This window comes from Zeus faber (assembly GCF_960531495.2).
Source record: "Zeus faber genome assembly, chromosome: 6".
Taxonomy (NCBI): domain Eukaryota; kingdom Metazoa; phylum Chordata; class Actinopteri; order Zeiformes; family Zeidae; genus Zeus; species Zeus faber.
Genome location: NC_137201.1, coordinates 1,063,554 through 1,131,902, shown reverse-complemented (window position 1 = coordinate 1,131,902; position 68,349 = coordinate 1,063,554). Strand labels below are relative to the sequence as shown.

General features: G+C 42.8%; 2 protein-coding genes across 3 annotated transcripts in view; one reads left to right on the top strand and one right to left on the bottom strand.

The window, feature by feature from the left end:
* Positions 1-14,119: 14,119 nt before the first annotated feature.
* On the top strand, positions 14,120-30,449 carry cstpp1 (centriolar satellite-associated tubulin polyglutamylase complex regulator 1). Of its 2 annotated transcripts, none has more exons than XM_080002395.1 (9): positions 14,120-14,280; positions 15,160-15,262; positions 16,213-16,343; positions 17,645-17,729; positions 25,277-25,362; positions 25,649-25,853; positions 28,278-28,387; positions 29,804-29,867; positions 29,955-30,449. In XM_080002395.1, exons 1-9 carry the CDS (start codon positions 14,238-14,240, stop codon positions 30,115-30,117), a joined length of 990 nt encoding a protein of 329 aa, XP_079858521.1. In that variant the 5' UTR covers positions 14,120-14,237; the 3' UTR covers positions 30,118-30,449. The 2 variants fall into 2 exon arrangements, with proteins under 2 accessions (XP_079858521.1, XP_079858522.1); XM_080002396.1 differs by having other exon boundaries at positions 14,233-14,280; positions 15,160-15,237.
* A 30,892-nt stretch (positions 30,450-61,341) lies between these two features.
* LOC307231571 (C-Jun-amino-terminal kinase-interacting protein 1-like) overlaps positions 61,342-68,349 on the bottom strand; it is a gene marked incomplete at its 5' end in the record, with an annotated part of 17,134 nt that continues 10,126 nt past the window's right edge. Inside the window, 6 exons of the mRNA XM_080002335.1 lie at positions 61,342-62,954; positions 63,168-63,266; positions 64,272-64,342; positions 65,237-65,347; positions 67,030-67,130; positions 67,698-67,864. Of these exons, the coding sequence (XP_079858461.1) occupies positions 62,882-62,954; positions 63,168-63,266; positions 64,272-64,342; positions 65,237-65,347; positions 67,030-67,130; positions 67,698-67,864 (622 nt within the window). The 3' untranslated portion in view covers positions 61,342-62,881. The remainder of the gene's footprint in view (positions 62,955-63,167; positions 63,267-64,271; positions 64,343-65,236; positions 65,348-67,029; positions 67,131-67,697; positions 67,865-68,349) is intronic.

Sequence of the window (68,349 nt, the reverse complement as noted above, 5' to 3'; positions counted from 1 at the left end):
GAAATATCTATTTAGAAGATTCTGTTTGGAAGCACAACCTGTTTCACAAAGCAGGAGTACTGAGTTAGATGGATAATTCAAGTTGTTCAAGGTTTTACCCAGTGCAGTTATCCCAACTCAGTAATTCTGCTCTGTGAGACAGTATCCATGTTTTTCCCTCACCAATGTTAGAACACATAGATTTTTGCTGTAAACTGTCAACTAACATTTGTGGCAGTGGGTTGTTAAAAGTTATCTGCAGTGAAGACACGGTTTTTAGAAAGCTGCACAAAAGAAGATAGCAATATGTGCTTTTGTTTGTAAAAAAAAAAAAAGGCAGGACACCATTGAAGTACCTTCTAATGTATGTTACAACAGAACCACAAACACTACCAGTATTAACAGCTGACATGAGCAACAGAGTCCAACAGAATATAGTTTCTCAGTGAAAATGCAACTTTGTGAGGATATTTCTTTTAATGTCCAAAAAGTGATACTCCTAAAATGAGAAATGGTGGCTTACATAAAAGTCAATTTGAAATACATATTTCTTAATCATTTGCAAAGGAAAATGTATGGACATGTATGTACAACATAAAATTTGTTAAGAAAGGCTTATTTTGTTAATATTTTCTTTTTTTCAACAGATACTCTAAGGTTTCGGCAATACAACTTTAAATGCAATAATTGCAATCATTTTCAAGGTAGTAGAATGGAAAAAGCCCAGGCTTTTCAGACATTTCAAACCGCAACATTATCATTAAAAATTTCAAAAACAGCTTGACTGTACTTCAATGTAAAATCTTGGCCTCCTTAACACAAGAAAGTACAAAAAAGACTTCCTGCCATCAACATTATTTCAACATTGTAGAGGATAACAATGCCTTTTTTATGAGTTGAAATATGAATATGACTGTCTACATTGTCTACAAAACTGCACTTAAGCTGGCTATTTTGCACATTTGCATATTTGTATTTTTGGTTAAGTGGTCCTTCAAGTCCATTAACAGTAAACACTTTATAACAGACAGTTTAAGTCTGGTGATGATTTTCTTGACAAAACAGAAAATGAAAATCATGAAAATAAATACAAATATCCTGAGCTCATAACACTTTCCGAGCTAATAGCTATTACATATTCCCCTCATGTGCTCTGTCTCACATTCACACTGTCTAAAGCTATAGACAGCCAGGTCTGATAAGGCTACAGCCAAGTACTGTAAGCAAGGAAGGGAAAAGTGTGTACATTTAGTGTATATATCTTCCCGAGGCCTATTTCATCATCTTCCCTAATGAACTGATGTAAAAATCGTAAACTTTGGTTCTCTGCTGGAGTAGCTTGAGAGGCTTTAACAGCTTTTGCGTTGTTGGTTTAAGATCATCATACATCTTCTGCATATCCACCACAATGGGGAAGAGCTTTCTGAGAGTTGGTCCTGCAACTGCTGCAATGTTATCCAGTGCATATTTTGGTTGCTGGATTATTTGCTTGTGGGCCACTTGGAGAAGCACAGCTTTCAAGTTCTCTTGTGTCGGTGCTGTTCTTACTCCAGTGCAATCCATAAGATCATCAGCACAGAAAAGAGCCTCTTGCAAAGTAGTGGGCAAAAGATCACTCTCAGACTAAGATACAACACCTGGGAGTCAAACAGTAAATCAGTAGAGATGGATAAACATGGCACCCTTACATCTGCACCCTCTGCTGCAGTCTAAAAAATCTGTTCAGAATGCAGCATATATATCCCTGGACACACCATCAACATCTGCCCCCCTTTCACCAATGAAGCTGTATTTCACGGAGTAGCTCATCATTGCTTCATCGTTGAATTGGGTAAGCAGTTCATCTAAGAGATTCACTCTGTGAAGTTTCACAGTCACATGAAAAAGTTTAAAGGTATGACTTGGAGGGGCAGCAGCCACTATCTCAGAATGAATAGTGTAATAAGCTTCACAGGTTCTGTAGATACTGTAGCTTATCTAATATTGACGAGATGGCGTGTATCCTTTTAGTAGCTCTATTCACAACAACTCAACCACCGGAGGTCAAGTTATACTCTGGCACATTGCATGAATGGTCCGTCACCTATTGTGTTCCCCATTAGCTGCACAATAGTTCCACCTCAATCTCTCCACATCTCCCCCTTTAAGTGAATACCAACATTTCTTTTAACCAAAATCAAATAGTATTTTAACTCAAATTCACTAGGGGTTCAGGGTAGACTGCCTGAGTCCCCAAAGCTGTGCAGGGATTATTCTGCCCTGTTGACCACAACTTTCTACCTAAGACACAGGTTATTACAAGTCCATCCTGACTGGTCTTTTTATCATGCGCCCTGATCTAGAAACAGTAGGAGTCTCTGGAATGACCCTGATGTGGTATCGGTTTCTGCGAAGACTTCCAGAGGTCAGCTCGATGTTGTAGGATCTTGGCGTCTGGGCTGGACCTGTGATGATTTCAGGCTGCTCGGTGTTCTTCACCCAGACTCTTTGTCCTGGTCTGAGCTCTTGTTTCCGTTGTGCACGATGTCTGTTATTGAAACAGGATGCTTGTTTCTCCTTCAGGTACTTATCCTTCTCTTTGAAAGCCTGTAGGTCAGGCCACCTTGGCTCCAACTTGTCCTGACTGACGGGCAGGGGCGTCCTGATGTTTCGACACATCAGTAGTTGTGCAGGAGATGCACCTTGTGCCAGGGGTGTGGCTCTGTAAGCCATGAGGGCTCTGTGTGGATCCTCTCCCTTCTTGAGGATAACGGGGGCTGCTGGTCACATGTTTGAAGTCGTACTCTCTGGCAAACTCCGCTGCAGCTAGCTGCGGACCATTGTCCGTGACCAGAACCTCAGGGACCCCGTGACGTGCCCAGATAGACTTCAACTTCTCCGTTACATGGGCTGTAGTAGTGGAAATGAGGTTAGCTACTTCTATGTAGCGAGAGAAATAGTCGACCACCACCAGGTACATAGCTGAATTCCACTGGAACAGATCTGCTCCAACACGCTGCCACAGCTTGTCTGGCAACAGTGTCGTCAGCAGTGGTTCTGGAAAGTTATGAGCCTACTTGGCACATATCGCACAGTGTTCCACTTTCAGCTTAATTTGCTTTGACAGACCTGGCCACCATATGGATTGCTGTGCTCTGGCGATACACTTTGTTATGCCCTGGTGACCTTCATGAATTTTGTTCAGCAACTCCTCTTGCATAGAATCAGGGATTACCAGTTACTCGCCTTTCATCAGCAGTCCATCAGCAATGAACAGGTCCTGGCGATACTGCCAGTACTGCTGAAGCTCTGGTGTGAGAGCCTTCCTGGTAGGCCATCCATTTTGCACCAGGTTCTTTAGTCTTTTGCAGATATTGTCTGCATCTTGTGCAGCTCTGATCTGAGCCAGCCTCCCTTCTGATGCAGGTAGGCACTCCATCACTTGGTTGACATAAGCACCGACATCCTTCTCCAGCTGTGTATCTTCCACCGTTAGCGGCGCTTGGATTGGAGCCCTGGACAGTGCGTCTGCTGTGATCAGGTTCTTCCCTGGTACATGTTCAATCTTGTATGTAAAGTGAAGCAATCGCAGTCTGAATCTCAGGATTCTAGGGGGCAAGTCATCAAGGGCTCTGCTGCCCAGCAGGGAAATGAGGGGCTTGTGGTCTGTTTGAATAAGAAAGTCCATCCCGATTAGATAAGACCGAAAGCGCTCACACGCCCAGGTCAGCGCCAGTGCCTCTTTTTCAATTTGTGCGTATCTATGCTCCGACTCCATCATGCTGCGTGAGCAGAAGGCCACTGGATGCCATTCGCCTGACGGTTGCTTCTGAGACAGAACCCCTCTGAGTCCAAATGAGGAAGCGTCCGCCGCAACTTTTGTCGGTCTGTATTGTGCCAGCACTGTGGCTGAGCTCAGCTCCCAACGTAGTGAAGGCATCCTCCTTCAGTTTAATTTTGTACATGCCTTTCAGGCATCCTAGGCCTGTGAACACTTTGGGATACAGCTTTTTGATGTCAGCTGTCTGAATAGTGTCAACTGTGTAGGCTAACTGCAGTGCTTCAATTGCTGGCAGACCAAGTAGTGGGTACCTAATCTTTCTATTAAAAACACTGGCTGTTCAGTTGTCTTGTTTTTGTATTTTAAGGTTCCCTTGAACTGACCACCCACTTGTAGAGCGCTGTTGCCTGGTACTAGCAGTCTCTTTGTTGCAGCGGTGAGCGGGCCATGCTGCTTCTTTGAGTAGACTTTAGCTGGGATAGCTGTCACGTCCGCTCCTGTGTCCAGCTTAAATGTGGTTTGTTGATCATTTAGCCTCAGTGTCTTCTGCCATGTTTTTGACTGACCACCAGCTGACACCCTGCCTATGAAAACAGTGTCTACATCATCCTCTTCCTGGATTTCATCCACACTGCTTAGCTTTGTTTTACAGAGAGCTGCATAGTGGCCTTTCTTGTGGCATTTCCGGCACTCTGCCTCCCTTGCAGCACAGTTGTTTATGGAATGTGGTGGTGCTTTGCCACACCGTCCACAACTCTTTTGCCCTTTTTCATTGTCCTTTTGACCCTGACCCTTGCCTTGGCTTTTCACTGTCCGTGTGTGTCTCTGAAACTTTTTCTTAAAATTCATCATGTCCACATTAGCTTGTCTTTGGTCTTGGCTATTTGTGTTACGCACAATGGGCTGCTGTTTCTTAACCTCTTCACGCTGTCTTATTTTCAGTACAGCTTTTGCCAGTGTTAACTCACTATCCATCTGCAGACTCTCTGACAGGCCCTGGTGTCTTATGCCTGCCACCAACCTGTCTCTAATCAGTTCTTCCTGCAGTGCACCATATTGGCAGTGTTCTGCTTGTTTGTAAACTGCAGAAATAAACGATTCAGCCGATTCACCTGGCTCTTGGCTTCTTTTATTAAATCTGCATCGTTCATAAATCACATTATGTTTGCAAACAAAGTATTTATCAAAGGCTTCTTTTACACTGCTGTATTTCTTTTGGTCTGCATCACTTAAGCCCAATGTGCCAAGAATGTCATCAGCTTTATCACCCATGGTGTAGACTAAGGAATTTACTTGATAGTCTACATCCTTTTTGTCCAATCCTGCAGCAATTCTGAATCTTTCAAACCTGCGGATCCAGTTGGGCCAGCTGGGAAAGTCTGAGAAGTCAAAATTCTCTGGTGGGCTTATGGAGAAGAGGGAATCCATCATCTTCGTTGTTTTTTTTTTCCCCCTCAAAAAAGTAAAATCAAAAATCTTCAAAGCACACGCGATGCTTTGCTCTCTACACCAGCACTGAGTCTCAAACTGTTTCCCCAACTCGGGTAGCTATCAGCCTTTAGTTCTGCTACTACTGTTTCTAACAGCTAATTTAGCTCCTTTAGCTTAGCCTTTTCCAACTGGGACTTATTATGCAAACGTCCGTGTTTACTCTCATCAAACGTCGCCACCGACACTCACTGGAGACGGGACTGAGCACTCTGACACCATGTAATAAGCTTCACAGGTTCTGTAGATACTGTAGCTTATCTAATATTGAGGAGACGGCGTGTATTCTTTTAGTAGCTTTATTCACAACAACTCAACCACCGGAGGTCAGGTTATACTCTGGCACATTGCATGAATGGTCCGTCACCTATTGTGTTCCCCATTAGCTGCACAATAGTTCCACCTCAATCTCTTCACAAATAGGACCAGAGGTGTAGGCATTAGTGTTTTTATCTGCCTCTTTTATTGGGAAGATAGGCTGATGTAAGATTGTATCTTCAAGATCACCAAAAAATGGTCCACCTTGCACAGGAACAAACATTACCTCGAATGTATTACACAAAGATGTAAGATCATAAGGTCAACAGCAGAGGAGACAAAAGCTGACACCTTGGTATTACTTTGCTCATCATCTTCGATGGTGTGTGTCTGCTGTTCACTGTCTTGTCATTTCTGTGTCAGAAATGTGTGCTCATCATCATCTGTTTTGTGTTCCTGTTGTCCATGGTCTGTTGTATTTTTCTGTTGCTCATCTGGCCTTGCTGCGTCTGTCTGTTTATCAGCTTCTTCCACCATTTTGTGAACACTTCATCTCCATTGGTTGGCCGCTCTGTACACAAGTAAAACCTTAATACCCCCAATTTATGTGTCTCATAAAGCTCTCCCACACAAACACCCTCATCAAGGTATGCTTCCTGAAAGTCAACAATGTCATGATGGAACACTTCCCACTTTCCCTCTCTTGATGTCTCATTGGGGAGAAAAAGCTTTTTAGCATGTGACAGAATCTCAGCTTTTTGGGCATTCTTGGAAATAACAAGAACTCTGGTTCCTCCACCACTGTGTTTTCTCACTTGTTTATTGTCATGTATCCACCCTACTTGAATTTTTCTTGTCATCTTTTAAGGCCTTTTTATTATTTCTTAGATCCATCTTTGTTGTCTGCATAGAATGCTCCTGTTAGGCCCACGGCCTCCCAGCGCCACTAGAGGCCGCTCTTGCCCCATCTGCAGCTCCTTCCTTGAGCCAAATGCACCCACCTGGGATGAATTACCTGCATCACTCCCCACAGTATTTAGTCTCCAGCTTCCCAGTCATTCTTTGCCAGACCGTCAACTAGCTTACCCGAGTTGTACAGCTACTGGCGCCGTTCCTAGTTCCTGTTTCAAGTCTCTAGTTTATGTCTCTTTGTTTTGTCTTCCCCTTACCTGCTTGTCTCCTCTCGTCGACCCAGTCTGTCTGTCCATCTCCAGCCAGCCCGGTTTACCTGCTTGTCTCCGCTCGTCGACCAAGGCTGTCCGTCCTTCTCCATCCCGGTTCCCCATCTCTCCACCTGGATCCTGGACCCCTCCTCCCGGTCATCATCATCCCTGCCCAGCCCTGCTCCATCCCTACCTGACTGGGTCCCCCCAGCCAGCTCCACCGTGTGGACTAATAATCATCCTGTGTCTGCCTCCCGTCTCCCCGTGTCGTGCGGTTGGGTCTCTCCTAGCCCTGGTCGTGACAGCTCCTCCTCAAAAGCTTGATCTTTGTTGCTTGTTGTGCCCATTTTTCTTCAAGTTTTTCCAATAACGACAGCCTTTAAGTATCATCTCCACCTCTTCTCTGTTTTGCCATACAGAAACACCTTGTAGCAATTTGATCACCATACACTGGAATGTAAGCTGCCATAGTGCCGTCATCCATTTCTCCAACTACCAAGCTGTCAATCTGTAATCAAAACAATACATTAATAAATATTGGTTCTTAAGTCTAAGAGAGGGCTTGTCTTAAAATATACTGTACCTGCATTTTATCCAAAAGTATTTCTTTCTGTGCTGAAATTGTGATACAATCCAGGACAGCCAATTGTAAATGCCCAATCCAGGTGATAAAATAATGGACTATATAAGTGAAAAGAGCATTTGTAGCAGGCAATATACGGCTATGAAAAAAACATTAGCAATTTATTTCTTCTGCTCAGCTTATAAAAGAACAGTACTTTGATAAAAATACTTAATACTGTTCACTTCATTTTTTTATTTTACTGTCTTGTTTTCACATGCAATCAGATGGGATTTATTGTAATTTCGACCACAAGTACTCCATATCATCAAAGTGTAAAGTATACATTTATTTAAGACAGGAATTTTCATGAGAAAAATGTATGCATTTTGGAAAAAATTCTTCCACAATGATCGGTGAGGTTAATCTGCCCACTACAAGAAAACAAAACTGACAATATTCAAGATAATTTATTCTGCAGAATAAGGAGAAAGGTTCAGTAATGCTCCAAAGCAATGTTCAGACCAGTCTGATCTTTTTTCTGATCAAGAGGGCTTTATTCAACAACAGAGGGTGTGGCTTGGGTCAGAGGTCTCCTACAAGTCTGCGCCCCCCCCAAATGTCTCCCTGGGTGAACGTATGCATTTTTCTCATCAAGTCCCATCGCCCTGGGCGGCGACAGGCCTTCAGCAAGGGTAGAACAAAGTGGATCACTGTTACAGCATCGTACAGACCTTGTATCACTGTCCGGAATATGTCTGAGCACAGCATTATGGAAACTTGGAAAACTGTACCTAATGCGATTAAACTGGACCCTGCAGTGCAGCTATATTTAAAATTAAAATTACTCACAGTCACAGCATCCGAAGATAGTGATGCCATGAACTTCAAAAGCAACTTGACACCTTGATCAATTTATTGTACAAAAAAATACATTACAAACATTGACAATAACTGTTTCATAATTCCTATTAAACTCAAAGATATAGAAAAAACAACTAAAGGTTATAGGGAATTGCGATGTGGTCAAAATTGGCATCAAACCACAGATGAAATTGAACCTCATAGGACCATGTACAGCTCCACGGCCTGCACAATCAGATACCTGTCATTGGGATTTGAAAACAATGTAAATTGTGGCCTGGGGTACCTTAGGGCCTCTAAGGTACCCCATTGCGGGGTGGCACGGACAATTGACATTATTTTCAAATCCCAAATATGTATGGGCATTGGTATATCATAAGCGCAATATCTTTTGTGAATCGGTATGCGCAGATAGTGACCGCAATTGATAGGCAATTCATGGTGCAATTAGCAGCCGCAATCCATTCTTTGTGAATTCACCCTTCTGTCTGTCCTTTTCCTCCTATGCAGTTTATCCAATCGACTTCAAACATGGCGAGTGTCTGCAAGACACCTTGGGGATTAAAAGTTATTAAAATATTTAGTTTTCATCACACTATGTAGACGTGGCAACACGTTGAATTTCATGTTTGAAAAAACACTGGGTTTACGTGACTTTTGGGGCCTTACGAAAGTCGAAAACTCACGAAACTTTGCAGACTCGTCAGTCCCCATGTGTTATTTGATATTCAATGGGTCCCGTGCATGGGCGTGTCAAAATGGCTGCCATCACCCCTTAGAAAATAAAGAAAAATCAAACCTATTCACTTTTTTCAATGAAAACTCACAAAATTCGGTAGACATATTTAACATCACAAGACTGTATTGCCACCATTACCGAGACCCAACCGGAAGTTGGCCATATTGGATTAAAGGTGCAATTTTAGTGACATTTTAGTCATTCTCATGCTCCGTACTTTTGCAGACTCCTCCAAGCCGATTTATTGGGTCCCGACGACACTTGCACTTTGAGGACCCGGTCATCGCTGGCTGCAGCTTTTTCTTCTTGTTAGGGTCCTCATCTACAAATGTAGGATGAGGATCTTATTGTCTCTGTTTATTTCTTCTTGTTCTTGATCTAATTCTTCATGTTCTTCAGCCAAATTGCATCAGCTTTTTGGGGGCCTTAAGAAACTTGAAAGCTCACAAAACTTTCCACACATGTTAGTCTCGGTCCCCCTATCGATATTATATGGGTCCCGTGCATGGGCGTGGCAAAATGGCCGAACATGCTCTCTTCAAAATTAAAAAAAATCTAACCAATTCACTTTTTACCATGAAAACTCAGGAAATTCGGTATACTTATATAACATCACAAAGAGTTTAAAAAAATTATGTGGCCGCCATGACCGACTCCCAACAGGAAGTCAGCCATATTGGATTAAATGTGTAATTTTAGTCACTTTCTAATATTTTTGATGCTTTGTACTTTCGTGAAATCCGCCTAGACGATTTCCCCTTTACAAAAAAATTTATCAAATATTTTGTTTTCGTCACACGGTGTGGGCGTGGCAACGCGTAAAATTTCATGTTTCAAAAAAAGCTGTGTTCTTGTGATATTTTAGGCACTTTTTATGCTTTGTACTTTTGCCAATTCCTCCTAAAAACACTGTGGTTACGTGAGTTTTGTGACCTTACGAAGCTTGAAAAATCACGAAACTTTGTGCACTCTTCAGTCCTGGTTTGTCATTTCATATTCTATGGGTCCCATGTATGGGCGTGTCAAAATGGCCGCCTACACCCCGAGAAAAGAAAAATCTAACCTATTCCCTTTTTTCCACAAAAACTCACGAAATTCGGTACACATATGTAAAATCGCTACACTTAAAAATATATATATATATGGCTGCCCCGACCCACCCCCAACAGGAACTCAACCATATTGGATTAAAGGTGCAATTTTAGTCACTTTTGGTAATTTTCCTGGTTTGTACTTTCACAAACTTGTCCCAGGCAAGTTATTGGATCGACTTCAAACTTGGCAATTGTATAAAAGACACCTTCACAATTCAAAGTTATTAAAATATTTTGTTTTCGTCACACGATGTGGGCGTGGCTATGCACTGAATTTTATGTTCCAAAAGATACTTGAAAATACAGTTCCATTGATCTGCGATGAGTCGCGTGCATCGGCAAAAATGACCACAAACGGCCCATGAACTTTAAAAAAAATGCACTTTTTCACGAAAACTCACGAAATTCAGTACACTTATGTAACATCACTCGACATAAAAAAAATCTACGCCACCAAGACCAAAACCCAGTAGGAAGTCGGCCATATGTGATTAAAGGTGCCATTTTACTAACTTTTTGGTCTTTTTGTACTTTCACAAACTCCTCCTAGGCCATTTATCAGATCGACTTCAAACTTGGTGAGTGTCTACAAGAAAAATTGGTATTCATGGACATGGCAGAGCCTTGAATTTCCTATTCATAAAAAGGCACTGTTTACGTGACTTTTTTGTTGCTTTTTGGTCATTTTCATGGTCCATACTTTTGCGGCCTCCTCCAAGCCAATTTATCATGTCCTGCCGACACTTGCACTTTGAGGACCCAGTCATTGCTGCTTGCAGGTTTAATTATTATTATTATTATCTTCATCATTATTATTATTATTATTAAGTTGGCTTGCAGCTTTATATTGGATCAGACTTGCTTGTTGGACTCATGTCAATCAATAGGGTCATGTCAATAGATTTAGCCCTGCCCCCTTTCCTGATTGGCCAATGTGGTGGATGGGGTGGCTTGAGCAGCAACACCTGATGTCACACCCTGTCATGACAGGGCTCCTCCCTTGACTGAGACCGACTTGCGGACTTGGTAGTTAAGACTTGGCAAGTCCGACTCAGGAGTACAGACTCCCAGGGACGGGAGGACGCAGGACGGTCATTCTTCAAAATGCGTTCTGGGATATTTGGCCGTCCCAAGTCCACACAAGTCACCACCGATGCATCCTTGATAAAATGGGCGGAGCAAGTCCACATCCAGGCATTTGGACTGGACTTGGCTTGATGCGTACTTTGAATTGGAACAGTACTTGGGCTGCGACTGATGACGTTTCACAAGAACACAAGCACAGACAAGAACGCACATTGAGAAAGGGCCTGAGTGTGTGGACAGGGTTTTTAAACCTGATGCTCGTTAGCCCAACCAATTGAACCATTTGTGGTAGAGAGTTGGGGGACAGCTTGTTGGACTGAGGAAATGGTCATATAGAAATTGATTAAGCCAGGGGGCGGGGCTTAATCGTTTGCAATAGAAAGTTGTGGTTTGGGTTGTTGGACTAAGTAGATCAGGCGTCTCAAACTCGCGGCTGGATGATATTTTGTGGCCCCCTACCTGACATCAAAGTTTAGTGTTAGTGTGGCCCGCGCCTTTTTCTCACACGCACCTTTTTGCCGAGTCGTTGCCCTGGGTGTTTTATATATATATTTTTTATCACTTATGGGCTACCATAGCTCAGGCTCGTGACAGCTTCCGGTGGTGTTTGTTGACAAGTTACCTAACGTGTTAGTCACTTGGATGAAACGTGATTCCGGAGTGACACTAAGTGGAAGGAAAATAAATCCTGTCACCCAGTGCAAGGTACAGAGGACTTAGGAAGTGGGCGGACTCAACGGTGACCTAATAAAGACAGCATAGTGTTGCAATAGGAAAGGGAAAAGAAGTTGTACTTGTTTTTGGAATACTTGAAACCCTCTCTTTGTGGAATACTTGATGCAGCCCAGACTCTACCTCTAGCGGCCCCCAGGTAAGTTGAGTTTGAGACCTCTGAAGTAGATGTTGCATATCAATTGGCGGCGCCCTTTCCCCTTCCCTGATTGGTTGATCTTTGTTCCTTCATAACTATTGAACCAATTGTTGTAGAGAGTTGGGACGGCTTGTTGGAAATGTTCAAATCTTTCTGTCAATTACAGTTTGGCTTTTTCAAGCCAACTTAAAGTTTGTTCACAAACTTTAGATTCTAGTCATTATTTTGTGTCTTAACAAAGCCAACTTACTGTTATTTTATTGGGTTGTTGTCTTAGAAGATGTTACATATCAATTGGCGGAGCCCCGCCCCCTTCCCTTATTGACCGGTCTTTGTTTCCTCGTAACTATTGAACCGTTCATTGTAGAGAGTTGGGAGACAGTTGGTTGTACTCAGGAAAAGGTCATGTGTCAATTGATTAAATCCCACCACTTTCCCTAATTGGTCAATATTTGATCATTCATATCTATTGTCTCACCTCAACCATTGCACAAAAACCGCCCAGCCAAGAACTGCCCCGAGGAGGATCACATGTGATCGTGCTAGTAACCTCTCCATGTGAGCCACACCCTCTTGTGTATACAATACACGAGAGTGGAAGGAACCACTGGGAAATAGAATGAACACTGGACTGGAAATTTCAGAATCTGCAGACAATGATTATATTAATTTAATAATGCCCAAAACCCCCCACAAACAGCACACCAATACATGAAGATTACCTTGAACATCCACGTCAATGCTTATTGAAAGAAATGTAATGATTAAGGTTTTTATCTTTGTCACATATTCCTTATAAAGATCATATGATATTTTGAATATTCACATTTTATAACAAATATAAATTTAGGTATATGCCACAACTTGTAGAGCAAACAAACCATGCAAGACTCTACTTAAATAACAGGCTACTGCTTACATAACACTTAGAACTATGTTTATTAATTAATGTGTGTTACTATGTCAACTGTTATGATAATCACCATTATTGAAAAATAATGGTCTTTTAAAATTGATACACATTTTTCTATACTCATATGAAAGGTTTGTATTTCTATATTATATGTTTTTTCATAATCACATATGTTGTAGTAGAGACCAATTCAGGGGTTGGAAATTCCTAAAAGGTATGGCACATTTGGTAATCTTTTCTTGCTTCATGGGAGACACAGGTTTAAAGCCCTGAAAACATACAGGTTGAAAGTCCTGATATGAGAATAGGAGTATGTTTTTCTGATAACCAAATGTGGATACTGATCATTTATCTAGCAGTCCGGCAATCAGCCGTTGATGATTCTAGATTGTCAAGAGAATGTTAAGCTTACGCTAATTGATTTGGGACTTATAAAGCTCTTAAGGGGGGGGGGGGGGGGGGGGCGAAAGATAAACTACAGCCATATACAGAACATGTGTGTACATTTCACAGAGGCGAAAGATAAACATGTGCCTGAACACAGTAAGGAGTGCATGGGATATGACAACGTGTAGAAGGATGGATCTACAGAGTACAGGATAAAATTTGTAGCCTGTGCGAATAATATAGTTCTTTTGCAGAACCGCTCTACTTTTGTGATTGCCGTTTTTTCTTTTTTATATAAGTTGATTGTTGTACTTGTCTGATATCTTGCCATGTTTTGTATTAAGAAAAACCCCCACAAATAAAATTACAAAAAAAAAAAAAAACTGGGGCAAAACTGTTCCTGGGATAGACTTATTGGACTATGAGATAATCAAACATTGATGTTAAGGTTATAATTATGTAAAATATATTAAGTAACTGTAACTGAATTTTCTGTAATAGTTGGTACTATAGAAAATTCTGTCCTTGTTCAATTAACTCATTCAATGAACACATCATTGTTAACAATTAAAGTGTTCTGAGCATTTTGATCATTTTTTCAGCAATACTTTCTGTATTAGTTGCCACTAGAGAAAATTATATCCTTGTTCAATGAACTCAACTAGTTCAATGAACATATGATTGTTAACAATTAAACAGTGTTTTGCGCATTTTTATCACTTTTCGGCATTACACATACCGTGTAACAGACCAAAAGATGACATGGACATATGTAATTTAGGTATGTCTTAGACTAAGGTGATTTTGCTGCTGAATTAAGGATTGAATAATGTGGATATTACGTTTCTTAGATACATTTCAAAAAACGGGTAAACAAGATCCGGAACGTCGTTCCAGTGGGGACACTATTCGTGATGCACACAATTTAACGCTACGGAAGCGTAGCCAAAGATGATAGTGGAAGTGCCAGAATGACAATATTAGCGCAAGGTTTTCGCTAATTAAGAAGTAGTAGCAGCAGCAGCTAAGCATCACCTGCTACTCGTCACGTCGCCTCTACAGTAACTGCTAAAATGGATCGTTTTAACGCAATCCTTCCCGTTGAGGACTATTTGGGTATGTTGACTGTAGATCATTATATACCGGAGCCACTTGCTAGCTTGAACAAACATAGCGTTGGATGTGGATTGTCGCTTATACCGCGCTACATATCCCCTTTGTTCTAACAGTCATTTTGCATTCATCATAAATTGTGATGTATTTCCCACCTATTTTATTTATCCGCTCTTCCAAACCCTCATTTTAAGTGTTGCTGCATTCTATTATTAAATGTCATAGTTTCTTTACCTTTCTAGCCTCCTGCCCCCGCAACGTGGGTACTCCGGTTCAAATTTAAAATTGCCATTTTTTGTGTGAATATTTTTGTAGTACCGCTGCAATTTCTAACCCGTAGGATTATTTTGATAAAATAATAAAATGTGAAAACAGTGTCACAAATACTTTTTTTTTTTGGTTCAGTATTGACTGCAAAATCTTAAGACAACTGTGTGAGGAAAACTGGGTGAAGACTCCTCGTATATTTATGTGTGTTTTACCTCTTCTTGTTTTTACCTCTTGGTAAAAATGTTTAACATTTTTTTTCTCTTAAAATATGGCTCTTTGGTTAATTTATCTGCTATCATATACACTCCAAACATTTAAAATATCGTTGTGGTGGTACTGTTGCTTGTGTAGTGAAGGGGGACACATCTGGTACATCTGGTCCCTTCCAGGATGGCTAGGCTGCAATGGATGCCTATTGTGCAACGTCAATGCATTATATCACAAGTCTTAAATCAATAACATGCCAGACTTACTGTCTCATTCGAAAGCATTTTTTTTTCAACAACTGACTGTCATCTTGAATGTCTCTTTGTGCGTGTGTGTGTGTGTGTGTGTGTGTGTGTGTGTGTGTGTGTGTGTGTGTGTGTGTGTGCGCGCGCGCGTTTCTCACAGCGGCGACTAATGTGCTGTTCTACATGAATGACGCGGTGACCCAGCTGCTGGAACATCAAGAGGAATATAACCAATTTGGTGTGGTTCGCTACTTTGCTGAATAGTATGTAACGCCTGAATTAATATATAACAAAAAAATTGCTTCCCTTGGCTGTCTTCTCGCAAGGAAAAAAAAAAAAAAAATTGGTCACCGTATACAGGAATGTTTTGGGAGAGTTATGGTAAAATAAAAAGATCTCAAATTTGAGTAGAAATATCATCATGAATATTATTTTTCCAGGAAAGCTCCCCCTGTCATAAGTGCACAGGCGCATGCTCTGAATGTAATGATGAAACATAAAGGCTTATGAATGCAAAAATAATGGCTCTACTGCAATTCCAGCAATTGTATCATGATTGCAGACACGGAAATCAGGAAAAGTGTAATATGAATTAGAATATGTAAGAAGCTTATTTGTGACAGTTGCCAGAGGTTATTCTTTTGTTCTGTTAATGTTGCAACAACACTAGTCTTCCAAGGCATAGCCATTTTGTGTATTGGAACACTAGATCAGAAGCGTTGATATACTTTTACACACCTTGTTCATTTTATATTGCAATGAAAGCACAACTATAACTGTAAACTCTGACCCTTGTTCTATTTTTTCTCCAACATGGCACAGGGAAATTCTATAATGGATAAAGGTAAAATATAGGTTTGCAATGCTGAGACTACCACAAATGCATTTATAACCGTCATCCAAAAAATGTTAAAACAAGTCAGGACCTTATTTTGAAAATCACATTGAAGAATGAGGGAGTTTCATGACAGGAGTCAAATCAATTATTTTCAGGACACACTGAGGTGTTTAAATTCTGGCAGTGACCCTGGCCTGTAGTTTTCCGTTTGATCTCAATTAAAGGATAGGTTATTATTATTTTTTTTCAACCCGGGCAAACCACCCACAGGTGACAGTTGTTTGTGGTTTCATTAAATTTAAAATATATACTTTTATTTGTGCACAAGTTGCCAAAATGAATCTGTGCGGCAAACAATTTGGTTTCCAATTTCAGTTTCACCAGCGTGAAGAATGGAAACCACATCATGTTCAGAGAGTATCACTACATCCGGGCCACCCTGCATAACAGGTCTTCCTTTATCAGAGTCTTCTGGAGGTGTTACCGACATATTGGAAAGAGCGGAGGTGGGTAGGGAGAAAATCAAAAGGTAAAAAAAAAAAAAAAAAAAAAGTAAATGGTTTTGAGTATCAATGTCAGGTGCTATGATTTGTCATTAGGCTGTTTGTCAAACCTATACTGTGTGCGTGTGCGCGTGCGTGCGTGTGTCCGTGCGTCCATGATCAGGTGCTTTCTAACATAAGGTATAGGTGAATACACTGATCTGGAACCAGCACTGGGAAACAAATTCACTGCTGCTCTCAAACAAATCACAACTGTTTCATTGTGGGTACAGTATATTGAAATGGCAAAAGTATCTTAAATGGTTAAAATGATTGTACAAATTATCGTACATCTGGCGACCCTGTTTGAACCTCTCGATTAGCAGAAGGTGAGAGCCTGGAGCAGCCGAGAAACATGCCCAATTAAACCCCTTAATTTTCCATTCTGTCCTACACTGATTCAAAGTGTTTTATTTGTCAAGTGTACAGTACAACACAAGGTCATTCGGTACAATTAAATTCTTGGGGCATGAAGGGCAACAACTGCGTAGTGGGCATAAAAAGATAAAATAACAAGGCAACTATAAGGAGGAAATCATTTCAGTGAGCGAATGAGTGAATTATCAGTTTAATGTGGAAAAAGTAAGCAAATCCCGTCCATTTGAGTTTACCTATTAACTACTCAGCATAATGAAAGCAGCCAACGGACTCTTCTGATTGTCCTTCATCATTTACCCGAGTTGGTAATTTGTCTAAGTCACTCTTTTTAGTGAGTGACAAAAATATGAACTGGACCATTCAACACTATATGCACATGCAGGAAAGCTTAAAACAAGTTTGGGATGTTGTATGCAGGCATTTTCATAGGTGTGTTCTTCAAGACTCACATGTGCACAAGGGGCTAGTGTTACATTTACCAAACAAGAATGTGGAACAAAAATCTGGAAATCAAAAGTCAAATTTTTTTTTCTATAATGTCACTGTGGTTATGCTCTTTTGTTTTTCAGTATTACTCATCTCAGTATTTGATTGAGGCAAATTATCTGCTGATGAGATAATGGTAATTGTTAAAAGAAGAATGTACTATACTCTCTTAAAACATTATACAAAACATTTTATTCTCAAAATGAGATTTTGAGAATCACTTTCAGAGTGAAGAGCATCTTCTAAGAGATTCTGCGGTCACTGAAGTTCTTGCATCTAATATGAATCTGTCAACGTGAACTGTAATGGGGAAAAGAGTGCAATGGTGCCAACATTTTTGACTACATCTTTAATGTTATTTTACAGAATGTGTGTTAAATTTTGTTGCCATTGTGTTTCAGACCTGTTGTCTATGCTAGAATACAGCTCTCTGCTCCAGTTACTGTGTCCTGACTTCCCCGTGGAGCTGGTGAAAAGCACAGCCAGGTCAGTGACTCTAGCGCTCCATCACCATACTAATGAAAAACAATTACCATGCAAGTAAGATCCTAGCACACCTCAGCTGCTTAAATTAGGCTTCCAGCATATCACAAATTCTTTAACCTTTGAATTAGAATTTCACAGAAATATTTATCTTTAAAATCCACCTCCATGAGATTCAGGACAAAACCAGTTGCTGCCAATATCCAGCACATGTTCAATTGCTTGCTTGCAAAAAAAGACTTTCAATGCTTCCTGAGGCATTGTACCAATGATCCTGAGAGTGACATAATGGACTACAGGATGTGCAGTCTTCAGCAACAACCCCCCCCGTCAGCTGTTGCCACATACAGCGTCCGGAGAGCTGCCAAACAGGAAGAGAGAACCTATGGCCATGGCGCTTAGAATTACAAGTTCATTGAATGTGGTTGGGTGAAGACACATTCCTAACAGAGGCAGCAGCCATCAGTGTCTGATGGAAGTGGTCCAAATTTTGTTTACCAACCATGCAATTCCGAAATGCCAGATGAAACTGAGCAAAACAAAAATAATACAAAATAATACCGTACATTTATTGGGTATTTAAACTACATCCCTTGGGTTGAACCAGATGCTACGACATTGTGCTTCTGGTTCTGTAACCCCTCTCCTCCCTTTCACTCAACATCTGCTGATACGCAGCGCACTGAGCGCAGAGGGACTTAATTATCCACTGAGGCTTAACTCTTCATTCACTCTTCACTCTTAATAATTAAGCACAAAAATGTGACTAATGCTTTGCATATAAAACGTGAGATACACTGAGTGATCTGCAGTGACCGGCCGATCAGATATATTTTCAGATTCTGTGCCGGTCATATTTACACATGTTTCGATACACAAACCCGATTGTAGCAGTTCTCCCAGCCACAGGCCCCCCAAGTGGCGTTTTCAGGGCCCTTCGGCACAGACACAGAAGACGATGGGTTGTAGACATCAGTTTATTGTAGGGAGAAGGCTTGATGGAATTTGCGAGGAACAGATGGAACATGTCATGACAGGGCTCATATCCTGAGTGTGTGTGTGTGTGTGTGTGTGTGGATGGGGGTTTTAACCTGCTGCTTGTTAGCTCAACCAATGAGCAACAGCTATGCAGTGACCCTGACCCAATCACCTAGATCCAAGTCAGGTGTGGCTGCTCAAACCATCCCATCTCCAATTGAGTAGTTTGACACTCAGTGAAGGAAAGAAAATGTCGGCTGTTTGGAAGTACTTCAAGGTAAACAAAAAAGATAAGATAACTTATTTGTTCATCTATCTATCGCCTTACAGTATTCCAAAATTGTGCGGGCTGTGTATCTTTCGCTGTCACAGGGGAGCGCTCTTTTCTGAGACTCGGTTCTTAACGAATCATTCAGTAAAACGAGTCAGTCGGTTTGTTTCAGTTTGTTTAATGCACGGTGAGCTAAGGAGGACTTCAGTGAACAAGAGTGAGAGGAGTTGGCCATTTACTATTATTGCTCTCTTTTTAATTTTGCAATGAATGCAATTTATTTTGGAATGGCAAGTTCCATATAAATATAATTGAAAGGTATATATGCACTTAAGTGTGAGACTTTTTTTTTTTTTATGTGTCCTACTAAAACTCAATGAGCTCAATCAACTCATGTTTTATTGGAACTCAGGGACAGTTCCATGTTCTATTATTGTTCCATAGTGAATAATGAACAACAATAAATACAGTGTCAAAATCAGCAATCTCACTATTGTGGTAACAAAAAATTGCAGCGGCAGTCCAAATGTGCAGCTGTCCAATCAGATCAGGTGATGTTTTTTTTCATTGACGTATAGCAGATATTCCCAATGAGACCAAATTACAAGAAAATTAGATTTTTCCGATGACCGATACAAACTCAAAAAGATCGGACAGCAATGTAAAAGTTATTTAACAGTCAATGTTTATTTATGAACATACAATTGAATAAAAGCCGACTCAGCCAGAATTGGTAGGTTGGTAGGTTTTAAAAAATCACAATCGCCCAAGAAAATTGTAATCAGTGCATCTGTAGTTGGTAAACATGTTTGGTAACTTTACGAGAATGCATTTCAGGAGGTATATCCCAATGACATTAATTTGTGTGTATATATAGTTAGTCATAGTAACTGCATACAATGTGATTACCCTTGTTACGATATGGCTACGGTGTGAATAACTGATGTCATTTAGCTGCAATAACTCAATGGAGACTCCCTGTTACACTATTGTGGTACTCAAAATATTTCCCCAAGGTTGGCAGGTTTAAGACTGGTTAAGGACTACCTCCTTAGCTAATGTATGAAACCCTGGCCAACTGTGGGCATTTCTTTTTTTTTTATCCTTCCGAGATAACGACCCCATCCAAGATCAATTAGCTAGTGGTATTCGTTCTCTATTACATAACTACAGAACTAAGGCAAGTTTTAATTCAAATGTTTTTTCACACCTAGTTTTAGTTTGTATTTTATTTTTAGTTAACTGTATAGGGATGCAAACACATGTGTGGTGAAGAAAGGTCTGAAATATACTTATGGTGGGAGCCAACGGCCTTCTGAGTTCCCATGAACGCATCTCCTCCGACACGCATTAGTTTTCCGAGCCTGTGAACGCAGCATCCCTGTTTTGGAGCACTTTCAACCAGAGACTTGAGTCGTGTCCGCATCTTAGTTCTGACGTAATATCAGAGACTGAATCCACTAGCTAATCAATCTCAGATGGCATCGTTCTCTCGGACGGATAAAAAAAAATGTATGGATTGGTTTGGACGATTCACACAATTGTCACCCAATGGACATAAAAAATGCGACATTTGCAGAAAAGCAACTTGTTTGCATCCCTGCTGTAATAACCTTCAACCGTCCACTGTGATTGACTCTTCGGCTGACAGCGTTGTCAGCAGCTTGGCAGGAGAGATGCTCCGTGATGAGCTTGGATTTTACAACTCAACTATGAGTAGGACACACACTTTTACTTTCTGACTGTGGAAATCTGATGTTTTCGCATCACACATGACAAAGAAAGGCATTAGAATGTAAACAGGTGCCTGTGCTCATGTGAGTCAATGCACGTACAGTGTTCTGGTTCTGATTGTCACAGCAACATTCAAATATCAATAATGCAACAAATTTATTTATTTTGGGGTACATGTTTTGTGGTTTGCGTCCTTATTTTTTATGTTAAAAGTGGTTGCCAAAGGGGGCAATCAGAGGCCACAAAATGGTTGCCAATTGACTCAATCTGGTTGCCAAGGGAAACTGGGCAACAGTTACGGTCGAGCCCTGCTTCGTCTACCTCCAAACTACTTGCCAAGTGGCGAGCTCTTTGTGGTCACATGGCGAGTAGGGGATGTATATTATGAGGTTGTCTCATAATCTACTGGTCTCTCTGGCAACAACTGTAGTGGAGATGAGTTGGGACCAAAGTCATATCAATCCACCCCGGCCCCTTGTGATGGCCATCTCTCACTGGGTCAGAGAAAAGGGGTTGCTGACTTGCAACAGCGGTTTGCTGATGTTTTCTCCCTTTTTCCAGGGTGCAACACAGTCATAAACCACCACATCCAAACGTCTCCAGGTGTTACTTTACATTCACGGCCCTATCGCTTGCCTGAGGACAAAAGAAAGGGTGGTGCAGGCAGAGATCAACGAGTGATTGTAGTCCGACATTGACTGGTGTAGTGCTTGTGACTTTTATAGTGACTTGTGCTGGTATCGAAGCCTGATGGTTCTATATGGTTCTCTGTGGACTATAGCAGGATGAATGATGTATCAAAGTTTGTTGCCTATCCAATGCCCTGGATCGACAAACTCCTGGATTGGCTTGGCACGGCCTACTTTTTCATGACACTGGATTTGACTAAGGGCTACTTGCAGATTCCCATGTCTCCAGCGTCTAAGGAAAAATCGGCCTTCTCCACTGCGGATGGCTTGTAACAGTTTTGCAAACTTCGGTTTGGGATTTTGTCGCCCCAGCCACTTTCCAGCGCCTCATGGGCTGGGTGCTGCACCTGCATGTGGCATATACTGCGGTGTACCTGGATGATATTATTATCCATAGTCATACCAGGGAGCATTATATATGGCAGGTGGGGGCGGTCCTGGAGTCCCTGAGGTGAGCCAGGCTGACAGCCAACCCAAAGATGTACCGGTTGGTCAGAGGGAGGTACAGTATCTGGTGTACCCCTTGGGGGGCAGGCGGGTGCGTCCTCAGATAGACAAGACAGCGGCAATTTAGGCCTGCCGAAGGCCTAAAACAAAAACAGGTGAGGAGATTTTTTGGAATGGCAGGCTATTACAGCAACTTTATTTCGAATCGGTCCCTTAACACACTTCATCCGGAAGGCTGCCTCAGATCCCGTCCAGTGGACGGGACCGTGCCAGTTGGCATTTGAGAGGGTTAAACAGGCCCCCTGTGGGGACCCTGTGCTCCATACGCCTAACTTTGCTTTCCCTTTTGTCCTGCAGACAGACTCCTCGAATGGAGGGTTGTGTGCCATTTTGACCCAGGAGGTGAAGGGCGCTGAGCACACGGTGCTGTATATAAGCAGGAAGCTCTTCCAGCAGGAGACAAAGAACATCTTCTTGGAATAGTGCTTGGCGGTCAAGTGGGCGGTCAGTGCTCTCCGGTACTACCTCCTGGGGCGCCCGTTCACCCTCTATTCGGACCACACCCTGCTCCAACACCTCCCATCTCCAAAATCACATGGCGGTATATGGCTTCACAGCCTTTTAAGTTCAGAGTGATTCATGGACCGGCTAAGAGGGTGGTGGCTGACTTCCTCTCACACCCTGGGGAGGGAAAGGGCGGGGGGTTAGCTGTCAGCCGGTGGGGGTATGTGGCAGTGGGGAGTGGTTTAGGAGATTGAGGTAATTATCCCACTCAAGACTGCACTGCAACATATATGTTTGTCTGAAAAGACATACGTCTTATTTTTGTTCAAATAAATGCCTGACTGTAAAGGCTGTTTTTATCCTACCTGCCTTCTGGTCCATCTCTGCTCCAGAAACCGACAAGAGACTTGTTACAATTGTTTAATTTATACTTTACATACTTTATATAAAGTGACAGACTTACAATGAATGCTTTTGTCATTAGTCATCAAACCAGCTGCTGTCCGAAAGTCTTCAATAAAAACAAGTCAAGAAAGAGGTGAAAATCAACCTTTTTTTCTGTTCCGTGCTCTTGATCCACATTCTCATCACTAAGCATGAGATGCATCAGTCAAGTTGTTAATCAGTGCTGCAGTTGTTCACCCGAGTGTCAACACTGAAGATGGAAAGACTGGCGTCGGTTTCATCTTCAAATAAGCAAAATATGCAACCAAGCCAGAGCTCATTCATTGTCTGCAGGTCTTGCCGTCAAAATCGCAGAGATGATTGTGAAGGAGATAGGCTTGACATTTTATGGCACAACCTACTACACCTGCTTGAGAGTAAATAGGTACTAGAGTGAATTTATTTGCAAGATCCGCCGTCCTACAACTAAGACCAAGCAAGACCATACTGTACTGAATCCCTCATGATTTGAACATTTCTCCAATTAGCGCATGGGTCACATCTGTTGGAGCAAACAGAGGTGCTCATCATAAGGAATGTCCAGAATCATCTGAGTTGATAGATTAGATTCAGGTTAGCGTCACACTAACTGTTACCCTAACTGCATCACACAGGCAGATGAAACCAGTAATCATACCAGGCCGTCATCATCTGGCTGCCCTTTTGCGTAATCACAATGAAGCTGTGAACCACCAAAGTAGACATTTTACATAAGGTGCAGAGAGGCTCACTACTTGTTGAGCAAAGAGGTGCATTAGTGCATCCTCTTTAAATGTGTCACCTGCAGGTAACTGTCCGAGGACAGAACACCAGCAGATGGCTGCTGATCTCCCAACAGAATGTCTACAAGAAGAACCATTCACCTGTGTTGGCTTTCATGGTTTTTGGCTCAAGAGGTGGTATCACACTGGACCAGAGGAGGATGCAGCAACCACAAAAGATGGGCAGTGTTGTTCTGCATGTGTACCAGACCACATCTACATACTGTAGATGTGATCAAGAGCATGAGTGCTAGCAGATTCCTCAATGCCCTGAGGAGGTTTTTCATCATCAAATGCCTGATATGCTTGGACTGTTGCACTTACCTTTGTTGGTGCCAACCATGAGCTGAAGATGGGAGAATCAAGCCCTGTCAGTGTGGAGAAATACCTTCATCACTAGATGTATCACGTGTATCCAAATTGCCTCACCAAAATGGTTTTAATCCTCCTAAAACTCCTATTGAGTTCTCTGGGGGTTAGATGGGAGGTTTCTGTGGGAGGTTTCTGGTAGACCGCAGACATGCATTGTACTGGATTATGCTTATTATATAATGCTAATAATTTTGCCAACTTGGCATCCAATGCACCCATTGGACCCCTTCCATTGATTTCTATGTGAAATGTAGGCTTTCTCACTCACTCAACATCCAATGGTACGCAGCGCACTGAGCGCAGCGGTCCTTAATTATCCACCGACGCTGCATTGCTGAGGTAAAGTGGAAAATGTGACCATAATGTTAACTTATAAAGCGTTGGTAATAGAGATGCACCGATCGCCGGCTGGTTTTCAGCTTGATTGGCTATGACCGGTGTCAAATTTACACACCTGATACTGTGCTCATGTACTCATAAAAATGCTCAATACTCAATTATACTCAAATACTCAAACCCGATACGAACGTAATGTAACGTAGTTGACGCGCATGTAAGAGAGCAAATGAAAGAATGTCGGCTGTTAATTGGATAAATATTCACCTGACAATATATTGCCAAAATTGTGCAGACTGCGTATGCTGTGCGTGCTGTCACTGCAATGGAGTGTCCGGTCTGGTTTTCTCTAGTACACAAGCTCCTATCGTCACTCTTTTTTTGAGACTCTTCTGGACGAGTCACCCAGTAAAACGAGTCGTTAAATTGGATACAGTTGGTTTAATGCACAGTGAGCTCCAGTGAACGAGTGAGAAGAGACAGTCATTTATTATTATTATATTTTTTTTTTTGCAATATATCTCATATCTCATCTCTAGTTGGTAAACATGTTGGGTAACTTTACAGGATGATACATTTCAAGGGGTATATCCTAATGAGATTAATTTGTCAGCCGAAAGTAGAAGAAGATGTAGTTAGCTGTAGTAGCTTGCATACCATGTAATTAGCCTCGTTACGAGACAGCTACAGTGGAAATGACTGAGTAATTTAGCTGCAGTAACTCAAATGCCACGGAAACTACCTGTTACACTTTTGTGGTACTAAAAATATTTTCTGAAGGTTGGCAGATCTGAGCATGGTTCAATCCTCGTCTTACCCTCTGCAACTGGCCTCCAGGTAGATATTGTGCTCTGGCCAATAAATACAGACGCACTGAATTATTATTGAAACCTTAGTAAGGGCTGTGTCGAGTAACCACCTCCGCAAGTGTTATATAATTGCCAAACTGTAGTCAATCACCTGAGAAATAATCTCCGTCGGCTGTGACTAATGGCTGCCCTGCATCCCCTGCAGAATCGTCCTGATGGATGACGCTGTCGACTGTCTGATGTCCTTTGCTGACTTCCTTTATGCCTTCCAGCTGCAGTTTTATTACCAAGGTACATGTTAACACAGGAGTTTGTGACCTGCATTCTGCGCTTAGAAACCAGTGCATGGGCCTGGAAGAAGGTGCACTTCAGCTGACAAACAAATGCACTTTGAATCCTTATGCGTATGCATTTGAGGGAGGAAATTACAGCATTATGGATTCTGATTGTTTTACCAATTTTCAAGCAATTTCTGGCGGTCGGTCTTGGTAAATGGTAATTTGCCACATGTAGGTTTTTTTTGACAGCCAGAGAAGGCATTCATTTTTTTTTTTTAATATATGTATCTTACCCTCAGAGTTCCTTGACAGTGTTCTGGCCATCTACAAAGATCTGCTGTCTGGCAAGAGCTCCAACACTGTGATCGTCCCCACATCTAGTTCCATCGAGCAGCTACCCCTTTTGGCTGTAGAAGAGAATAACATGCAGGAGCCAACTGGAGGAGTGGAGGCTTCTAATCTGGCAGACTGCATAGAAGGCCTGTGCGACAGAATTAAACAAAGGTAACATTCTCACAATAACCAGACCCAATTTTTATACTATTTAAGGATTTAAGCACACTATTTTTCAAACCAGGCCTTGAGAAAGTTACAGCTCTGCTACCGTTTCTCACTGTGTTTAAATACATTCCAATGGGGGCAGCTTGTGCGCAAGGTGTTGTGGAGCTCCGGAGAGATGGTGGGCGCTGGGATGCTCCCAAGTGTTGTGGCCGGGTGGGGGTCTGCTTAAGTGTGGGCACACGGGGTCGAAGGGCACGCCGGGTGTTGTGGAACCCCAGGGAGATGGAGAGATGGAGACCCGTGGAGATGGTGAAATGGGGGGCTGGAGCACTGTGGAGAGATGGAGCCCTGTGGGGATGGGGAGATGGAACCTTGCGGATAGATGGAGGGATGGAGCCATGGGGTGATAGAGCCCCCCCGAAGAGATGGAGCCCCGGGGAGAGATGGAGCCCCCCGGATAGATGGAGATATGGAGCCCTGCGGAGACGGAGCCCCTGACCTGGGGGAGATTGGACCGGGGAAGACATCGCGCCAGGTCTCGGAACACAGGGTCCCTCCAGCCCGGACGGAGCTCTTCCTGATGGGCTAGGACCACCGAACTAGGGGCGAACAGTAGCTAAGTTTCCCCCCCGAGATCCGTGCCAAATTTGGGGGGGGTTGGACTGAGGGAAGGCATCGTGCCGGGTGTGCAAGCTAAACCGAGAGAAATGCATCCGAAGACATGAACTGGGGCAGCCCGTCACTTACTCCAAGGCGACAATCAGGCAAACGTGTTGGTTCGCCCGGGGTAGGTTACCCCCTGTAAACGCTCATGTTATTAAAACATCTCCTCACTGTATATAGGTTCCTCGGGTTCCAAGTCCATGGAGCGAATATAGAAGGCTGAGACCCAGGATGATGGACCAAGGGCGGGCCCCTTAGCCCCCCCGCCAGAATGCTGTCGAACTCTGTGGAGGACGGAGCACTTCCCAGTGGGCTAGAACCACCAAACCAAGGGCGGACGGAAGCCCCCGTGGCCCCAGGTCACACGCACTGCTTTGGGAATAATGGGACCGGGACAAAGCACCGGTGTGCGTAAAATTAAGTGTGTTTTACTCTTTGTTCTAGGCTTTGAGATCCCTCTCCCTCTTGGTCCTTATTATACATGTTGGTATTGAACAAGGCCAGCATCTCTTTGGTTGGCTCCAAACGATGGCAGCATATTCTGTGCCATTGCATGAAGGCCCGAATCCAAACAATGTTTTCTGGAAGCCCGTATTTCTTCCTTTTGCGCAACCACCAACCCGCGGACTGATATAACAAGCCCAACAGTAACAAAATTCTGCGGGAAAACCGTGGACCTGGCAACTCTGCTGGCAGCGGTGAAGGCCTTGTGACGCTGCAAAAGTGTCAAACAATACTCCCACCAGCTACAAATCAAAATCTGCTTGGCTAATTAGTCCATCAGTCCAAAAGCAGGCCCCATTCACTTCCTGTAGACAGCAGAGGGATTCAGCGGAGATTCTGAAGGTGCGCGAGGAGTCCAGAATTCATTTTCCACACGGAAACAGCGGCGAAACAAAGCTGATCAGATAACATGTTTTGCGGACACAGATACTGGTAAATCCTTCCAGACCCAAGCATCTGTAGTACTTAGAACATAATGAGAGATGATAGATTGACCAGACTAACGCAACAAACATTTTACATAATATTAATAATGAAGCCAAATTTTTCTTCATTTTTAGAAATCTTGCGCCTTCACCAAAGGCCTTGGAGGCAATGACGGTCTGCCACTGATACAGTATATTGTGAGCTTCCTATTTTCTCGAAAGGAGATTTAACAGGTTTTTCAGGCTTTAATGTTCAGCTCATTGGATTGCATTTAAGCACAGTGGTCCTCATTCATGAACAGTACAGATTTGTGCTTAAATCTTGCCCAAATCTTGTTCAAATTTATCAAACATATGCATTTGTTTGGGAACAAATGTGGCCAGTACGCACGTCACAAATCCATTGCTGACTTTGCGTATCCAGTTGTTTTGCACACAAAATAAGAACATTTCTACGCATATATTCATGAATGAAGCCCAGTGAGAGTGGTAAGTTCCTCTATGTTTGTTCTTTTAAATAGTAACGCATTCAGTGAGGTTGTGCAATGAACATGTTATAAATAATGGGAACCAACATTATAGTAAGGCCTGGGTTGCAAAATAGTACCCTGTAGTCATCAGTTTCACTGTGGTGTCCTTTAAAATGGCACACTCCTCAAGTCCCACGATAAGTCACCTTTTTAACTTGATCGAACTTTCAACGGAGCAGAATGCAAAGCAATCTTACGGAAAAAACACTGAATGTGAGCCATTAGGAGAGTTGCAGCTCTGGGCACATTTTATCAACAGTGCTACAAAGTCGTATTTCATGTGCCGTCTGTCTGTCCCTGTACAGTCATCCATCCAGGTGCAGTATGGCTGAAGTGTTGGAGCAGAGTCACAAAGTCACATATTTCAGCTTCTTGATGAGTCTGTCGAAAGAGGACACAGTCAATCACGACATAGGTGAGATATTGACCCCCTAGCTTGTGGGTCTCTGGGTGATCCGCTTGTAATCGGATCAACTCCTCCACTCGACCACCTTGTTCTTACTTTGGGAACACATTGAGAACTTCCTAGGGCCAATCATCAGAGATCGACCTGGATCTGTTTACTGAGAGCAATCAACGGCTGGTCACTTGTTTGCGTTAAAAGGCTTATGCTAAAGCAATTCCTATTTGTTTATCTGTTAATTGAGCATCTCTATGCAATCATCCAATGAATGGTCAATTCAAGAGCACTAAAGCATCGCCGCGCTTTATACTCCAGTGTCGGCTGTACTGCGCTAACCATGCGTAGAATCAGCTTCTGGCCATCTTCTAATCTATAAAGCAATTCTTGGCCATTCACCATATTTCATATGTTCATATTTATATTTTCAAGAAACTTGCCGGAAACACGTGCACTGCTTTCCCACAAACCTTGCTATCTGCTGCCTAAAGTCCACAAAGAGAAAAGGAATGAGAGGCAGCATCTCTGACCTGCTGATGTTTTTCATATTGAAACTCTCTATTGTCTCTTCATGGTTTTATTTTGACAAAGTAGAATGTTGATCGTCTGTCGGAAATTGTGGGGTTTTTTTTACATTACATTGATCAGACGCTTTTATCCAAAGCAACTTACAATTATTCAAACACCGACGGACGCAGCCATCAGGAGCAATTAGGGGTTAAGTGTCTTGCTCAAGGACACTACAGCATGCTAGCAGGAGGAGCCTGGGATCCAACCAGCAACCTTTAGATCACTAGACCACCAGCTCTACCGCCTGAGCTACCATCCCGAGTTATCGACTGCTGCCACCTGCCTTGGCCAGGGCACTTTTGCAAGAGATTTTAAATCTCACTGAAATTTTATTTTTTTCCCCCTGATTCAATAAAGTTTGAATTAAAAAACATTGTGTTTCATTTGCCAGGTTTTTGAGCATTTGGCGATATGCTATCATTATGGAACAGAAGAATTCAGGTACATTCATGAAGGCCTGTCTGCAAATCGATTTCAAGTGAACCATCCGCAAACCGCGGATGTGTGTATCAGTGGGAAGGAGCCGCACTCTGGTTGAAGGAGCAGGCAGGAGGCTGAAGAGGGCCTCCAAAGACTAGTAGCTCTGGGGCCCATGACCAGTTAGACTGGGGCCCATTACCGGTTAAGTCACCACTGGGCGCTTGCACTTGGATGTCAATGTCGACCGAACCAAACGCGCCGACCTAAGCATTCTAAGAGCTGGTGTAAATGCAATCTGCTCAAATCATATTTAGACCCAATCTGCATATGATATGGATGATGTATAGGGGAAACAAACGTCTACCTGCAAAAATACATTATCCGCTTTTTACATACCTCTAGGTTGGTGCCATATTTTTCTTTAAATCCCTCTCTTAACAGGAGTGTTGCCCAACAGAGCTGATATACTGGATGACCCTGAGATGGACCAGGAGCTTGAAAAACTGTAAGGTTTGCACACGTACAGCAAAAAATGTTCCACGTTTGGGTTTTTAATTCCGGCATGTCAGCGTCCCTCCTCCTGCTTTTGCAGAATTTCCCAGATCTCGGTCAGTCCGGGCAGCAGTGGCAGTGCAGTGGGAGTACTGAAGGATGTCCAGAGGAAGGCATCGCCGCGGAGGAGCATCCACCACCGGAGACGGATGGAGGTGGAGAGCGACGGCTCCACGGAAGAGACGGACTCCTCTGAGAACTGAATGAGGGCAGGGATCCTAGGACTGACCGAGCTATTGTAAATCGATGTATTCGCTGCAAAACTTAAATGCAGTAAAAACAATAATGCTATAATAAATAAAAACAAAATAGGCAATAGCTTAGCAGAACTTGTCTAGATGTACAATGGGAAGAAAGCTCATACATCACTCACACTCGCATTAAACTAATATTAAACAAATTCAGTATATTTATATATTTGACCATTCTTTCGCTTTTTTTTTTTGCTACTTGTGTATATTTGGCGATTTTATTTTATACTTTTTTGTTGTATTTGTTAATTTTAATTGTAATTTTAATTAAAAATCTTAATTTTTTTGGGCTAATCCTCTGTTTACATGCACCAATAACACCAGGACAAATTCCTCATGCATGTACCTGGCAAAAATTGTAATTCTGATCATGATACAAAATATGAATTACAAAACAATAACTACAAAGTCAAAGATACCGTTTCACTGTGTTGTGTGGAGGACCTGCAATTATAAAGAATTGAAAAAATCTGAAGAGATGGACCATAATCAGACGTTTTATGTTTACAAACCTTGACACACAAGGAATACTTTGTATTTGTAAATAACTATTATGTGTTAGGCTTGGTCGGTCGTGAAAAAAATCCGATATACGATTTTATCGGGGGAGAGGTGCGTCTTGACAGTAGGGACGCACAGGATTTTTTTGGAACAGTACGGCGTAAGGACTTGGACAGTCCCTGAAATTAATTGTGTTTAAAAAATGTTATTTCAAACAAGAAACTAAGGAAACGAAATAAATCGAAATCTTTCTCTTGTGAGTAAATATATATATTGTCGTGTTCAAAATTTCCAAATCCGGAATGATGCGATGGAACTAAAACTTTAAGCTACCGAGAGTTTACTGGACGGTTTGAGAATCTAACAAAAAATGAAAAACTTTATACGTCGACGTAGCGAGTCCTGAGCTGCGTGTCTCATGTAGCAGACATTTCCCCCAGAAGTCCACCGAACCTCTGTTTCCTCGTTACTTCGTACAAGCGACACACCCTCCTTTGCGGGGCGGTCCCTCCTTTGCTATTCCCCTTCCCCCGAGTATCTAGGTTCACACTCCCCGCTGTGTGTGCGCCAGATTAACCCTTTCAGTCCCGGTTTCTAGCTGGTTGCGTAGCAGTAGCAGTTAGGGGGGGAAGCTCTGTCTTCCTGGGTGCCCCCCCCCCCCCCTTTCCTAGACCCAGTGTCTTTATACATGTTTTAATTTTGGCTCTGACTGATCAATGAAACTATTTCATAATAACCCAAAATATGAATGATAGTAATGTACATAAATAAATTAATGTAATGTATACTGTAGTATACAAACATATAGTTTTGCTATCGAGGATTAGTTCAATCTGTAATGTTAGTTATAGTAGTATAGTTATACGCAGTATGTTATAGTATATGTATATATTTATATATATTTTTTCTCACAATTCCCTCCTTGGACACCGTAAGGTGTCCACAACAAAATATGTATAATACAATGAAACAATTCTGCATAGCATGATGTGCACAGTGTATGGCTCCAGGAGTGATTGGCAGGGAAAACCCCATTTGTCTCAGCAGGAAAACCTGCCAACATCCGTATTATTGAACGTGCGGATGGCATTCACCCACCACCTGGACCATTTACAATAAAAGAGCAAACTAGCACAAAGTAATTTCTTAGGAGCAGTGTCTCCCTGGCTGTGATACTGGATCTCGCAACTTTTTAGCTCTTAACCTCGTGAGAGGTGTGCTGACTTCACCGTTATTATCTCTCTCTCTTGAACCAACTAGATGCAGTCATCGTGGACGAGGATGTCGGGGTCCTGGTGCCGCGGAAAATCTACAACAACATAGGTGTCGCCACCTTCCTCCTGTCTCAATGCCATGTACACTTGTATTTCTGGTTTTCCCAACGCAGTCATGATGAATTTTTTACAAGAGTACAAATGCATGGTATACAACAACATCGACATACAATTAACAGAGCAGCAATGAGAGCAACGTTGATTATGCATGATAAAATGAGCCCTTTTCATTGGGAAAACAGAGTCGAACCAACCAGTGATGTGATCATCGATTCCTGCATTTTCTTGTAGTTCTACGCTCAGTGAGCGGAGTAGCAATTCCTCCAACTGGTTCCTGTGTTTATAAGCACATTACTCAATGTCTGTCACGACCAGAGCTAGGAGGGACCCAAACGCACGACACAGGGAGACGGAAGGCAGGCAGTGGATGTTTATTAGCCTGGACGGTAGAGCTGGTCAGGGGGACCCGGTCAGGGATGGAGCATGGCTGGGCAGGGACGATGATGACCAGAAGAAGGGGTCCAGGATCCGGGTGGAGAGACGGGGAACCAGGCTGGATGGAGAAGGACGGGCAGCCTTGGTCGACGAGCGGAGACAGGCAGGTAAACTGGGCTGGCTGGATTTGGAGAGACAGACTGGGTCGACGAGAGGAGACAAGCAGGTAAGGGGAAGACGAGACAACGAGACGTAAACTAGGAACTAGAAACACGCACTTGGAACTTGGAACTTGGAACTTGGAACTTGGAACTTGGAACTTGGAACTTGGAACTTGGAACTTGGAACTTGGAACTTGGAACTTGGAACTTGGAACTTGGAACTTGGAAGGGAGCCAGTAGCTGTACAACTCGGGTAAGCTAGTTGACGGTCTGGCAAGGAATGACTGGGAAGCTGAGACTAAATACTGTGAGAGTGATGCAGGTTATTGATCCCAGGTGTGTCCAATTGGGCTCGAGTAGGGAGCTGCAGATGGGGCAAGGGCGGCCTCTAGTGGTGCTGGGAGGCTGTGGGCCTAACAATGTCCCACAATAAATATGGATACCTTTAACATCATCCAGCCACCAGTCACTCGTTAGTCTGGGGTTGGTGGACCACACATATTTCTCATTCCACTGGTACTGCTCCTACCCTGTGGAATCACACTTTATTATGGAACAGAAATCAACTTTGAATGCCAGGAATTGTCCTTCATAGGCCTGCGACCTTTGTCATATGCTGGTCATACGATATTTGGGGTCCCACTTGGTAAGAATATGTATACTGTGTAGGGTCCAGGACTTCTACTGGGGTAAACAAAAACAAAAAATTATTATTATTATTTTTTTTTTATTACATGGTTAATTACAGAATGCTTGTGTCTTTCAGCTGGATCATTGTTTCTGTGAGAGTTCTTGCGGGTGGGGTGGCAGGGGCACAGTGGGAGAGGTGGTGCCAGAGAGCACCAGTTTTACCTTTGACCTTTACTGCATGTGAGGTGGCCAACATTACCTTCCAAGGTCCAGTCCACCTTGGCTCAGGCCACTTTCGTTTGTGGACCTTGATGTGGACCCAGTCTCCGGGTCACCACGGGTGTGGGCAGTCTGGGGCAGTGTGAACCTGTGACCTGTGAATACAAAACTCGATATACTGCAGTTAGTGCTTTGACATATTCAGAAAAACCTTCCTGGAAATCATCAAAAGTGGGTGATTTAGCTCAATTTGTTCGGGAATTTCTTGTTGTTTCTGCTGGATCTGCTAATCGTGTCCAGACGACTCCTTCTCGGATGTCTTTAGGGTCGGTTCCTACCTGCCGTTGTGCACACAGCCTGGGCACGAATAGGTCCAACAGAGCCAAACAGAAATCCGGTTTGTGACGCCAAACCTGTGAATGAAATTCTTCTGCAAAGATCAGTGAGGTTAATCTGCCTGCTACAAGAAAACAACAACCGAGAATATTCAAGATATTTATTCTGCAGAATAAAGAGAGAGATTCAGTACTACTACAAAGCAGCGCTCGGATCAATCTGATATCACATGGTTTGGGTCAGAGGTCTCCGACGAGTCTGCCCCCCCCCTAACTGTCTTCCTGGGTGCTTCCCCCCCCTAACTGTCTTCCTGGGTGCCCCCCCCCCTTTCCTAGACAATGGAAATAACAGGTACTTGCAAACTTGACCCGGCAGAGGCGGGTTGCATGACAATGTACTTTTAGGTTCCCCTGTCGAGTGTCCCTCATCTCTATAGAAGGTAAGCAGGCCAAGTGTGATCGGATTCTTTCATATTGGAATTGACATTGTAGGAGCAAAACATTTCTCTTAATATGACTCTGGGGGGTTCCTGGGGGGACAGACACAAATGTTTTAAAACCCCCTTTTGGAGGTAGAGGCCTTTGTCCTCATTCCAAATAGTTGATTGTAATCATTTTTCCCTCACATTTCTTCCTCTTGTTCCTACTGGAACAACACCATAAGGAAAAATGTAATAATGCTAAATTCCATATAATGTAATTTGGATACAATACAATTATACTTCAGAGATATGGTTCAATTCTATCGTTTTGGAATCTACCAGTAAAAGAATATATCCGCATTTAATACTAAATTTACCTATATGAACTCATAACCAATTCTAGATATAATTCAAGGATATCTCAACCTCAAATTGGCCAAACCTCTCTTCTCAGATTTGGCTGGAGAAAAGTAAAAGACCAGTCAGGGTTATCTACTATACTATGACTACGCACAGGACAAAAACCCCTGGTCATACAGAGGAAAAATCCTGTGTGGCCATTTTACAATTCTAACTAGAAAACACACACAGAAGCAAATTTATCATGAATCACATAATGAAATTAACACAACAAACATAGAGATTTCACTAATACATAATGCTTTGCAGATTAATCAATGATCATCACTTAATAATGACAACAGCAAAATGCATTGTGCACGTAATGACTAACACATGCTATAAGTAATAATAAACATGATTAGACAAAACATCTCCATATTTCAGCATCTCAGTGTCTCAACCTTTTCGTTATTAAAAAGGTGGGTATACCACTCATCTGCTGGTACGGAGACAAACTGTCCCGTCACCATATTAATAATCATTTTACGAAGAATAGGTACTATACATGTTAGACAGCAACATAGCATTAAACACACTACCACTACAGGTATCAATATCCTTATGAGCGTAGAAATCCATGGCCCCAGTGCATTTCTTAGTCAAGCAAAAGGGTCCCAAGTATTAGCTTGATCTTTCATTAAATCATCACGTAACTCTTTCATAGCTTGTATGGCTAAAGACAAATTTCCTGATTCTACATCATTGGCAGGAATGTATGTACAGCATGACTCACCTGTCATAGCACATACACCTCCTTGAGCCGCACTCATTATGTCTAGTACCATGCGATTCTGGAGAACTATCAAACGGATCAAAGTTAATTCTTGTTTAACAGCTTCCTCTGCTAGGATAGTTGTATTAATGAACTGTAACAACCTATAATGTATGATATTAAACCACTTAAAATCTGTAGATGTACCTACGGTGCTAATATAGACGTAAAAAAATTTTCTGCTCCACCTACAATCCTATACTCAGCTGGAACCGATGTCACGGACATATATGTTCCTGATTGTCTTCCACGCACATCTCGATGGGTCTTGGTCAGATTATACATGTAAATTGGCATATCTAACATAACTGGTGTGCAAATGCCAGCCCAGTTCCTGGGCAGACTTGTATATGCCATGTGTCCACATAACCAATAGATATCAGGAATTGTTACTTGTCCCATTGTATAAATTACCTGAGTTCAGTTACATGCTGTGGTTATCCCCACTGGAATTTCAGGGTAACAATTACTTCTTCTATCGGAACAAATGGATTGAAAACACAAGGGGTGAATAACTCCAGCACGTGGATGGACTATAATTGAGGAGGCTAGAGCAACAGTTAGAGTAGAAGCCAATCTTTTCCATGATGTTTTTGAATGGCCGCAGAACAAAAGACATGGGAAGAAGGGGGAGGGGGGAACCTAAGATGTTCGGATGCGTTTTCTGGTGCAGCTACGCCACTAGTGGCCGTATAGGTTATTACAGGTGAACTTTTTATTTTATTTTTTATTTATTTTATTGTTATATATATTTTTTTTATAATACTCCCCTTTTATCTAGGGCAATTTGAGCAGGTTTTCATACACATACACATACAAAATCTTTATCATACACGCACAGACTCTCCCAAACACACACTCTCTCAAACACATACTCTCTCAAACACACACATGCCCGCGGTCTCACGTACACACACGCACGGTACCTCTCTTCACACACACATGCGGTACCTTTTTTCACACACACATGTGGTACCTCTCTTCACAAACACATGTGGTACCTCTCTTCACACACACATGCGGTACCTTTTTTCACACACACATGTGGTACCTCTCTTCACACACACATGCGGTACCTTTTTTCACACACACATGTGGTACCTCTCTTCACAAACACATGTGGTACCTTTTTTCACACACATACTCGTGGTACCTCGTTGCGCACATTCTCACTCACACAGCCGGCAATACTATTTTACGCTAAATCACGTGAATTGGACCTTTAACCCTTAAATATTCGCTTTCTCTAAGAACCGGGCCTTTAACCCCTAAATGCTTGGCCTTTTAATTATAAAAATAATTCCGGGCCTTTCACCCTTTAATGCTTGGCTTCTTTACTATAAAAATAATGCCTGGCCTTTCACCACCAAATGCTTGGCTTCTTTACTATTTAAATAATGCCTGGCCTTTCACCAATTAATGAAATTACTGACTATCGACTACCCTTCTGAGGCCTGAGTTTAACATTTTTCATCGCCAGACATCACTCAGTTTAGGCACACTGGAGGCCTAAACGGGATTAGAAATTACTTCGCGAGTTAAACACTGTTCCTCACCAAAACGTTGCTCAGTTTAAGCAAACTAGTTGTATTCTCTACACACGGGCCCAAACGTTACGTGGAATTACTACGCAAGTTAAACACACAGCATCGCTCAGTTTAAACAAACTGGATGTATTCTCTACACACTGGCCCAAACGTTACGTGAAATTACTACGCGAGTTAAAACACACAGCCGCTTCGAAGGGGGGGTTCCTTTCCCATTCTCTTAACTTACTTTACTACCGTTCTCATCAAACAATCCAATTTCTCCTCTCCACAATATTTAACAATTATTATTCATGCATCATTCAACAATACATCCCCAAAACCACAAAGTTGTTCGTCCACCCTTAAACAGTCCAACACTTCCACCTATTATATTCCTATAAAATCTATGCAGACTTCATGAAATGGCTCTGCTCACCTTTTAGCGGGTACCCATGAAAGTATCGCAACCGTTCAGGCTTTCGGAACTCCTCTGCAGTCTTGTAATGGGATCACGTCGGGGTCACCATTTTGTCGTGTTCAAAATTTCCAAATGATGTATGATGCGATGAAACTGGAACTTTGAGCTACCAAGAGTTTATTGGACGGTTTGAGAATGTAACAAAAAAAATACGTCGACGTAGTGAGTCCTGAGCCGTGTGCCACATACCGTTACCACTTACCGGCCTGTTTGTTGAGAATACATCCAGTATGCCTAAACTGAGCGATGTTTTGGTGATGAACAGTGTTTAACTGGCGAAGTAATTCTGAATCCCGTTTAGGCCCGTTTCTTGAAGACCTCCAGTGTGCCTAAACTGAGTGATGTCTGGGGATCAAAAATGTTTAACTCAGGCTTCAGAAGGGTAGTCGATAGTCGGTAATTTCATTTAAGTGTGAGAGGCCCGGACTTCTTTTTTTAGTAAAGAAAACCAAGTATTTAAGGGTGAGAGGCCTGGGTTTCTTTTTTTAGTAAAGATAACCAAGCATTTAAGGGTGATAGGCCAGGATTTATTTTTTTAGTAAAGAGAACCAAGCATTTAAGGGTGAGAGGCCCGGATTTCTTTTTATAGAAAAGAAACCAAGCATTTAGGGGTAGAAGGCCCAGTTCTAAGAGAAACCAAATATTAAAGGGTGAAAGGCCCAATTCACGTGACTAAGCATAAAATATTATTGCCGGCTGTGTTAGTGAGAGTGTGTGTAATGAGAGGTACAGCGTGTGTGTGTGTGTGTGTGTGTGTGTAAAGAAAGGTACCGCTTGTGTGTGTGTAAAGAACGGTACTGCATTTGTGTGTGTGTGAAGAGAGGTACCGCGTGTATTTGTTTGAGAGAGTGTATGTGTTTGAGAGAGTCTGTGCATGTGTGAGTGATAGTTTGTGTTTGCAAAAAAAAAGTTGACCTGTGATAACCTATTCGACCACTATTGGCGCAGCTGTACCAGAAATGGATTGACATCCGAACATCTGAGGTTTTCCCCATCCCCCAGACCCAGCACCATTGAGCTTCGTAATGAAGCTGTAGCTGAGCTCAAGAAAAGAACGGAGCCAAAGTTCCATGCTTGAGAAACTGGGAAATTCCATAAATATGAACAAAAATGGATCAAAGCAGGGTGGTGGCCAAAAGACACTACCCCAACAGCAGAAAATCACACCAAGGTGATGGAGGAAGAAAAAAGACTGCTGGCTGAAGCGAAAGTGGATGCAAAAAACAAACCCGGATTAATGGGGACTGGAAAGTGCAAGTTCTACAAGCAGCGTGCACGATGGGCGCTGGTTCAGTGCATAATGATGGCATGGAGTCGAACGGAAATGATTGTGGAATGTCTCAATAAAATCAAAAATGCCACAATCATAGCAGTGGTAGAAGCCCAGAAAGAACCCTACCCCCCACAAGAAGACAAGTTACCGTCCCTCCCGAACCCATCCCCCAAGGTCACACCCCACTCACCACCCTGTCCCTCTACCACTCGCCGATGAAGAAACACACCGGAACCCGCCCCCTCCCTACAACACTAAGACAGAGCACACACCTGAAGCAACAGCGCCTCCTGTGCTGAGCGACCAGAAGATAGCCACCCCACCCCCGCCAGCAATACAAGCACCCGTATTAATAATGGAAGGCCCGATCCAAATTCATTTCTGAGTACAGCCCTCCCCAAAGCCATCTGACAGTGAGAACGTGGACGATGATCAGACATCGCCCCCTAGAAGAAAGAAGAAGAAACAGACTTCATTTATCACGCAACACAGCACACGCTTGCACACACACGCACATGCTTTGATGGTGGCCGGTGAAATGGATTCTCTGCTTTTGACCCATCCTGGCTTGTCCTTCTTCTGGGGGCACAGCCAGGAGCAGTGGGCAGCATACGTGGACGCGCCCGGGGACCAGATGATAAATGTCCATAGCTGGTCAGACGATGATGGGTGCATGTTTTTGGTGGGGGTCCTTACTGACGTGAGGTGGAGGAAACCCCATGTGAGCACGGGGAGAACATGCAAACTCCACACAGAAAGGCTCCTATTTGGGAGATAACCCGCCGGAGCACGGTGCCAACAGCGCCCCAGGCGGGAATCGAACCCAGGACCTTCTTGCTGTGAGGCAGCAGTGCAATGCACTGCGCCACCGTGCCACTGATCCTACTGATCCGGACGACGAAGAGTTTCTCTCCTCTAATACGGAGGACGATGAATCCACCTGCCAGTTTTATAAACCACAAAAAGGCATCAAGAAAGGAAATATAAATGTACCACAAGGGTTAGCCGCGCAGCTGTCACACTGACTGGACGACGTGGCCCATCACCAGGGGACAACACAACCCATGTTCATCTCATAGCGCCCCCTGCCGACGCTACAGCCAAACTACAACCCAAAGACAAACAAAAGACCCGAAGCCAGCCCACAACTACACCTACCCCCGTACTACAAAATCAAGAAGGAGAAAGCACAGGTCTGCCGCACAGAATTGATATTCATAGGAAAAAGGATTGCAGGAGATAAGAGATACATCAACCCGGAAAGACAACAGGCAATGCTCCAGTACCCTAAACCCACTACCGTGCAGCAAATGCTAGCATTCCTGGGACTCACTGGCTCTAGCAGACACCACATAGGTGATTATGTGGACCACACTGTTCCCCTAGGCGAACTCATTGCGGAAGCTGGCCATCGGAACCTCAAGGCACCACTCAACTGGACCACAAGTGCGGAGGAAGCGTTCATAAGATTGAAACAACTAATGGGGAAGGCCGAACACCTGTACACCCCAGACTTCTCTTCCTTGTTCCATTTGGACGTTACTTAAAAGCACGGAACTGTCAATGCTGTGCTCTGGCAGCCTCAACCAGGTGAGTGCGCGATCCTGGCCTACCACAGTTGCAAAATCGACACAGTGGAACATGGACTCTCCGGATGTGGACGACACATGGCTGCCATTGCACACACCCTACGGAAAACCGATCACATTACTTTCCACCACCACACCATCGTGCATACCACTCATGGAGTCAAATCCTACCTTGATCTAACGGATTTCACCTTAACCACACCAAAACGTGAGATGCGCTTGCATGACGCCCTGGAAAGAGACAATGTCTCGTACACAGCCGACGGAATCAACATGGCCGACGGACTACAGTATGCAGATGGCACCCATGACTGCTTACAACTCATGAAACTGGAAGCAAAGTGCTGCCCAGACTTGGATGGAACACCTGACCCTGATGCAGAAATTGTCCTGTTTATAAATGGTTGTTGTTTCAAAGGAGAAGAGGGAAATAGAGCATCTTACACAGTTATTCAACAAATTAATGGACACCACGTCACCCTAAGAAGTGGGATGATAAAACAACCAGTATCAGCACAAAAAGCAGAACTCCACGCCCTGATGGAAGCATTAAAAATCGCAAAAAACAAAAACACAAACATATTCACCGACTCAGAATATGCACATGCTGCAGCCCACGTGGATCCAGCCATATGAATGAAGAGAGGACTCCAAACATCAGCAGGAGCCCCGGTAAAACACAAAGACCTCTTACTCGCCCTCCTGGAAGCCATACATCTCCCCCGAAAAATGCAGATCATCAAATGCAAAAGACATTGACAACAAAGCAGCTGACACAGCAGCAAAAAAGCATGAGGGTACCTGAAAGAAAGCGCAGCAATGATGATTGTATTAACTGAAGACAACGCCCTCAATTTGTCAGAGGAACATCTGAAAGAAGCCGTCCACACGTTCAATAATACGGATGTTGGGAGGTTTTCCTGCTGAAACAAATGGGGTTTTCCCTGCCAATCACTCCTGGAGCCATGCACTGTGCACATCATGCTATACAGAATTGTTTCATTGTATTACACATATTTTGTTGTGGACACCTGACGGTGTCCAAGGAGGGAATTGTGAGTAAATATATATATATATATATATATATATATATATATATACTATAACTATAACATACTACATATAACGATACTACTATAACTATAACTATAACATTACAGATTGAACTAATCCTCGATAGCAATCCTCGATATATTTGCGTATAGTACAGTATACATTACTATCATTCATATTTTTTAAGAATTAAGAATCTTTATTTGTCACATGACCACACTATAACACATGCATATATATATATATATATATATATATATATATATATATATATATATATATATATATATACACGCACACACACACGCACATGCTTTCTGGGGTGGTGGCCAGTGAAATGTGGCCTCTGCATTTTTCCCATCCTGGCTTGTCCTTCTGCCCCCATAGGCTGACAAGCCTATGGGGGCAGCCAGGAGCAGCCAGGAGCAGTGGGCAGCATTCTTCGACGGGCCAGGGGACTAGGTGTCCATCGCTGGTCAGATGATGATGTGTGCAAGTTTTTGTTGGGGGTCCTTACTGATGGTAGGTGGAGGAAACCCCATGTGAGCACAGGGAGAACATGCAAACCCCACACAGAAAGGCTCCTATTTTGGGAGATATAGATATATTCATGATGAATTCCCCATGAACCTCGGCGCACCTGCGATCTGCGAACAGCGAAGTGCAGATCACGGACACCCGCACGGGGCGCCTCCTCCCAGTGATCAGCAGCTCCGCTGTGCTGTTCGTTTGCCCAGAGTGGCAAAATGCCTAGAACCGCAGCTGGGGGTCCATGTGTAACACAGTCGAAAAGGTTCTGGTTAAGTCCCGCTAAATGGGACAACTATGCCATCTGCTGTTGTGAAATTGCACCTCCATTGTGTATCGTAAGTAAAAATCTCTCCGATACAGCTAGCTAACAATACTGTGATGCCTATTTCCAGACAAAGCATTTGCTGTCCGTCCACAAGAGATGACCTTTCTACTTTGTACCTTGTCAAAAAGATTATATATTATTATTATTATTATTATTGTTACTATTAATAATAATAATAATAATTATTATTATTACATATTAATTATTATTTTATTGTTATAATATGTTGTTAACACGCAGATGATGTATTTTCTCTTTGTGTTCTGTTTCTTATTAATGTGCCTGAATGCCAGCTAGTTATGTAATTGTTATTATAAGGTGAAAAATATTATAAATGGGTTACAGTCCCGGGTGAGAAATCTGTATAAATATATTTTTGTTTATATTTTTCTGTATTCTCTCCATTTTATTTATTTTATTGACATGACTTCAAATCCACTATACTTATACTGTGTCATGGTACAGATATACAGAGTATAGATTTTTTTGTACAGATTCTTAACGTGGGTAATCCTCAGGTTTGCGAAAGATTTTCCATGAAACAAAGCATGTGCTGTTTGTCCACGAGAGATGACCATTCTACTTTGTCCTTTGTCCAGATGTCTTCTCACCACTGCATCGTTTTAGACCCACAATCCTTTCTTCAGTGTATCCAACTGTCAGGTTTATCTAGTCATTAACAGCCATATTCCCTTGAGACTAATTTGATCTGTTTGGGGATTTCATATTGAGAATGGATCTCAGCTAATTTGGTACCTCTAATATGACTCCTTTAGGTTAAGGGGTAGGGGTTAGGGGTAGAGTATTTAGGAGCACACCTGTTTCATTTCCACATGGTAACCATCAGGTGGAGGATAAAACAGCTTTTGGTCGGGATTACCTCCATAGTCCTGCCGAATGTGGGGATGCAGTGACACCTCATCGTCAGCCTATGCTCAAGTTACATCCGCCACAGCGCACTGTTCCAAACCCTCCTCTTGATGATGGGAGACTAGTATGCCAAATGAGCACTATTGTGCAGCAGATAGAGCAGCAGCTAGCTCATAGCATTACTGTATGTCAAACCTCAACACATCTAGCCCTACAACTGCTGTTCATACACGTCATGATTAAAAATGACTCCTACACCCACACGCTGGATCTCTCGCAAGTCCGGCTGATCTCTCACAGGGGAGTCAAAGATCCACCTGTATTCTGAGGGGAGGGTTCCGAAACCGTGGCTGTTGATGAATGGGAGGAATCAATGAGGAGGACTATGATTAGAAAAAGTGGTGTTCAGCTGGAAAACCAAGCTGAGGAAATCTTCATCCACATGAGAGGCAGAGGGATGGATGTTGTGAGATTTGGAGTTAGGAACGGAAGAACTGATGTCACACACAACCAGCAGGCCATCTATGGACTCCTGCGCAAACATTTCAACTCTAGCCATTGCTCCTCTGTGCTTCTAGCTGACTTTTATTCCACCCTGCCAAAAGAACAAGAGTATACATATGAGTAACAACATATGACAACATATGAGTATTGGCTTAGTCTAAACAGGGCTGTTGATGTTGCCGCGAGTTGTCTTAAAGAGCAGAGTAAAATGTTTGATAACCCTAGTGTTGAAGTCACACGTATGTTCATTAGACACTGCCCCAGTAGAGATTAGCTCTCACATTTAGGTCCAAGACAATTAATGAATGATCAGCTTGTGAGGTTCAGGAAGTGATAGATGAATTCCATCTAGAGAAGAGGCTCAGGTCTTATATAAAGAGGAGTAGCAGAATCAACGTGAATAAGGTTGAGGTTAGCCCCAATGCCACTTTAGTTTCAGACATCCCCGAAGAAATCTGTGAGTCATGACAAATCTACTTTAGAGAGCTTAATTGGCATGCTGGAGAAAGTGTTGCTTCAGTACCTGGGTTATGCTCAAGCAAATAGAAAACCACATACCAACAACAGGCTACCAAAAGTTGAGGGCTTAAATGACACACCGTATTCCATATGTAAAGACAGCTCTCACTCCACCCTCGCTCACTGTCGGGAGAACAGGCTATGCTTCCTGTGTTATTTACCTGGCCATTCAAGACGCAACTGCCCAGGGGGGAGATGTCGTTCTCTCAGTGGTCAGCAGGGAAACTGAATGATCTGCATCCAGGGGAGGACTGCGCAGATCAAATGAGTAAGCCTCCCACCTTGGATTTGACAAACATTAGTGATTATGAAACATTGTATCACACCTAGACCAGCATAATGCCATCCCAAAAAACATTGATTGTGCAAAGCCTTCAGAAACTCTCTAAGACTGATAGCCTATTCTACACAGATGTGATCTAGTCGATAGTGGATCTATGGCATGCACTATTAGTGAGATGGCTGATGCAAAGTTTTCCCAGTCTATGCCTAACATTGAAAAGACATCAGCAGAGGACGTTGTCATTATTGGTTGCGAGGGACACCTAGTCACACTGCATCAGTTTTTGGCCACAAAGTGATTGTTCTCGTTGTGCCGGGCCAAACTGATGAAACTATTCTCGGTAGCAATGCCATCAAGTGGCTAATTTCACAGATATAAGGGACCATTCGTGGCCGAGGCGTGGCATCTCCAGTTAATGGTACTCAGGATGATGAACTAGCCCATCTAGTATCCCTGCTGTCCTACCCAGATAATAGGGAAGGCGGGGCTATGCCAAACAGAATCGGCACAGCCAAACTCAAAATGTGTGTCACTCTACAGCCAATGTCTGAACATTTGGGGGGGTGGCTAAATTGCCTGCATCTGACGTCTCTGCAGTGGGGAATACAGTCATTGCCAAACCCACCCAGTTGTCACTTCCTTCTGGGGGGATGACTGGGTTCCGGTCAAAATAGTAAATGCCACTGAAAAGCCACTCATTCCCATTGCAGATGTATCGGATCGCATTCAATCCAGTACGCTCATCACCTACGCCAAGGTTGGAAGAGGAACTATCACGTGTTTTGAGTGACATGGGCTTACAGGATGTGGACCTCATCTTATGAAGTCTCCCTTGAGTGGAAAGATAATCAGCTGGGGATCATTGAGCAGTATGAGTCCATCTTTTCGAGACACAAAATGGACTGTGGTGAGGTGAAAGACTTTGTTCACATAATTCGCCTAGTGGATGACAAGCCCTTCAGACTTACATACAGACGGGTCCCACCATGCCATTATGACAAGCTTCGGAATGCTCTTACTGAGATGGAGAAATTGAGGATAATACGGAAATCTCAAAATGAGAATTTGTCTCCCCTTGTCCTGATTGTTAAGCCAAATGGTGATATTCGCATCTTCAATGATTTCAGGTTGTTGAACACAAGAACAGTGAAAGACGCACATCCAGACACCCTGGCTGCACTTGGCGGCAATGTGTTCTTCTCCACAAAGGACCTCACATCAGGCTTCTAAAATGTCAGACTGTATGAGGAGGACAAAAAATACACAGAGTTCTGTCTGTGTCTGTCTAGAAAAATAAAAATGACCTCTTTATTTTTCTTAAACCTTAAACAAAATGTGAAAACAATGTGATCTCAGACATACATTGATCATCTTCCCGTAAGCAAGGGGGGATTTTACATCAACACACAAATAATTTAAATTCCCTTAGACAAAGACCCCCCTCTGCTATGTTGCCTCTCAGTCTCCCTCTCAATATACATGTCTAGTGTACTTTCTGTATAAATGCCATTTCTCATGAAATGTATGTCAGAACTTACGATAAAGCGCAGTTGGAAGTGTGTCTAAGTTTCTCGTATTATTCTATAGAATAAACCTATTATTATAACCCAGTTTTTCATTCTTGGTAGCGGAGCCAGGTTAATCTCACCAGATCCGCATTGAAAATTCCACAACAGTTCTCGTCCCCAATAAATCTCCATGAATGTAACAGGATGCCCCAGGGCCTGACAAACAGTCCTGCTACTTTTATGCAATTGATGATGTCCATCTTTGGCGATGAGAACTTTACAAGCCTGTTATGTTACCTGGATGACCTTATGGTCTGTGCTCCATCTGAACATTTTCAAATTTCCATTTCAAACTCTTACCTAAGAAGTCACTTTCTTCAGCAGTCTGTCAAGTTTCTGGGACACATCATATGTGGTGATGGTGTTAGGACAGATCCAAGTAAAGTGCAGGCTTTAAATGATGTGCAGGAAGCTGACCTGATGGAGTCTGATGGGAAAACACTGTGCTAAGAAAATAAGATCTTTCTTAGGAATGGTTCTCTACTACCATAATTTCATTGAGGGTCGTTCTGCTAAAGCTAAGCCGCTGTTCAGCCTTGTCGCTGAGCCTGCCGCCCCACACAAAAGGGGGTGAGGCCATAAATCTAAGTTCAAAGAAGGCCATGTGAGACTTTCTCCAACTGACTGGACTGATGAGTGCAAAGAAGCATTCAGACTTTTGAAACATGAGCTTGTACACAGTGTCACATTAGCCCATCCAGACTTTAATGCACCGTTCATCCTTGCAGTTAATGCCCCCTTTAATGGCTTAGGAGCTGTCCTCTTGCAGTTGCTTCCTGATGGAAAGCTTGCCTGACCCGTGGCATTCGGCAGCAAAACACTCTTACACTCCCAGCTGAACTATCCAACACATCGGCTGGAATTTCTTGCTCTTAAATGGGCGGTCTGTGACAAGTTAAGCCACTGGCTGAAGTGCTGATATTTCATGGCCTAGACAGATAATAATCCATTGACGTACATCTTGACTAAGCCTAGGTTAGATGCATGTGAACAGAAATTGTTTTCAAAGTTTGCAGCAAATTCTTTTGATTTGAACTATGTCCCTGGTGCAAAGAAGGTGGTTGCTGATGCACTGAGTAGAGAGCCATTTGTCCAGTCATGCATAGGCCACCGTCTTGTAACTGAACCTTATACGTCATTACTGAACCAAGTAAGTGAATGGTGGACAGGACAGTACAAGATGCATTCAGGTGTACCGAGGAGGAAGCTAGTGACAACATCTTCCTCCTCGGTACACCTGAATGCATCTTGTACTACCCTGCCTCCTCCTCAGGGTCCATCTCTTCAAGATTCAAGAGGTTTATTTGTCACATACATATACATACTTTCATACATATATGCGGTGAAATGTCTTTGCAACACACCCAGAGATTATGCACAATAGTTACTAAATCGAACATAATAGCTAACCTAATTCCTACCTAGCTAACTGACTGATTCCTAAATCATAATGCAGTTAGTGAATAGAATAATATTAATAAAATAAAGTAAAAATAAAATGAGATTCATGAAGATAATTCAAAGTGGGGGTGCAAAATAGAAGGGAATAAAGTTATGTATATGGGATAGACTATTTATATATACAGATGTGTGCAGTAAAGTGCATGTGAATAAAGTGAGTATGGAGATATACAGTACAGTATACAACAGTATGACACAGCAATACAGTAACACCGAACAGAACAGCAGTACATCGCAGTATGCACTGACCCAGAACAGTGATACAGTATGCAGTACAGTATGCTACATACAGTACAGAAGGCAGAGGGGCCTGTGTGAGTGTCTCACTGCTTTTTCTTTGGATCCCTGGTGCGTTCAGCATTTACAGTCCTTATAGTTTATGGGAAGAAACTCCGCCTCAGTCTCTCTGTCCTCGCTGTGTGACTGCGGAGGCGCTTGCCCGACCGCAGCAGCTGGAACAGTCCTGTGGGCTCTGCTACTACACCTCCTGATGTATAAGTCCTGCAGGGAGGGGAGGGTCGCTCCAGTGGTATGTTCGGCTGAACGCACCACCCTCTGCAGGGCCCGCCTGTCCTGAGCAGTACAGTTCCCAAACCAGGCAGTGGTGTTGACTGTCAGGATGCTCTCTACCGCTCCAGAGTAGAAGGACTTGAGGATCCTCACTGAGACACTGAATTTCTTTAGCTGCCTGAGGGGGTAAAGACGCTGTCTGGCCTTTCTCACCAGAGTGTCTGTTTGTAAAGTCCATGTTAAATCCTCCGTGATGTGGACTCCCAGGTACTTAAAGCTGCTCACCCTGTCAACAGAATTCCCATTAATCACCAACGGCGTGTGCGTCCTCGGTTGCAATCCCCTCCTAAAGTCCACAATCAGCTCCTTAGTTTTGCTGAGGTTCAGGAGTAGGCTGTTGTCCTGGCACCAGAGTGACAGGTCAGCCACCTCCTCACGGTAGGCCTTCTCATCGTCGTCGGTAATCAGGCCCACCACGATGGTGTTGTCAGCAAACTTGATGATGGTGTTGGAGCTGGACCTGGCCACACAGTCATGTGTGTACAGGGAGTACAGTAGGGGGCTGAGGACACAGCCCTGGTGGTATCCTGTGTTCAGGGTGAGGGAGCTGGACATGTGCCTCCCCACCCTAACCACCTAGGGGCAGGCTGAGAGGAAGTCCAGGATCCAGGCACACAGTGGAGTGCTCAATCCTAGCTCCCGCAGCTTGACAGCCAGTCTGGTGGGGACAATGGCACTGAAAGCTGAACCATAGACGATGAACAGCAATCTCACATAGGCCCCCTTCCAGCCATCCAGGTGCGTGAGTCTGGTGTGCAGTACCTGGGAGACCGCATCGTCCATGGATCTGTTCAGCCGGTACGCAAACTGCAGCGGGTCCAAGGTGCGGGGGAGGGAGGCGCTGATGTAATCCTTTATCAGCCTCTCAAAACACTTCATGAGCACCAAGGTGAGAGCCACAAGATGGTAGTCATTCAGGCAGTACTCTTCAGTACTCGCCCAGATATGCCATCTGGGCCCGCAGCTTTCCTGGTGTTCACACGCATCAGAGCCACCCTGACGTCATGCTCGGACACTGAGAGCTCCAGCTGTCGCTCCACTCTGTTCCTGTACATCCATTTAGCATCCTTCATCGCCCAGATGGTGGCACGGTGGCGCAGTGCATTGCACTGCTGCCTCACAGTAAGAAGGTCCTGGGTTCAATTCCCGCCTGGGGCACTGTTGGCACCGTGCTCCGGAGGGTTATCTCCCAAATAGGAGCCTTTCTGTGTGGAGTTTGCATGTTCTCCCCGTGCTCACATGGGGTTTCCTCCACCTCACGTCAGTAAGGACCCCCACCAAAAAAACATGCACCTATCATCGTCTGACCAGCGATGGACATTTATCACCTGGTCCCCGGGCGCGTCTACGTATGCTGCCCACTGCTCCTGGCTGTGCCCCCCGAGGAAGGACAAGCCAGGATGGGTCAAAAGCAGAGAATCCATTTCACCGGCCACCATCAAAGCATGTGCGTGTGTGTGTGTGCAAGCATGTGTTGTAGTGTGGTGTGTTGCGTGATAAATAAAGACTCTTTCTTTCTTTCTTTCAGATTGACACTGCTTTGTAACTGTCCATATTTCTGGAAACAAGACCGTCGTTGTAAGCGACCATGCGAGCATTCAGAGCGCCGCGGATGGATTTATCGACCCATGGTTTCTGCTATCTGGTAACATAGCTATAAAGCACATAGCTACTTCTGTAAACTCGCTGAAAAAAAAAAAAGTTAAAAGTCTAAAGTTAGATGAAAAAGGATGAAAAGTGAAAAAGAGAAAAAAGTTAAAAGCCTAAAGTAAGATGAAAAAGATGAAAAATGAAGCAAAAAGAGTTACAAGTTAAAGGCTTAAAAGATGAAAAATAAAGTTTGAGAAAAAATGGGGAAAAGCAGGGCTAAACCAGCCTGAGAGAATGAGTGCATATTGAACATGCATGCTGAAAGAATCTGATTAAAAGGATAATTTGTTGATGAAATTAGAAAAGCATACATGAGTTGACGTTAAAGTATAAAGTTAAGTGCTGTTGAAGTTTGGACAGACTGTCTTTTTCCTTTTGGTGTGTGATGTGTGAAGAGATTTGTGTATTGTTCGTGTATATGTGTAAATGATATTTAGAATACATGCGTTATTAAATAGGTGAATATTAACTATGTGGTGAGCAGTTAAATTATACATAAAAGAAACATTTCTTGCCCCTTTAGTGATAAATATATATGAGTCTGTTTATGGACTTTGTAAAGCTGATAATAAAGATTATGAGCCTTTTTCTTTAAGGACGTTTTTATAAATATTTATGAGCCTTTGTTAAGGACGTTTGATAAATATATATGAGCCTTTTTCTTTCAAGGACTTTTTATAAAGTTGATAAAGGATATAAACTTTCACAGGACTTTATATATTTGATAACAAAATGAGCCTTCTTGAGAGAAGGACTAGAATCACCGGAAACAGTCTGCCTACACATGCATGTACACATTGAGAAAATAAAAGAAAATCTCCTGCTCTTAATTATGGGTAGGATTTGTGGATTGTTTGGTTGGTGTGTGAGTTTTTTCTCTTTGTGCTTGGAGTGTGTGTGACAGTGCTTACTGTGAGTCCTGTTGGTTTAAGGAGCAGATAGTCTTGGTGAAATAGAAGGAAAAGCTGTGTTTTTGATGCAAGAGAAGAGGTTTTGTGTTTCGGCTGCTGAGTGAAAGGAACCAGCTTTGATTTATGACTCTGTGCGTAACTGCATTAGGCTGGGCTGTTCCGACAGGGAGCTGAAACAGGATGTTCATTCGCTGACAACCAGTGCAAACCGGAAGGTGCGACCAAATATAAGAGGTGGAGCAAGGAGTGGTGCTTCATACAGTGTGGAACTTAGTCGACTCCCCCTGACAAGAGGGGCGGAGAAGAAGTATGACAGAAGGAGATAAATAAATAAATTAATATTAAAATAAAATTAAATAAGATAAATAGAAATAAAATTAAACTAAATAGGAAAATAGAATAAAACTAATTAATTTGAGGTGGTATTAGATTGACTAATATACTGTTGAGATTTAAATGCGTCGTATGAATAAAAGTGAACATTGCTTCATTTCAAATGCGTGAGAAATAAAAAAGCTGATAATGTATGTCTCATTGAATTGTATTATAGTATGTAGAATTTAGAGTGGTCTTAAGACACTAAACCAGGCATGCCCAAAGTCCAGCCCCCGGGCAAAATCCGGCCTGTGTCTACATTTCCACCGGCCCGAAGCGTCTGTCATAAAATCAATAATAAGTGGCCCGCCAACCTGTACAACAAAAGCAGTTTTATATTTCACCAGAGGATTGCAGTAGACTTGTGGCCACACTCTCGCTGTGTGACTCTGTGTGAACTTTTACCACTGTGGTATATTTTTTAGCCCATTTCTAAAATGGCAACTGGAACTAAAAAAAGGAATGTTGACAACGAGGGCCGCCATTTCCAGGACAAGTGGAAATCTGAGCATTTTTTCACTGACATGCGAAACAACTGTGTGTGTTTAATTTGTCAAGAGACTGTGGCTGTTTTCAAGGAATTCAATATTAAGCGGCACTATCAGACGAAACATGCTAACTACGATAAGCTTACGGCAAACGAACGCACCGAAAAACTGAAGCAACTTGAAGCTGTTTTAATGGCACAGCAGCGCTTTTTCAAAAGAGCCCGTGACTCAAATGAAGATTCTACAAAGGCGAGCAACAAGGTGGCAATGGTTATTGCCAAGCACTGCAAACCTTTTACTGAGGGTGAGTTTATTAAAAACTATGTGATGAAAATGGTGGAGAAAATTTGTCCTGAACAAAAACAAGAGTTTGCCAATGTTTGCCTGGCTCGTAGCACTGTGGCACAGAGGATTGAAGAAATTTCTTCTGATATCAAAAGACAGTTAGAGGCAAAAGGAGTGGAGTTTGACTTTTTTTCGTTAGCCTGCAACAAAAGCACGGACGCATCTGACACCGCTCAGTTACTGATTTTTTTGAGAGGAGTGGACAATGAAATGAACGTGAGTGAAGAGCTACTTGACCTCCAGAGCCTTAAGGACCAAACAACAGGAATACATTTGTTTGCTTGTGTTTGTTCCGCCGTAGATGACATGAAACTACAGTGGAATAAAATCACTGGGATTATTACGGACGGCGCACCTGCCATGGTTGGTGAGCAAAGTGGGCTATCGACCCTAGTCTGTAAAAAAGTCATCGAAGAAGGAGGCAAAGCTATAAAACTCCATTGTATTATTCACCAACAAGTTCTTTGTGCCAAACATCTGAAATATGATCACGTTATGAAACCCGTGATAAAGGCTATTAATTATATTCGCTCCAGAGCCCTGTGTCACCGCCAGTTTCAACAGTTTCTGATAGACATCCACGCTGAATATGGAGATGTTGTGTAATGACATAAGATGGCTCAGTCGGGGGTCTGCACTGCAGCGATTCTACTCTCAGAAAGGAAATCGGACAATTCTTGGCACAAAAAAGACAACCGATCCCAGAACTCTCCGATCCTGTTTGGCTGGCTGATTTTGGATTTCTAGTTGACATTACATGACATCTGAACGCGCTGAACATGAGCCTTCAGTGGGAAAATGCAGTGGTAAGCCAGTTGTATTCACTCATCAAAGCTTTTGGGACAAAGCTGCTACTTTTCCAAAGGCACCTGTCACAAACGCAGCCCAATACCACACATTTCCCATTGCTGCAGGAAATGAAGACCAGTTTTCCAGCAAACAATATCACTGCGCAAATGAGGAGGTATGCAGCAAACAACTCATCTCTGGCTGAGGAGTTTCAACAGCGTTTCAGGGATTTTGCAGCTATTGAAAAGGAGATCACACTTTTTTCCTCTCCTTTTTCCGTGGATCCTAATGACGCTCCAGCCCACCTGCAGCTGGAGCTCATTGAGCTGCAGTGTGACGTGGAGTGTCACAGTCAGCACCAGCAACTCCCTCTTGTAAACTTTTACCGCCGGCTGGACAAAGACAGGTTCCAAGAGATTCGAACATTTGCTAAGAAAATGCTGAGCTTTGTTTGGCTCGACATACTTGTGCGAGAAGACGTTCTCGGTTATGAACATTAACAAGAATTGCGTGAGGACAAGTCTAAGTGACTCTCACCTGCGTGACATCTTGCGCATCAAAACCACTGTTTTTGAGCCAGACCTGCCCTGTTTACTGCATTCGGGATCTCAGTATCACCCTTCACGTTAATGTAGGTCAATTTTTTTTTTATTCTTCTGAGGAGAATAAATACTAAAGTCTCAGTGAATTAATTTTTTGTAATGATCAAAACCACAGTTTTGTCAAATTTCAGTCATTTAATTTGACTATACTATCCTTTGTCAAAATGCACTTTGATGTGATTTGTTAAAACAAAATCAATAAATATATGTTTCAAAAAAAGTTCGGAGTCAGATTTCATAAAATAGTTCATTTGCATTTAATTCATTATTATTTTAACCTTTATCTATCCTGATAAGGCAATTGACAACAGATTCTCATTTGCAATGTTAACCTAGCTGCAAACAGCAGAGAAAAAACAAAGCAAAATAAAAGCAAATACAAATAAACACGTATACAACAAACTGTACAAAATGATATAGTTACATATTTAAATGTTAATTTACAATGGTAATGGTTCAAAGAATGTCAGGCTGAATGGTCGGCCCCCATACATTTTCACCTCACCAAATCTGGCCCTCTTTGCAAAAAGTTTGGACACCCCTGCACTAAACTCTTGTGTTGTTGTTTTTGTTTTTTCTTTCTTCCTCTCTTTTACTTTACTGAGTGAGAGCTGGGGGAAAGACAGAGAAGATGGAATGTCTGAATTGGATCATCCAAGGGGCAGATGACAAGACATCTGGCAGTTCTTCACAGACACCGGGAGCTTGCGGATGACGCATAGAAATTCTGAATCTCGTGAATCAGGCCAGTACGGATTATCCACAAACTCTTCAATAGACACCTGCATTTACCTATATGTGTGTACATCTAGTTCTAACCTACATGAGTGCTTGTTCTAACATATAGGATAACGGTAGTTCTTTTTCTTATATTGTGTTTGCAATTAGTTAGTTAGAAACTTGGCAACGGACTGACTAATCAAGGCTTTCGCCTAATTAATGGCGTATTATTGATTTGATTGATCACATGCAGAAAAACTGATTTGATTTAAATACGGTTGAGTGCTGTGAATATTGGTTTCATTATCTGAGTATGGTTTATCTTGATTGAGGCTGTTTTGAGAGTGAACATTGATGGACATTTTGATAATTGAAGATAAATGAGTATGATCAGATGTATCTGATCATGAAGTGAAGTTCCTTTCAAAAGTGGGAAGCTATTGGTCTCCTTTGGGGTTGGTAAATTCAGTTGTTTTTGGTTGAGTGTGATTACACGGTGCTTTATAAATAATTTTTAAATTAATCAATTCGATTTACAATAAAAGAAATGGATACAATAATTACAAAAGTAATCAATCCTGTTGATGTAGTGAGAAAGAATAATTCTCTTATTATAGATATTGCAAAAATATCAGGAAAATGGAACAAGCGGTGGCCTGACATTGAACAACCATGGCCAGCTGAAGGAACTCTTAACCCGGATGTGATTAAAACAATGCAGGTGCTTGTGTCCACATATAAAGTAAATCAAAAGAAAGGAAAAAGAGGAAAGAGACGCACAGAGAAAAGACAAACAGAACTTGGCATTCTGCAGCTGTTCGTAAAGGAGGGACAGACATGGTTTGAAGCTGCAAAAGAAAAAAGAGAACAAAGTAGACAAGAAATAAAGAAAAATGAAAAGGAAGCAGAAAAATTGATGGAAAAGATTACCGCACCCTTCTCACATACAGCATTTGTAAAGAAGCCCCCGCCTTATGAGAAGGAGGTGAAGTTCATTGATGTTTATCCCCAGCTCCCAGTGATGACAACGGAGGGCAATTATCTCTTCAAAGATGAGGATGAGCAAATAAAAGAGATGGGCAAGGCTACAACAACCATAAAGATGGTGTCCAAGTTCCAACAGTACCAAGGGAAGTAACTGTTTGGGAAGCAGACAACAAGTCAGAATCCTGGAAATAGGAGAAGAGATTGTGAGTGACTCGGACGAAGCTATTGGAGGATAGAGCAGTCAGCAGACAGATGGATGTGGGCTAAAGCGGAGGAAAAAGGAGCATGACCAGAAGGAACAGGACCAGGAGACTCTCAGAAAACTCCACCAAATACAGTTGGCGGATAAGAAGAATGAGGATAAGAAGGCCAAACAGAAGGTTAATAGATGAGCAGAACAGAAGGAATTGTAGGTAGATAATGCACTGCGGCGCCCCCTAACGGGGGCAGCTGAAAGATTGGGATTCTTGGTGGTGGAATGAGGAAGTAAAGGAGCAGCTATGAAGATAAACACTGATTATCTTCAAAAGGAGCGCGACATTGAGAAAAGTGTGCCACAAGTGACTTTAATGGTGGCTGAAGGATTTGAGCAGAAGCATATAGGAGAAAGGATGGAAGAAGCCACAGTATTGTCAAGAAAAAGTAGTTTATATGGGTCAAACAATAACCCATGGACACAGAAACATAATGTTCTGATAATGAAATTGCTGCATGCATGATGAAGCCAAAGGAAATAGCTGTAGCTAAGTGTGCAGCACACAAAATGGACACGTCAAGGGTTACTCAAGGTTGTGATGAGTCCACCCGGTCACATTCCAACTCCGACAGGTCCCATGCGTGAAGTTGGTTGTGAATTTTGTTGACATGATAAGACCAGTAGGAGGTAAAAGATACATGTTTGTCAATGTGGATAGATTTTCTTGGGGGACTAAAGCATGTCCAACAAAGCATGAAGATGCTCAGTTGGTTCCCAAGCCAAGTGAAGTAATAAGCAGGTGGGGACTTCCAGATCGCATATCTTCAGATAATGTGAAAGAGTTTGTGGATAAAACAGTAAAATTAATTCAGCAAAAATTGGGGATTAAAGAACGTCTAGGTGCTGTTTATCATACGCAAAGCCAAGGTGTTTATGAAAAATTGAATGGTGTGCTGAAAAATTGCATTGTTAAAATCTGTCAGCATACAGGTCTGAAATGGGTAGAGGTGCTTCCGTTGGCATTAATGGTGTGTAGTGAGGAGCTAACACTAGTAGAGAAATATCCATTCTGAATGTCTGATTCCGTCATAGACTCAGGTCTATTTTTAACTGAGAAAATGCATGGACAAAGGGGGGAAAAGGAAAATGTTAATCATATATTGGAATAATGTTAAAGCGTAATGCAAAAGTGAAATTATTATACTGTATTTGATGTGTGTGCAAGATACTGGCTGGTGAATTTTTCTTTCAGGACCAGTATGAGGTTGGCTGTGTCCTAACAGCCTAATGGACTTGAACACTCAAACATGGACATTCAAAAATGGAGGATGAAAATGGACGACGGACCCTGAATGAGGACATCATGATCAGGAGTGTCAAGTGAAATATCATTAAAAGTGGATGGTGTTAAAAAGCAACATTTCAATACATACATATGTGTTATGCATGTTTTTATAATATTGGAGTTTGTTTATTACAATGTAACCTATAATATTGATGAAAAGTCTGTATTCTACAGTAGATATTTTTAGCAAGACATATTACTTTGATTTTGTATTGTTTTCTTTGAAGTTTTCTGTAACAGGGTGAAATGGATATACAGGTATTGGGTGTCAGGTGTTTTTTTTTTGCGGGGTTTTGAGGGACATTGATGATAGGCAGGGACAGGTTCACTGGAGGGTACGATGGGTCGACCAGCCTGACTTTGGACAAAATTTTAGAGTTATGTCTGAGGTTCTGAATGTATGCATTTATATGTAACATCCTGTAGAGTTTTCTAAACCCTTCTTTGCGGTTAATTGATTTGGAGTGCAATAGGTGGTTGCCTGGGGCAGAGGAACCGTTAGAGAATTTTACTGTCTTGATTGTTTGTTGAAAGAACTAAGAAAGGAAGCTGCCCGATGGGTTTTTTGCTCTCACACTCCACAAATGTAGTGTATTGCTATGACTAAGCATGTTCAGAAGGGTATATTATAATCAGGTTGTTAGTATGTGATTTCTATTAAGCCAATTAACGTCATAAGTTCAATGACTCTTATCTGTCGAGACATTGTGTAGTCTCGAAGGGGGGAAATATGAGGTGTCTTGGAATATATGGTGTCCCAAGACAATACCCATTGTATAAGATAATTATTAACAGATGTGCCAGGGGTCTCAAGAGAGAAAGACAGAACCCATTGTCAGGGGTCCCGGTGATAAGGGAGGTGAAAATGTGAACCTATGTAGGGGAATCAGAGGGTCAACGTCTCTGGTTAAGCATATAAGCACCTGCCCGGGTTTCATTCGACAGAGAATCCTTCTGGCTCAGTTCTCTCCTAGACGTCCATGGCAAGTCTAGTCTGATGCTGTTCTTTTGTAATTGTAACGGGTGTGGTTAGGACCCAATTGCAGCACAAAGACAGGCAGGGATATTTGGTAATGTCTTTTATTTGTAGAGCAGACGGAAGACAGGCAGAGAGCAGGCAGGATACATCGTCGGGGACAGGCAGGTTCGATAACGAGGAGTGTAGACAGAAGACAGGTGGAGTGGCAGGCAGGATACGTGGTCGGAGCGAGGCAGAGTCGGTAGCAGGGAATCAGTCCGGAGAACGCTGGAGAGTCTGGTGCAAGCATCAAAGAACAAACTGGCAATGAGTGACTGGTGAGATAGGCATATATAGGGGTTAGAATACAGATCGGGAACAGCTGTGTGCGCAGGTGAATGGAGTTGGACTAACGGGACAGGTAATGAGAGGGAGGGGAAGTAGAAGAAGGCGGAGATCATGACAGAACCCCCCCCTCAAGGGACGGCTCCTGACGTCCCAAACGAACAAGACAAAAAAAGAAAACACCAAAAAGTCCATGCAGGGTGGGAGGTGGGGGTCCAGAGGAGGGCTAGTACTCGTTGGAGACCCCGTCCATCTCCATGTCCTCCGCTAAATGGGCCACGTGATCCTCATTGGAGTAGTTGGAGACCCCGTCCATCTCCTCGTCCTCCGCTAAATGGGCCACGTCCTCATCGGAGGAGGGACCCCCAGGGTCGACATCCTTCGCCTCTGAAACGTTGCTGGAGGACGAGGTGAGTGCAGGATGCAGAACTGTATCGTCTCGTGGTGGTTGCCAGACAGGAGCATGCGATGGGCACTGTCTGATGGGTGACTGTCCCCAGGAGGCGGCCATCCAGGGCAGGGGCAGGTACCGAAGAAGACAGGAGAACTCGACCAACACCCAGCTGCCGTGCTAGGTTATCGTCGATGATGTTAACATCGGAACCAGAGTCAGTAAGTATGGCGAGGGAATGTGAGCCTTGGAGCAGGAGCAGCTGAGCCTGGCAGAGGGGGCGTAGGCTGGAGGGGGATTTGGAGGTGTGGCTCACCAGGACCTCCTCCCTCACTGGCGAGCCCGGCCCTTTTACCGGACACCCGGAAATATAGTGTCCAGCTAGACCGCAGTAGAGGCAAAGGTTCCCCACCCGGCGTCTCTCCTTCTCCTCTGGGGTGAGGCTGGACCGGCCAACCTGCATGGGAGGGGCCTCACTCGTGGGTTGACGGGCCGGAAGGGCTGGCGGCCCGGAGGAACCTGGAAGACGGGTTGCTGGGCGGCACTACACTTGCCTCTGACGCCTCTCTCGCTGGCGGGCCTGGATGCGTTGGTCGATACGGGAAGCAAGCTCAATGATGCCATCGAGAGAGGTGGGCAGGTCGTGGGAAACTAGCTCATCCTTCACGTACTCTGCTAATCCCATCAGGAATGCGTCAATCTGGGCTGCCAGGTTCCACTCGCTCAGTCGAGCCTGGGTGCGGAAGTCGATCGCGTAATCGACCACGGAGCGGAACCCCTGACTGAGACCCAGGAGACCACCAGCAGCATCGGGACCTCGTGATGTCACCCCGAACACCTTGCGAAGCTCGGTGGAGGAGCAGGCTGGTGTGCGTCGTTCCCACTCGGCCGTTCCCCATAGCCGAGCGCGGCCCGTCAGGTGATTTATAGTGAACGCCACCCTGGCTTCCTCGGAGGCGAAGGTGTGGGGCTGCAGAGCGAAGAGGATGGAACAGTTCGTAATGAACGGACTACAGCCGTCTGCGTCTCCGGCGTAGCGTTCTGGAACCCCCACCCGGGGCTCCAGGGAGTACCCAGGCTGGGCCGGTGCAGGTGGGTCCGGGGAAGCAGGCGGTGGGATGAACTGACCAAGAGCGATGGCGAGCTGCTGGACCTGGGCAGCTAGCGTGGCGAGCCCTTGCTCCTGGCTAGCCGCTGCTAGCCGAACGTCCACTGAGGTGGAGGCTCGGACAACCTCCTTGTGTTGGAGCTGTGACTCCACCCTTCCCAGGCGTGCCAGCAACTCGGGGTTGTGTGCTGGGTCCATTGTTGGCCAGTTTGTACTGTAACGGGTGTGGTTAGGACCCAATTGCAGCACAAAGACAGGCAGGGATATTTGGTAATGTCTTTTATTTGTAGAGCAGATGGAAGACAGACAGGGGGCAGGCAGGATACATCGTCGGGGACAGGCAGGTTCGATAACGAGGAGTGCAGACAGAAGACAGGCGGAGTGGCAGGCAGGATACGTGGTCGGAGCGAGGCAGAGTCGGTAGTGGGGAATCAGTCCGGAGAACGCTGGAGAGTCTGGTGCAAGCATCAAAGACAATCTGGCAATGGGTGACTTGTGAGAGAGGCATATATAGAGGTTAGATTGCAGATCTGGAACAGCTGTGTGCGCAGGTGAATAGAGTTGGGCTAATGGGACAGGTAAGGAGAGGGAGGGGAAGTAGAAGAAGGCGGAGATCATGACAGTAATAAATCTATTATTTTACTCAAGTCAGCGTCAGCGGTCTCTCCTTCTTCATCAACACATCAAATTCATCAAGAAACTACACTGTCTTTCCAGAGAAAGCATGTGCTGCTTATCCACAAGAGATGACCATTCTACTTTGCCCTTTGTCAAAAATGCAGATGTGGAATAAACCTGCTGTTACCACAAACCTGACCAGCTCCGGGAGATTCAATGACAGAAGACATATCACAGGTGTCACACATGTGCCCTTTCTATTTTTTGATCACCTGCCAATAGTTTCTGTATGGGACTGTAGAGGGAAAGTGAGAATCAATCATCAGTAGTTACTGGACAGCTCTGAGTGGAGGGGGGAAGAGCCTTCACCACCTCTCCCCCTCCCTCCCTCCCCTCCAGTTTCAGAACGCGGTAAACTGGATCAACACCGAAATAAACCAAAAATCGTCTGTCATCAATGTCAATCGCGATTGATGGAATCAAATCGCAGATGACGGAGTCGATAGACGATTTAGTCAAAAATCAGCACAAGCCTATTATGTGTGTGTGTGTGTGTATAGCAGGTACCACTTGTTCACTGCTGTTATTACTCTGCCACTTTTTTTTCAACTACTGTATGCCACTTACAGTATTACTTAGTGCAGTAATACTGTAACTTGTACTTACTATAGACTAACTGCCACTTGCCCATGCTGGGCTCGCTAGTTAGCATCCTGCTACTTTGTTAACTTTGTGTAGATGTCTTCATATTTGTTATTTCCTTATCTCATTTGAATTTCTCTTTCTCGACCACTGTTTTTGGCTGATGTAACAATGAATTCCCCTCTGTGGATTAATAAAGTGTTTTCTTGGTACAGTAGTGAAAATAATGTATATCATATCATAACATTAAGGAAATTAACATAAATGCCAATGAATAATAGTTATAATAAATGGGCAACATAAGGCAAATGTAGAATTAAGGATCTGGGAGCAAGCAGGCCTGATATCATTTAAATTACAGCAATTAAATTATGTCCATCCACCTATATAACATAATAAATGTTATATGTAAATCACACCTGGAAGTGAGGATTCACTTATGTTTTTGATATGACTGGAGTCAATTTGGGCCTAGTTTACTCTATTCATCCACACTTGACAACACCAATGCAACAATTATCTTGTTATACAAAACATGGATGTTGTCAATCTAATTGTTTATATTGGAAATATAACAATATTCTTCTTTAGAAATGATCAGAATTGTAATTTTAGTTTCTACCATCACTTTAGCATGTCTTTTTCCTTAGGGGATGGTAGCTCAGGCGGTAGAGCTGGTGGTCTAATAATCTAAACGTTGCTGGTTTGATCCCGGGCTCCTACTGCTAGCATGCTGTAGTGTCCTTGAGCAAGACACTTAACTCCTGATGGCTGCGTCCATCGGTGTTTGAACAATTGTAAGTCGCTTTGGATAAAAGCGTCTGCTAAATGAAATGAAATTTAAATTTCCTCAAGTCGATCCAAGCCTGCAAGAGCAGATTAAAAGCACAGGAGTTCATCAGACACACAATTTATAGATCAGGTCATACAGCTCAAATATTTAACAAACGAGAAATGTCATTTCTAATTAAGTACATTCTCCGCAGGTATAAATGCGTTGTTTTTTAATTGACCATAATCGCTGTCATGATGGACATCACGGCGACATCACCAGTCCTCCTGCGTGTCTCATATACATCTTTACAAAACTGGTATCATGGTATCAGGCTAACGGCATACAACGGTAGTGCCTGTACAATCATGATACATATCTATAACAGATGTATATTGATCAGGTGTATACAGCAGATCCAAATGTCATCAGAATCACAGAGCTACAACAGATAGTAAAGAGCACTTCCTGGGGTAAGGGTTATGGGGGCCGTTACTGTCGTCAACCTGTACACCTAAGATCGCTGGTACCAATTTTCCATGTCACAAATAAATGATCACGGAATAATCAGTTATGTACTGTGACAGCCATCTTAGGTGTACACACTGTATCGTGGTGCAACAATCTTGTGTCTGTGGTAAAAAAATTCTGATCAGTGCCATTTGACAACAATTAACACTGCGTACAGATATCACTACACAGAAAATAGGCAGGTTTTTTTTATAAATACAGAACACAGCTAAGACAGAGAGAGAGAGAGAGAGAGAGAGAGAGAGAGAGAGAGAGAGAGAGCGAGAGCGAGAGACTCTAGCGTGTTGTTATGATGAGGGGGACTGAGATCTTTATTTTTAACCCAGATGGTTTTAATACACTTGAGTAGGAAGTTTAAAACGCTGGGGACAGAAAGGGATGTTTGACTTGTACATCGACACACACATTTGAATGGGTCATTCTGTGTTCACATGTTATATTGCACCATCTGTTATGCCGGCCTCAAGTTTAAAGGACACATCATGATCCAGCAGCAAAGCCAGGAAAATTATTTTGTAATCGAGAGCCATATTTGGATTTCTTTTTTATGGTTTGGAAGAAAATGATATGTCACAAGTAGCAGCAATTTTTTTTAATATAAATGATAAATAGGCACTTGACCTTGAAGTCACCTGTTATTTCCGGAACAAAATTTCAAGGTTGTTTAGATTGTCAAGTGTTAAATATGCCTCTAAGATGGAAAAAAGGAGAATTCCAAGACGTTTTACAGAATTTAAAGATTTGGAAAGCTCAATGTCTCATATGTTGGATTAAAAGTTAGAAAAAATGCATTTCATCCCATAATGTTGCCGTCGGCTAACTGGATTATGATCTCACTGCTTGGGTCTAAGTTGAGGTGTTCGGGGTCTCAATTAGCGAGTTCTGCCCAGCATCCATATGCCGACACAGTACACAGTGACTTGACTTTCTGAAGTGGTCAAAAGACGATCTGTTCAAAATCTGTAATTGCTGTCAATAACAACTGATTCAGGTAGTTATGCGCCATGGATGTCACCTGTACAATTACCAGTCACGGCAACTATGATATTCCCCGACCCTGAAATGGATTAATATGCAATATACACCTCAACGAAAAACTATCATGGGTTACCTTCGGACGTAGAGTTTGAAAAAAAAACAAAACGGGGAAATCCACCATGCGGATAATTTGAAGATACATCTGAAACAAATTTCATATCCAGTATGTGCACCGTTCAGCGCTCTTCGTCAGAAACAGGTCTATTCAATGAAAATGTCTTCAGTCGGGCAGGAGTAGCCAACATGTTCCTTGTAGAACTGGTGAAATGCCCTCCTGCAAGACAAGAGCAAAGCGTAAATTCAAAGTCACAAAATATATTTGTAAGTATCTTAAAACATCAGTCAACAAGTTCTTGGAAATCTCCAGTGTTGACTAGGTGGTTATGGCTCTTTGGGGAGTATTGATCACGATGTACCGATATTTAATATATATATTTTTAATGATAAATGATGATTGAGCAGCGCAATCCCGTAGTCGAGGCCTCACCCTACGGAATCGGCCAGAGGGTGCAGAGTTGTTTCAGACACCATCACGTGACAGGCAAAGCGCTGCTGGTCCGGGTGCTTGCTTATGAAGCCGAAATACCTGCATGAGAGGTGGGAAAAGGGGGGGGCTTTTTGTCTATCTTACCCAGATTCAGACAGAGAAGCTCAACACCAGTTTGATCCCTGTGTGTCCAGCATTAAGATAGCAGCGGGCTTCATGCTAACTGTGCTAGCTCCATGCATGGCTGCAGAGGGAAACAACTAGACTAGCTCCCTTGAAAATGGCAAAAGTAGTTATTTAAGCCTTCAGCGATACATACAACACATATTGTCTTTCTAATCTTTATAATGAGTAAAACAAACATAAAAGCGACCCACGGTTGAATGTAGCTGCATTTCCTCATGATTCCTTACTAGAGACTAGTGCCTTTTCTGTATTTTTGCTGGTAACATTTGAAAGAAAACTATCAACAAGCTGTCTTGACTAGTAATTTCCCATGACGGGTAAAAACAACATTGTTACTAGTGAAACAAAAAAAGTAGTAACTAGTAACAATGGGAAAAGCCACGAGTCACTAATGAATAAGTACTAGTACTTAATTAATAGTGACTAGTAAACAATCAGAATAGATAATAATCGGAGGCAAATACTTGCTATCTCAACCACAGAGCCCCATAGACTTCCAAGGGGTTTTGTTGTATCGGGAAATTCCAAGGGGCTCATGTGAATGGGAAAAATATTGCATTCTGTTTCAGCACACATAAGATTGTAACTCTGACTGAAGACTGTCATTGAAATTTGACTGTCAATCATTGTATGAAGGGCAAACCAGGTGACATGTGATTGGGAGGCATACTGTAGTCTTGTGAATGACACCAAACCAATACAACCCAACCACACAACCCCTCACAGGATAGAGCTCTCTCCGGCAGAAGCAAGGTCAAAGGGGACAGCATCCACTGCTTTCAAAGTGCACCTGTATTTCTCGCTTTATTCTGCAGAATAATCTATGTAACTAGAGTCTCAGTTTGTTTCCTGTAGGGAATTAGGGTTCCCTCACCATCCACGCAAAGAGAAATTCTCCAACACAACTCACCCACTCACCTGCTGTGTTTTGGATGGCAGCCACAAAAGGAGATGTTCTTCATCTGGAAGAAATGAGAGCACTTATCTCCCTGGAAGAAGAGAGAGAGAGAGGGGAAGAGGGAGAAAGCATTTGATTGTTAATATTTACTGCACTGTGCTTCTGATACTGTACAGTCATGAAGACAAAGCTCATTGATTTTGATTGAATTGAGAGAAAGAAAGACCGAGAGCAGAGTGAAAAAAGAGATGAAGAAAAGTAGAATATTTCTATTGTAGTTCAGTCCAGTTAATTTTTTTTCCATTTTGTTACAGTTTAATTGAGGTTTATCTTTAGGCTTATATTTAATGATTTTGTCATTTTTTTGTTAGGTTTTTTGTACAATACCATTTTTATTTTTCTCTCATCTTAGGTTCAGCTTTCTGTACACACACACACACACACACACACACACACACACACACACACACACACACACACACACACACACACACACACACACACACACACACACACACACACACACACACACAACACACACACACACTTCCCTTTGGGGATGAATACAATTTCTATCTATATATCTATCTTAATTATCAACAAAATCTTCCCAATGAGAAAAAGGAAGGGGTAAAGGGAGAGAAAGAAACATGCAATGGGAGACAAAAATAAAAACATTTAGGAGAAAAAATACCTTCAGTGAGGAAAAGTATCCGTCAAATGACGTCACAGAAATGTACTATACGATTTCTGGGACAGAAAACAGTTCAGAAACTTCCAGTATTCTGTATTCTTAAAATAGGGAAAGATATCTTGAAAAGACTTATATGTATATAATAATAGCATCAACTGTTTGCTATGGATAGTTGTGTGAATAGTGAATAGTTGATGCTATTCACTCCAAAATAAGATATTTTGAGTTTGCCGTTCTCTTTACAAAGTTACACTTAAAGAAATCCTCAGAATTGCTGTCAGTGTGCCATACCCTGGTGGAGGAACAGCACTGGTCCTGGACACTGATCTTCAGTCCTCGAACACTGACCTCCAGGATGCAGAAGGACGCCGGCTGCATGGTGAGTCGCCTGTTACACGCCACCTGCCAGCACATGCAGTCAGCACGAAGGTCTGTCAGTCGATTGGCAGGTTGAGTAAAACAGACAAAACTATTTGTCGTTCATGAGATCAGCAATGGGTTGTGACGAGCGGCTTGATTCCAGTTCATCTCGTAAACATCTCTGTGCCCTCTCGTGTGCAAATACTCAAAACGACTGGAGGAAATATAGAAAGTGCCAGCTGCAAAGGAAAAATGGCTCTTGGGATGGATGCCATAGAACCAGGTCTTCAACCTTTTTCAGCCAAACAAAGCAGTGACCTTCTAGTTTGTTAAATAAAAGGTTGTGCTGCATTTTAAACCTAGCCTATAATAACATTTTTAATGCCTTATTAACTTATTTATATACTCAGTTATGATGCTCACAGTCCCTGTGTGTTTTTATTTTAGATTTATTTTTGTTAGTTTACTTCCATTAGTAGACCAGTCTTGTGGCATGACTGGTCTGTGTGGAAAATATACAGTGAAATCCATAATTTTCTTGTTTTCACAAAAATAATAAAGGTTTGAAATGCTGTTTAGGCTATTTATTATAATCTTGTCTAGATTATACTACTATAAGTACAGTAGTTTTTTTATCTAGACCTGGTCTTCTGTGGCATGTGTCGAAAAAACTGAAATCTACCTTTTCTCTGTTTTTCAAAAATTAACTAAAGTTTCCACAAATATGAATAGGCTTTTACATGCTGTTTATACAAACAATAATACAATACAATAATACAATAATGCAATAATGCAATACAATAATACAAACCATTTACCATGCCTTTTTACTGAAGTTCAGCCATGCACCAGTTATGTCTGTCAGAGACACAGAACGCTACTGAATATTTTGATGTTTTTGGAAGTTACTGAAAAATCACGTTTCCTCAATGACCCATAGCTGTGAATCTGATCGCTTTCAGCTGATTACTGAAATTTTAAAAACGCTGCTGTTCGAGTGTTAATGGTTGGAGTTTACTCAATATAATTTCTTTGGCCAAATTTTTTTTTTTTATATTTTTCAAATTTCAAATTTGTAAAAGAAAATACACATAAAGATAATTGGCAGAACCTCTTCAGTACCTCTGCAGACACCTGGTTGAAGACCACTGCTATAGAATAACCAGTTTTGGTTCCATGAAAAGCCTATTAGACGATAGAGGTTCTTTAAAGCAGGGGTTCTCAACGTTTTAAGGCCGCGAACCCCCCAAAAAATGTATATAGGAACTCACGACCCTCTCTCCCTCTGGACCCACCCCTGAAACACATGTTATGATTAATGACTGTCGGTCAAGTGTACTAATATAAGTCAAAGCACTACATTCAGCGCAATTTGGGTGGGTCAAGTAAAAAAAACCCAACAATAAACAACTGGCTTTGACAAAGAAAAAATATCTTTAAAGTTTAAAGAACTATTTGTAGATATACTATTTCTGTTAATAACCATGCAGGGGCGAGCTGTTATTTTCACTATTCATACCGTCACCCATCATCCAATAAATAAAATAAGAATGACGAACCTTCTTACAGTATATCTCAAAGAATCATATGAAACATGATGAAGATTTAAAAGAGCCAGTTGAGTGCGCCATCAAGTTCAAGATTAGCTTAATATATATATATATATATATTTTTTTTTCTTTCTTTTTACTATCTTTTCTTTTTCCTTCTACATTTTTACGTACCTTTTGCATAGCGGCGCAAAGCACGTCGTTACCTTTGTGAAAGGGAACCTGAACTGAGCCCATGAATCGCAGAGTGTAGCGATCCGTCCAACCGTCGTTGGCTGAGAGCAGTGGAGAGGATGTAGGGCAGGAGGAAATGGACATAGGGGATGAGCAGGAAAAATGAAAAAAAAAGAAAAGAGCAAGAGACAGATTGCATTGGACCGTCGCCACTACGTGAGGGTGACCTCCGGGGAACACACACGTCAGCCATTGATTACAGACTTGTGATGTAGTAAAGACTATGCAATTTGAGTCCAAGTCGAGACGCAGTCTTTAGTTAGTCTGTCAAGTCCAAGTTCCAAGTCTATTGAGTCTGAGTTCAGTGCGAGACCAATGCTTTTGCAGTCATAGTCAAGTCCGTAATGTTTAGGTTGGGGGTCCAACTCGAGGCAAATGGCATTAAAACTTCAGACGAACAAATACCATGACTGCACTCATCGTTGTCGGCCTTCAAAAGCCCAATTTGCCTACGCTCAAATTTCTATTGAGGCTTGTTTTTATTTTTCATCCAAGGAAGTTAGATTTTTCCGCAGTGAAAAAAAACGAACAAAAAAACAAGACCAGGGCCAGTTGGAGTCAATACCCTCCATACTTTTACTCCATTTTTTAATGGGTAGATTACCCACCTTTGCCGGTGTTGTTCGGAACAGTGACGGCGTAGTACGCCGGGAAGATTCCAATAGCACCGGTCCTCATGTTGTAGCCCTGACACCACAGGTCCTCAGACTGAGACAGTGTTAACACAGGGTCATCCGTCTCCAGGATCAGCTCGTCAGCATGACGGGGCACAAACCTGAGTATGCGTTTAAGAAGAATCTTTAATTATCACGCAACACACCACACCACACCACACTACAACACATGCCCAACACTTGGATGGTGGCCGGTGAAATGAGGCCTCTGCATTTAACCCATCCTGGCTTGTCCTTCCTCCGGGGGGGCACCCAGGAGCAGTGGGCAGCATTCGTCGACACGCCCGGGGACCTGGTAACGAGTGTCCATCGCTGGTCAGACGATGATGTGTGCATGTTTTCGGTGGGGGTCCTTACTGACGTTCGGTGGAGGAAACCCCATGTGAGCAGGACCTTCTTGCTGTGAGGCAGCTGTGCAATTCACTGCGCACACAGCTCACATCAAAATGAACGATGCAATAAATGTAAGAATTAGCTGAGTAAATTGGCAATATACAATAAACCTAAAAAAACTAAAAAAAAACTAAAAAATGTCATACACAGTAGACATAAAAAATGAACAATAAACATTTGGCAATATATAATA

Excerpts from the sequence above, each read along its gene's own strand:
- cstpp1 (XM_080002395.1), top strand. The coding sequence starts at position 14,238 with ATGGATCGTTTTAACGCAATCCTTCCCGTTGAGGACTATTTGG. Across the intron at positions 14,281-15,159 it reads TCCCGTTGAGGACTATTTGG|CGGCGACTAATGTGCTGTTC; the intron begins GTATGTTGACTG and ends CGTTTCTCACAG. Across the intron at positions 17,730-25,276 it reads CTGGTGAAAAGCACAGCCAG|AATCGTCCTGATGGATGACG; the intron begins GTCAGTGACTCT and ends CATCCCCTGCAG.